Raw genomic sequence first — 72,089 nt, 5'->3', positions numbered from 1 at the left:
TCTGAAGAAAAACATACTCTTCCCTTCACCATTCCCTTCACCGACACCAAAAAAATCATCTTCTACAACTCTCTTTGTAAAATATTCCACTATGTATGCTTTAGTATTTTCTATCTCAAACCTGTAAAATAAATAATGCTTTAGTGTGCAAGTTTTTTATTTCCAAGTCTAGTAAACTCTTTCGGGTTTACCGAAAGGGAAATCTCTCTCATGTAAACATGTAAGTTACTATTTTTATAAATTATATTTCTGTTTATTACCGTGATGTATTTAAAGCTTTATATTATGTCTTATATCTTAAATTTCTTAGTTACTAGTTTGTAAATAACTAAAAAATTACTCTAAGTATATTGTTATCTCTCCAATTTCTAATAAACCTGATGGATTAGCTTGAAAATTCCTAGGAGAGACCAGTTAAGATGAGCTCAAAATATGGCGAGAAAGGTGTTAAAATGGGCAAATATATTTAACTGCGGCCGGGTGAGGTTAAAGAAAGAGGTGTTAAGAAAATATTTATATCTTTAAAAGGTTGGAGAGAAGAGATGAGCAGTGTGAGAAATTATAAAAAAAAAAGTATATAAAATGGGGTAATGTCAGTTCATAATATAATAGTAACGATACAATTTTACAGATCTCTAGAGAGAGAGAGTAACGAGTAGGATTTTACAACATAAGGTTATCACCCTATCACTTTTTAACTTTTTATATCCCCCTCTCATATTGGGAATTACAAGAAATAAGAACTGAAATAGAATACATAGAGCATAGAATACAATTCTTAAAAGAGGCCAAAGTATGGATACCAATGGGATAAATAAAATCAAGCATAATAGATAAATTAAAAAATTTAGAATACCTAGACTTAAGAATATATCCAGAAAAGAAATATAGAATCTTAAAAGAAAATTCAATCATAAAGTATAACTTTAGCAGTGGAGAGCATATATTACATACAGAAGACAAACAATATAATACTTTGGTAGATTTAATAATTAATTTCAGTGAAAACTCGCAAGAAAATAATAAAAATATAATAAAAACACTAGATATAATAGAATCTTTACCAAACAAACAAAGAAAGATTTTGAAAAAATTAGAACAAAACTTTGACTTTTTAAAATCACAAGAACTAGAGATAGATAGAAAAATACAGTTTTAAATAATAAATTTAACTTAGAAAAAATACCTACAAAAAACGAGATAGAAAAATTAATCAGAACTATTACAGAAAAGCCTAAAGAACTAGAAATTCAAAATGAGAGGAATATTTAACTAGCAATATTTTGGGCTCATCTTAACTGGTCTCTCCTAGGAATTTTCAGGTTAATCCATCAGGGTTATTAAGAAGTTGGAAAGAAAACCATATACTTAGAGTGATTTTTTAGTTATTTACAAACTAGCAACTAAGAAATTTAAGATATAAGACATAATATAAAGCTTTAAATATATCGGAATAATAAACAGAAACATAATTTATAAAAACAGTAACTTACATGTTTACAGGAGAGAGATTTCCCTTTCGGTGAACCCGAAAGAGTTTACTGGACTTGAAAATAAAAAAACTTGCACACAAAAGCATAAAGCTTTATTTATTTTACACGTTTGAGATAGAAAATACTAAAGCATACATAGTGAAATATTTTACAAAGAGAGTTGTGGAAGATGGTTTTTCTGGTGTAGGTAAATGGAATGGTGAAGGGAAGAGTATGTTTTTCTTCAAATGGTTGTTCTGGTTGTTGTTGCTCTGGTAACAGTAACTTACATTTATCAAAGAAAAATGGATAGTATATTTGGAGAATATAAAAGATTTGTTCTAGTATATGTAGACGACATATTAGTATTTAGTAAAGATATAAAAGAACATTTAGGACATCTACCAATAGTTTTCAGATTATTCGTAGATAATGGAATAATAATTAGTAAAAGAAAGATGAAATTATGTAAAAATTATATAAATTTTCTAGGAGTAGTTTTAGGGAATGGAAAAATTAAATTACAACCTCATATAGCTAAAAAAAAAGCCTTAAAATGCTAGACAAATTAGACAATACTAAAGAATTACAAAGGTTTCTAGGAATAGTAAATTACACAAGAAATTTCATAAAAGATTTAGGCAAAATAGAAGGACCCTTATATGCTAAGACAGGCTCTACGGAACAAAAATATTTTAATACAGAAGATATCAAATTGGTACAAAAAATTAACGACCAAATAAAATGTATTCCTGGCTTAAATATATATATATATATTAGAAAACATTTTGAAAATACTTGTTTCTTTTAAGGTAAATGATGTCGTTCCAAATTATGACATGTTACGAAAGGCTCTCCACACGCGAACTGTCACGACCCAGAATTTTCACCTCCGGGGTCGTGATGGTGCCTAAAATTTCACTTGCTAGGCAAGCCAACGTTAGAGGATCTTTAAGCCAATTTTTAATCAATTCAATTAAGTAAAACCAATTAAGTCGAAAAGAAACAAAAATGAAATACAAATGACATAAAACTAATAATATCTAAGTACAACCCGGATCTGGAGTCACAAGTTCACGACCTTCTAGAATCTCTATAAAATAGGGTTTGAAATAAATACAACTGTCTCGAATGAAAAGAACAGTAAATAGGGGAAATGGAAGAGGACTTCAAGGTCTGCGGACGCCAGCAGATCTACCTCGAGTTTCCGAATGCCAATCTGAGCTGGTACGCCTTTTAATCAATTCAATTAAGTAAAACCAATTAAGTCGAAAAGAAACAAAAACGGAATACAAATGACATAAAACTAATAATATCTAAGTACAACCCGGATCTGGAGTCACAAGTTCACGACCTTCTAGAATCTCTATAAAATAGGGTTTGAAATAAATACAACTGTCTCGAATGAAAAGAACAGTAAATAGGGGAAATGGAAGAGGACTTCAAGGTCTGCGGACGCCAGTAGATCTACCTCGAGTTTCCAAATGCCAATCTGAGCTGGTACGCCTCACGGACAGCGGGGACCAGTACCAAAATCTGCACAAGAAGTGCCGAGTGTAGTATGAGTACAACTGACCCAATGTACTCCGTAAGTGTCGAGCCTAACCTCGACGAGGTAGTGACGAGGCTATGACAGGACACCCACGTAATTAAACCTGCACAGACAGAAATATATGTACAACACAACAACAAATAAAGAATTAACAAGTACTATTGGGAGGGGACATACGAAAGGGGTACAAGAAACAATAACTACAACAGGGAATGATAATATGAAACAGTCAATAAACCTTCAACCAACAAAATGAACAAACATAATGAATAAAACTGCACGGCATCACCCTTCATGCTTTTACTCTCAGCCTCACCATGAAACAGTAATAATGGCATGACATCACCCTTCGTGCTTTTACTATCAATCTCACCATACAATGATAAATACGGCATGGCATCACCCTTCGTGCTTTTACTCTCAATTTCATCATGAAATAACAGATACGGCACGACATCACCCTTAATGCATTAACTATCATATATAGCACAACATCACCCTTCGTGCATTAACACTCAAATACGGCACGACATCACCCTTCGTGCATTAACACTCTCCCTTACCACGTAACAATGTACATATAACAATAGGGAGATAGCACAAGCAAGATCTAGTCTTATGTCAACAATGGTTCCACAACACCAATCTCTTCTTCATAAACAATATTCAATTATCACCGATAGCCCATAAATGTGGAAAGAATGATCAATTTTGTAATTAACTAGTGTAAGCATGGATATCATGATCAAAGAAAGAAATAAATGACAAGAAACAAGTCCCACCCGCATGCTTTGACCCAACAACAACGCATAAGTACTTATCACCTCACATATACGTTGAACTCAATATTGCACATAGCAAACAAGTCCTAATCTCTCAAGTCAAGAATAACCATGACACTTACCTCGCTCCCAAAGATCAACTCAAAGCTCAACCACGACTTTGCCTTTCAATCAAGCCTCCGAACAACCAAATCTAGCAAATTATCAACCAAACGATTAAAAATAAGCCTTAGGAACTACCCACAAATGAAAAAGGTTCAATTTAGGTCATTATTGAAAAAGTCAACAAAAGTCAACTCCCGGGCCCGCTTAGTCCAAACCTAAAATTCGGACCAAAACCCGGTTACCCATTCACCCCTGAGCCCGGTTATGTAATTTATTTTGAAATCCGACCTCAATTTGAGGTCTAAATTCCAATTTTACAAAATTCTCAAATCCTTCCCAAACCTCCGATTTCCACCATGAAAATCCTAGCTTTTAGGTTGAAATCTTCTGAAATGAAATGGAAAATTGAAAGAAAATATGTTAGAATCACTTACTAATGAATTGGCGAAGAAGAACTCTTGGGAATATCGCCTCTAGGGTTTCTAAGTTTGAAAATTTGAAGAATGAGAGAAAATCCCATCTAACTCAGATTTTGATCAGGCACAGATGTCGCAATTGCGACCTGGGGTTCGCAATTGCGAAACCCGCAAATGTGAATAAACTATCGCAAATGTGAAGCCTTCACATTCCTACTGCCATCGCAAATGCGGACCATATGTTTGTAAATGCGAAATTGAGGGAATCGCAAATGCGAACCTAGATCTCGCAAATGCGAAAGTCCACCCCCATGCCCCTGCTCGCAAATGCGAAGTCTTCTTAGCGAATGCGAGGCTCGCATTTGCGAGCTAGACCTCGTAATTGCGAAGTCTGCAGCAGACACCAGAAACCCAATGCATCAGCTATGAATTCTAAGTCCAAATCCACTCGTAGCCTATTTGAAACTCACCTGAGCCCTCGGGACTCCAAACCAAATATGCACACAAGTCTAATAACATTATACGAACTTGTCGCACGATCCAATTTCCAAAATAATACCTAGAACTATGAATCAAACACCAAATCAAATGAAATTTTCAATGAAGCTTTAGAATTCCTATTTTAACAACCGGACGTCTGAATCACGTCAAACTAACTCCGTTTCTCACCAAATTTGACAGACAAGTCATAAATATAATAATGAACCTATACCGAGTTCCAGAACTAAAATACGGACCCGGTATCAACAAAGTCTAACATTGGTCAATTTTTTAAAGTCATTAAGACTTTAAACTTCAAACTTTCGACAAAAAGTGATAACTCGAGCTAGGGACTTTCGAATTCGATTCCGGGCATATGCCCAGGTCCCAAACCACTATACGGACCCACCTGGACGGTCAAAACACAGATACAGGTCCGTTTTCTCAAAATTTTAAATGAAGTCATCTCAAATAGTTTTTAAAGCCAAAATTTCATATTTTATCAATTTTAAACATAATAACCTTCTGGAAAGACACCCGGACTGTGCACGCAAATCAAGGAAGGCTTAAGGAAGCTATTGGAGGCTTCGGAACACAAAATTAATGTTTAAAATTCTAGATGACCTATCGGGTCATCACATTCTCCACCTCTAAAACAACCTTTTGTCCTCGAACAGACATAAAAAAGTACCCAGGCTAGTGAAAATGTGTGGATATCTACTCCGCATGTCCGACTTGGACTCCCACATAGCTGGCTCGATGGGCTGACCTCTCTACTGCACTCGAACTGAAGGATAACTCCTAGATCTCAACTGTCAAACCTGCAGGGCTAGAATAGGCACCGACTCCTACTCATATGTCAAATCCTTGTCCAATTGGACTGAGCTGAATTCTAACACATGGGATGGATCACCTTGATACTTCTGGAGCATGGACACATGGAATACTGGATAGACTGCTGATAAACGAGGTGGAACTGCGAGCCTGTACGCCACCTCACCCACTCTCTCCAGAATCTCAAAGGGTCCAATGTACATAGGGCTCAACTTGCCCTTCTTTTCGAACCTCATCACATCCGTCATGGGTGAAACCCGAAGCAATACTCTATCTCCGACCATGAATGCAACATCACAAACTCTACGGTCAACATAACTCTTCTGCCTAGACTGAGCTGTGCGAAGTCGATCCTGAATAATCTTGACCTTATCAAAGGCATCCTGTACCAAATCTGTACCCAACAACTAATCCTTCCCCGGCTTAAACCATCCAATTGGCGATCGGCACCGCCTCCCGTATAATGCCTCATAAGGAGCCATCTGAATGCTCGACTGGTAGTTGTTATTGTAGGCAAACTCCGCAAGTGGCAAGAACTGATCCCAAGAACCCCTGATATCTATAACACAAGCGCAGAGCATATCCTCCAATATCTGAATAGTGCGCTCGGACTGTCCGTCCGTCTGAGGATGAAATGTTATGCTCAGCTCAACCTGCATACCCAACTCACGTTGTACCGCTCTCCAGAAGTGCAAGGTGAACTACGTACCTCGATCCGAAATGATAGACATGGGGATGTGAAGATGGACGATCTTGCGGATGTAAATCTCAACCAACCGCTCTAACGAATAGGTAACTGCTACAAGAATGAAATGCACTGACTTGGTCAGCCTATCCACAATAACCCATACCACATCGAACCTCCTCTGAGTCCCCCACACAAGGTTAGTCAAGATACTTACCTTAACGATATTAGGCCAATATTCCGAAATAGCCTTCTTGCGTGAAATGACCTCCGAACGGCTCAAATCTGAAATTTGCCCCTTACGATACTACTATTATCCGCCACACTAAGCAAATTCAATCTACAATATCTATATCCAATGGGACCAACATCAGCAACAAATGCCATAGTTTAGGCCATTTAGATATTTTATCAAATACCTAGTAGACATGAATCTCTACATCTCTTAACCATGGAATTAGTTCATCCAACTACCACCATTTACCAACAATTTATCCCACCCTCATTCCTAAACAATTTATAACTTCCAATCATCACATACGTGACCATCCATCCACACCCAACCAACAAAATTCCATCAATTAATCCCCTTTCAATCTCTACAATGGTAATGTATTTAAATTGGGAAGTCATGGCTTCCTATCACCATACAATGAGTTCCAATACTTAATTCATACTTATATTCCCATAATAATTCCGTACATGTAAATCTAAGGGTGTATGATTACCTTTTTGGAAGAAATCTTGCAAACCCCTTCTTTGAGTTCTTGAAGAAATTTCTTGAAGATCTAAGTATTTTATGAGTAGATTTCATCAATACTAGTGTAGAAATAATGAAAATTCACACCAAGATAATAGGTATTGCTTACCTTGAAGAAGAGAGGAGTTGGTGGTCCTGAGAGAGTGGCAGAAAACCCCAAAATTCGTCCAAGATGAATGGGGGAAATGAATCCCCGAAATGAGTACTTAAAAGAAAAGCCTCAGGTGGTAGCGTGCCAGGTCTAGTGCCAAACCTCTATAATGCACTGGTTTTTCAAAGTTGCTAAGAGGGCTGGTGTGCCACAATCCACGCGTTGCACTGACTCTAGCACGCTCCCAGTTGTTTTCTTTTCCATTTCTTGCCTCTCTCTCTACTCACCCTCATTTGATACCTTGCTATGATATAGATCCGAATCACACTCGGGGTACTCGGGACCCCGTCCGAATATACCAACAAATTCCAAAACATAATACGGACTTACTCGGGGTTTCTAATCACGTCAAACAACATCAAAATTATAATTCACACCTCGATTCGGACTTGTAAGTTTCAAATTTTTCAATTTATAAAACTCGTGTCGAAATGTATCAAATGAGTCCGGAATGACTTCAAATTTTGCACACGAGTCATAAATAACATAACGAAGTTATTCAAATTTCCAAAATCAAAATCCGATCTTGATATCATCCAAGTTCACTTATGGTCAAATTTATGAATATTTCAAGAACTTCATTTTCTAACTTTTCGCCGAAACGTGACGAATTGTCCTACGGACTTCCAAATCCAAATCCGGACATACGCCTAAGTACGAAATCACCTTACGAAGTGATGACATCATCAAAATTCCATTCCGGAGTCATTTGCTTAAAAATCAAACTCCGGTCAACTCTTTTCATTTAAGCTTCAATAATAAGAATCCTTCTTCCAAATTGATCCCAAATCTTTCGAAAACCAAATTCGACCACACATGCAAGTCATAGTACCTAATATGATGCATGAGGCCTTAAACCACCGAACAAGATGCTAATTCTCAAAATGATAAGTCGAGTCGTTACACAAGTGGGACAAATTGCAACTATATTATCTGAGAGAATCCCAGGTACTCTGCCAGCTGATACGGAAAAGAATATCAAAAAAATGGCAAATGATGTGACCTTGAGAAGTGGACAAGTGTTGAAAGATCACACTCCAATTCACAAAGAAGCTATGCCTGAAAAGGAAAGTAGGAAGGAGCTGAAAATTGAAGATGATGATAAAAAGGCTGAGAAGAAGAAAGGCAAGAAGGGAGCTGAGAAAAAGAGAAAGGAGGAAACTTCAAGAAGGGTGGAATCCAATGAAGAGAGCAAGCACATGCCTGCTTTACCTTTTTCCCAAAATCTCTATAGAGAAAATCTGGATAAGCAGTTTGAGAGATTTCTTGATATGCTGAGACAGGTTAATGTAAATTTGCCATTCACGGAAGTTCTCTCACAAATGCCAGCTTACGCAAAGTTCTTGAAGGAGATCCTTACAAAGAAGAGGAAGATAGAAGAGACCTTAGTGGTTAAACTTACAGAGCATTGCAGTGCAATATTGCAAAACAAACTCCCACAAAAGTGTGGAGATCCAGGGAGTTTTACGAAACCTTGCTCTTTAGGCACTCTTAACTTTGATAAATCTTTATGTGATTCTGGTGCCTCAATTAATTTAATGCCTTTGTCTATTTACAGGAAGTTGGAGAGTGAGATTGGAGAGATAAGGTCGGTACCAATATCTTTGCAGCTGGCTGACCAAACAATTCTGATACCCGAGGGGATAGTGGAAGATGTTTTAGTGCGGTTAGATAAGTTTGTATTTTTTGTGGACTTTATTGTAGTAAATATGGAGGAGAATAAGGTGGTCCCTCTCATTTTAGGAATACCATTCTAAGCAACGGGTAGAGCAATATTAGACATATATGATAGAAAACTCATGCTTAGAGTGGGGGGGGGGGAGACTGTAACTTTTGAGATGAATGTAGAAACGGGGGTTAAAAAGGAGAAGCCAGTTGCAAGTTTTGAATGGAAAGTGAAAGGCTTGAAAGATACGGTCCTAGTGATTGAGAAAGACAAGTGTGGGGTATACCCCAAGAAGGCTGAGAAGAAGTTGTGTGTGTGGATGTGTGCACTAGTTTGGGCGCGTGGAATGGAGCCCGACTTTGACTCAGACCCCAACTAGATATTCAGGGAAGTTTCCTCTACCTTATGCTTTTTAATTATGTGTCATGGAGACATGCCACAACTTTAAGTGTGGGATAGGGGGATAATTATATGTTGTATGTATGTTAGTTTTTGTTTTTGTTTTGTAAAATTGAAAGGAAAAAAACATAAATGTTTTTAAAATTTTTGACTATTCCCGATGATGGATATCATTCGACAGGTTTCTTTAGGGATTTAAGTCAAAAGAAAAAGACAAAAAGATTTTATTTTGTTAGGTAGTGTAATAATTCCCCCTTGGTTTTTCTTTGAGCCGCTGTTCTTTTCCAGGGGTTTTGTTTAAATCGGGTGTAGTTAGTTTTTGTTTTTAGAAGTAGGAAACCTTGTGCTATGATTTGAATTGGAAACAATATCTCTTGACATTATTATGCCTTGAGAATAGTGAGTGTTTTAGTTGTGACTCTTAGGCTCTATTTTGACTCTTGCATAAGCACCTTAAATTGTATAAGTTTAACTTTGCTTAACTACTTTGACTAGAGAGTCTTGATCATACAATCTTGAGTGAGTTATGTGCCATGTGTATGTGAGGTTTTTGGGTTATTCTGTGCATTGCATTCGATATCTAGAACTTGCCCCATGTATTTGCAAAGCGAAATAGTAGTTTTGTTCAGTCTGCGAAGTGATATTTGCATTTCTTTGTTGAGCCAGTTACATGCTTTTATCCACCTAATTGTTATGTATCTTAATTAAACCCGTTGAGCCTGTAATTCTGTTTCTTTTGGAAACCACATTACAATCCTTACTCATTTGTTTGAATTGACCATCTATTTGAACCATTTAACTCTTGTGAGCACATGAATTTGGTATGAACTTTGTAAAAGTTAAAGTGTGGTGTGTTGGTTGGGCTTTCGAGTGGAACTACTGAAATAAAGAAAAAGGTGCACTGTTTTGAAAAAGTAAGAGCCACTTGAATTGAAAAAAAAATATAAAGAAAGAGATTAATTGTACGATTGTGAAAAATATTCCTTGATGGTGGTTACTTATGATGTAATTGTGCTTAAATAAGTTGGGAGTTAATGTTTATTGATGTGAAGGTGGAGTTATGGTTTGACATAAGTGTGGGGTTTCAAACAATGAAATATATGTATTAAAGTGCTTAGGGAAGTGTAGTCACTCTTATATATAAATGTATCCTACCTGTCCCGCAGCTTACATTACAACTAATGAAAGTCCTATTTGATCCTTGACTGAATGGGCTCGATTAGTTGAGTAGTACACTACAGGCAAGCCTATGGTGCATCTTTTGTGGCATATGAATATTTTTTCTGAGAGTGAGTGAATTCTTTCTATCTTGAGTTCCTAATTATGCTTAACTTTTATTGTGTGTGGAACTACTCTCCATTATTGTGAGGGTACTTGATTCATGAAGGAAAGGCAATGTTATTGACCTCTATATTAGAGTAAGTGAGTGAGTTGTAAATAATGCATGGTGCTTTTGAGTCAATTCTTGAGGTGAAGATGTTACACTATTGTGCTTAGTCTATTTTAAATATTCTTGGTGTAATGAGTTAGGAGAGTTACTTAGTAAGGTTGTGTCTATATAAAGTGTGGTGTGATTGCTCGAGGACGAGCAATGGTTTAATTGTGGGTTGTTGATGGTAGTCTATAATCTTGTGTTTTAGTCGCTTATTACATTCAAATTTACTGCACTTTAATTGAGTTTGAGCGTTAATTGCTAGTGTTTTGCACTAATTGTGTGTTTTATGCCTTGTAGGGGTGATTCCGAGCTATATAGATGTTATGAAACTAATTCGAGCTAATTGGAGCTTTGAAATCTGAGTAAAAGCCCAAAGGAATAAGTTGGAATCGTGTTCGCGGGTCGAGGATCACTTCTGGGCGTCAAATTCAAGGAAGAATAATCTGCTGAAAAAATGCACTGGTGCGGCGCACTAGGCAACGCACAGTGCGACACATGAGTGTAAAAATCTGTCAGAAAATAGCAAACTTTAGAGACTAGATTTTTGGGGTCTGTCAGGAAAAAGTACTAATGTTACGCACCCTACTACGCACAGTGCGATGCATGAAATACAATAAGTTTGCAAGTTTTCCTATTTCGGCTAGGAAAGGGTGATTTCGTTTGGGCCCGACCCTACTTGGTATAAATACATGAAAAAATAGTATTTTCTGGACTTTTGACATATCTAAGACCTAAGGAGGCTAGAGAGAAGGTGGACAACCAAAGCACAAGGAATTCATCATTCAATCCTCACTCAAGTCAAGAGTTTGGATCATTTAATATTTTTCTTTATATTTGTGATGAATTACTCCATATCTATGGAGTAGTTCTCTTTAGGGATTGATGGATTTGGTGTTTTGACGATTGTTTTTGGATATTAACTCTAGTTTTTATGTATTGAATTGTTTTGGGTGATTTAATTATTGCATCTATATTCACATGTTCATGTAATCGAGAGAGGCATAACATGTGATGTTTTTGGATCATTTTGTTGGTTGAATTCATTGATTCTTCTTAGTAATCGAAAGAGGCTAGTTGAATTATTGTTTAGACCTAGTTAGGAGGATAATTGAAAGAGGTTCTCCTAAAGACCAGTCCACTACGATATCGTGCATATCTTCATCGAGCATAAATTGGTTCATATTGTGAGGTTGAGACTTAATCGAGAGAGGCATTTCTACTAAATGTTTAAACTAATAATTGAGTGAATTCAAGAGACTCACTTGAACATTATAAGTGAATTAACGAGAGTTAAATCCCAGACATTTATCTTGCACCTATCCAATCAACCCCTATTTTCTCCTATTGATATCTTCTTTGCTTAATTTTGTTCAATTGTCATTAGTTAATTAGATCTAGAGTCTTAGTTAATTTTAGTTCTTAATCATATAATCTCAATTGTTGATCATCTTGGATAGCAATCTAGCTACAAGCTACGAAAATTCTATTTAACTCTAATCCCCGTGGATACGATTAATTTTTATACTATCTTTGACTAGCGAGCATATTTAGGTGTGTATTTTGAGCTCGTCAGAATATGACTGGGCTCTGAAACATCCAACCTCATGAAATGATTGGCCAAATCCTAAACATCTGATGCAAGCAGTTTCTCACCGACTGGAATGTACGCAATGTTGCCCATACTCGTTGCCTTTCTACTCAAGGAGTCGGCCACCACATTGGCCTTCCCGGGGTGATACAAGATGGTGATATCATAGTATTTCAATAGCTCTAACCACTTCCTTTGCCTCAAATTGATATCCTTTTGTTTGAACAAATACTGTAGGCTCCGATGATCCGTGAAAACCTCGTACGACACGCCGTAAAGGTAATGCCTCTAGATCTTCAGCGCATGAACAATTGCTGCCAACTCTAGATCATGAACATGGTAATTCTTCTCATGGACCTTCAATTGCCGCGACGCATATCCGATCACCCTACCATCCTGCATCAATACTGCTCCTAGCCCAACACAAGATGCATCACAATATACCATATAAGATCTTGAACATGTGGGCAACACCAACACCGATGCTGTAGTCAAAGTAGTCTTGAGCTTCTGGAAGCTCGCCTCACACTCGTCTGACCATCTAAACGGGGCACCTTTCTGGGTCAATCTCGTCAATAGGGCTGCTACAGACGAAAACCCCTCCACAAATAGACGATAATAACCCACCAAACCCAATAAACTCCGGATCTACGTAGCTGAAGTGGGTCTAGGCCAATTCTGAACTATCTCAATCTTCTTTGAATCCACCTGAATGACCTCTGCCGATACTACGTGCCCCAAGAAAATGACCGAGTCCAACCAAAAATCGCACTTTGAAAACTTGGCATACAACTGGCTATCTCTCAGAGTCTAAATTACAATCTGAATATGTTGCTCGTGCTCCTCTCGACTGCGGGAGTGGATCAAGATATCATCAATAAACACAATCATGAAAGAATCCAGATAGGGATTGAACACCCATTTCATCATATCCATAAATGTTGTTGGGGCATTTGTCAGCCCAAATGACATCACTAGAAACTCATAATGCCCATATCGAGTCCGAAAAGCTGTCTTAGGGACATTGGACGCCCTAATCCTCAACTGATGGTAGTCAGACCTCAAATCAATCTTCGAAAATACATTGGCACCTTGAAGCTGATCAAATAAGTCATCAATCCTCGGCAATGGATACGTGTTCTTGATGGTGACTTTGTTTAACCGCCAATAATCTATTCACATCCTTATCGACCTATCCTTCTTCTTCACGAACAACACAGGCGCACCACAGGGTGAGACACTAGGTCTAATGAAGCCCTTATCAAGCAAATCATGCAACTGTGGGTGGCATTCTTTCAACTCTGGCGGGGCTATACTGTATGGCGGAATAGAAATGGGTTGAGTTCCCGAAGCCAAATCAATACAAAAGTCAATATCTCTGTCGAGTGGCATCCCCGGCAGATCTGCAGGAAACACCTCTGGAAACTCACGAACAACTGGTACTGAATCGATGGAAGGAACCTCCGCACTAGAATCAGGGACATAAGCCAAATAAGCTAGACAACCCTTCTCGACCATATGCCGAGCCTTCACATAAGAGATAACCCTACTGGTAAAATGGCCAAGAGTCCCCCTCCACTCTAATCAAGGCAACCCCGGCAAGGCTAAGGTCACTGTCTTGGCGTGACAATCCAATATAGCATGATAAGGTGACAGCCAATCCATACCTAAGATGACATCAAAATCTACCATATCGAGAAGTAGGAGATCTACGCTAGTCCTAATACTCCCAATGGTAACCTCACACGAACGATAGACATGATCTACAATAATCCAATCTCCCATAGGTGTGGACACATATACAAGAGCACTCAAAGAATCATGAGGCACAACCAGATATGAAGCAAAGTAGGATGACACGTAGGAATAAGTAGAGCTCGGATCAAATAGAATGGAAGCATCCCTATGGTAAACTGAAACAATACCAGTGATAACAGCTTCAGACAACTCAGGGATGACCCCTCTGAACTACCACTCTGAACCACGTCTCTGGGACGACCTCTAACTGGCTGGTCTTCACCTCTAATGGCCTGACCTGCACCTCTAACTACCTAACCTCCACCTCTGGCTGCCTGACCCCTGCCTCTAGCTGGCTGAACAGACGATGAAGCAACCGGTGCCGGAATCATGGCACGAGGACCCTGCTGCTGTGAGTTGCCCGGTGACCGAGGGCAAAATCTAGCAATGTGCCTCAGGTCACTACAAGTATAACATGACCTCGGCTGCTGTGAATGCTGACCCTGAAACTCACTATGTTGACCTGAGTAATTACCCTGAAAAATCTGGAGCGGAGGTGCACTAATAGAAATTGATGGTGCACTGTAGGCTAGCTAATCGAGATGAGACGTATGAAGGACACGACCACCTATAGCAATGTGAGATGCCTGGAGCACTGAATGATACTGCCTGGGTAGATGGCCTCTACAAAAGTACCCTTGCCTCCCGACGAGGCACCACTGAACCCACCAGAATGACGAGGCCTCTTATCAGACCCCTGCCCCATCTCCTGGTAAAGAACCACCTCGATCCGCCTAGCAACATTAGCAGTCATCTGAAAGGAAATCTCACTCCCAGTCTCCTTGGCCATATGTAGCCTGATAGGGTGAGCGAGTCCATCCATAAACCTTCTGACCTTCTCTCTCTCAGTAGGAAGAAGAAGGAGAGCATGACGGGCAAGATTCACAATACGAGTCTCGTACTGAGTAACAGTCATACTGCCCTGCTGGAGACGCTCGATCTGCCTGCGGTAACCCTCTCTCAAAGTGATAGGGAGAAACTTCACTAGAAATAACTATGAGAACTGCTCCCAAGTAAGTGTAGGCGACCCAGCTTGTCTGGTCAACATATAATCGCTCCACCACCTATTGGCATAACCTGTCATCTGAAATATAGCAAAATCGACCCCATTGGTCTCAGCTATACCCATGTTCCGCAGCACCTCATGGCAGCAGTCAAGATAATCCTGTGGGTCCTCAGAAGATGCACCACTAAAGTGAACTAGGAAGAGCTTTATGAACTTGTCCAATCTCAATAAGCCCTCATATGACATGGCAGGCCTATCACCGGCATGTACCGCAACAACTGGATGAACTACCCCAATTGGCAGGGCTACTGGAGACTGATATTGGGGAGCCATCTGCTCCGGAGTGTGAGTAGTGGGAGTCTGTGCTCCTCCCCCAGCCTGAGAGACAGCTGGTGCCACAAGAAATGCACCGGCCTGGGCCACACTCTCCATAAGGCCCACCAAACGGACTAGAGCATCCTGAAGCACTGGGGTGGCAATGAACCCCTCCGGGACCTGAGCTGGACCAACAGGTACAGTATGAGCTGAAACCTCCTCATCAAAATCCACCCGAGGCTCCACAGTGGTGCTGCTGCTCGAGCTCTGGGCTGAGCTTTGCCTCTGCCTCGGCCTCTATCTCGACCTCGGCCCCTCGTAAGAGCTTCCGCTGGGGGCTCCGGCTGCTGTCCAGCTGAAGATGTATCACGTGTTCTCGCCATCTGCGGGAGTTGGGTCGTGACAGATTGCATTTTTGGATACGTAGGCAACCTGAATGGGTTCGTTCATAACCTTAGGAAAACCTTTGTAATGCATTAGTTCTAATTAGGACGCAGTCGCAATAACAAGTAGCCCCGTTGTCAGAGACGTCATAGAATGATCGACAACAACAGGATGAAGTTCTCAAAGGGACACGTTCGTGTGATGACCCGATAGGTCATCTAGAATTTTAAACCTTAATTCTATGTTCTGAAGCCTCCAATAGCTTCCTTTATTCTTCCTCGATTTGCGTGTGCAGTCCATGTGTTTTTTTGAAAGGTTTTTATGTTAAAAATTGATAAAATATGAAATTTTGTCTTAAATATCCATTTGAGTTGACTTCGGTCAATATTTTGAGCAAACAGACCAGGATCCATATTTTGACGGTCCCGGTGGGTTCGTATCGTGATTTGGGACCTGGGCGTATGGCCGAAATCAAATTCAGAGGTCCCTAGCTCGAGCTATCACTTTTTGTCAAAATTTTGAAGTTTAAAGGCTTAATGACTTTAAAGAATTGACCAATGTTTGACTTTGTTGATACTGGGTCCGTATTTTGGTTCCGAAACTCGGTATAGCTTCATTACTATATTTATGACTTATTTGCATTTGCAGGGTTCGCAATTGCGACATCTGCTCCTGATCAAAATCTGAGTTAGACAAGATTTTCTCTCATTATTCAAATTTTCAAACTTAGAAACCCTAGAGGCGATTTTCCCAAGATTTCTTCTTCACCAATTCATTGGCAAGTGATTCTAACCTATTTTATTTCAATTTTCCATTTCATTTCATAAGATTTCAACATAAAATCTAGGATTTTCATGGTGGAAATTGGGGGTTTGGGAAGAATTAGGGATTTTTGTATAATTGGAATTTAGACCCCAAATTGAGGACGAATTTCAAAACAAATTACATAACCGGGCTCGGGGGTGAATGGGTAATCGAGTTTTGGTCCGAATTTTGGGTTTAGACCAAGCGGGCCCGGGAGTTGACTTTTGTTGGCTTTTTCAATAATGACCTAAATTGAACCTTTTTCATTTGTGGGTAGTTCCTAAGGCTTATTATGAATCGTTTGGTTGATAATTTGCTAGATTTGGTTATTCAGAGACTTGATTGAAAGGCAAAGCCGTGGTTGAGCTTTGAGTTGATATTTGGGAGCGAGGTAAGTGTCATGGTTAACCTTGACTTGAGGGATTAGGACTTGTTTTCTATGTGCTACTTATTTAAATGTTGGGTTCAACGTATATGTAAGGTGACAAGTACTTATGCATTGTTGTTCGGTCAAAGCATGCGGGTGTGACTTGTTTCTTGTTATTTATTTCTTTCTTTGATCATGATATCCATGCTTAGACTAGTTAATTACTAAATTGATCATTTTTCCGCATTTATGGGCTATCAGTGATAATTGAATATTGTTTCTGAAGAAGAGATTGGTGTTGTGGAACCATTGTTGACATAAGACTAGATCTTCCTTGTGCTATCTCCCTATTGTTATATGTTCATTGTTACGTGGTAAGGGAGAGTGTTAATGCACGAAGGGTGATGCCGTGCCTTATTTGAGTGTTAATTCACGAAAGGTGAAGTCGTGCCATATATGATAGTTAATGCATTAAGGGTGATGTCGTGCCATATCTATTATTTCATGATGAAATTGAGAGTAAAAGCACGAAGGGTGATGCCGTACCGTATTTATCATTGTATGGTGAGATTGAGAGTAAAAGCACGATGGGTGATGTCGTGCCATTATTACTGTTTCATGGTGAGGCTGAGAGTAAAAGCATGAAGGGTGATGCCGTGCAGTTTTATTCATTATGTTTGTTCATTTTGTTGGTTGAAGGTTTATTGACTGTTTCTTATTATCATTCCCTGTTGTAGTTATCGTATCTTGTACCCCTTTCACATATCCCATCCCAATAGTACTTGTTAATTCTTTATTTGTTGTTATGTTGTACATATATTTTCGTCTATGTAGGTTTAATTACGTGGGTGTCCTGTCATAGCCTCGTCACTACCTCGTCGAGGTTAGGCTCGACACTTACGGAATAGATTGGGTCGGATGTACTCATACTATACTCGCACTTCTTGTGCAGATTTTGGTACTGGTCCCAGCTGTCCCTGAGGCGTCCTATCTCGGATTGGCATTCGGAGACTCGAGGTAGATCTGCTGGCGTTCGCAGACCTTGAAGTCCCCTTCCATTTCCCCTATTTACTGTTCTTTTCATTCGATACAGTTGTATTTATTTCAAACCCTATTTTGTAGAGATTCTAGAAGTTCGTGAACTTGTGACTCCAGATCCGGGTTGTACTTAGATATTATTGGTTTTATGTCATTTGTATTCCGTTTTAGTTTCTTTTCGGCTTAATTGGTTATACTTAATTGAATTGATTAAAAATTGGCTTAAAGATCCTCTAACGTTGGCTTTCCTAGCAAATGAAATTTTAGGCGCCATCATGGTCCCGGAGGTGGAAATTCCGGGTCGTGACAAGTTGGTATCAGAGTACTAGGTTTCCTAGGTCTCACAAGTCACAAGCAGGCTTAGTAGAGTCTGGAGGATCGGTACGGAGACGTCTGTACTTATCTTCCAAAGGCTATGAATTTACAAGCCGTGATGGCTCCCAGCGCTGCCGCTAGGCAAGCCAACAGTGAACTAATCACGTGATTTCTCCTTTTAATAAATTTCCAAATAATTAAATTTTTTTCCTTAATTAAAAGATTAAGAAGTAGAAAATTTAAATAAATAAAATGAAAGCAGCTGAGTGCAATAATAACCATAGTAATAATCCAAAACCACAAAGTCTGCTAGTTTGTGCCAAGACCTGGTGTCATAAGTGTATGAGCACTAATAGATTATATAAAACTCTAGCTACTGTCTGAAATAAAAATAGACAGATATGAATGCAAAGAAGAGACTCTAGGTACTGTGGAACGGCTCAGGAAGCAACTCACCACTAGGCCTCCGGGTAATGGGGATGCGCGCCGGTGTGATCGCCAGATGCACCTGCCTCAGATCCTGCACGGTTAGTGCAGAAGTGTAGCGTGAGTATATTAACAACATGTACCCAATAAGTATCAAGTCTAACCTCAAAGAAGTAATGACGAGGGGTCGACATCGACACTTACTATGGGCTAGCAATAAAAATACAGTAGTTCTAAATAAGCATGGGCTATGTATATAACTACACCAATTCAATAACAACCAAAAAATAAATGATTCCTTTACACATGCTAAATCTCAATAACTTTCTGTCTGATATTATTTTAACCTCTCAAGCCATGAAATGATATCAATAAATAATTAAAATCCAAGTATTATCACGCACGATTATACCGAGGACGTACGACCTAATCCAGAATAACGTGTACACTGCCGAGGGTCGTGTGGCACGAACCATAGATGCATATATCTACTGCTGAGGCATTCGGCCCACTCTACAAGAAGAGAGGATGCTTTATAACCTTTTGACTTAAACGTTATTACAAGGCTAATACACAATGTAGTACAATTTCCATTAGCGGTCAAGTAATTCTCTCAAAATTCAAGCAAGTGAAATTCGGTCCTTTACAATTCCTCTAACAAGTCCTAATATAATTTAGGCACTTTAATTAACAAGTAGGGTGCAAACATTACAAGTACTTCATGATTTGGGTCCTAAACTACCCGGACATAAGCATAAATAGTAACTACGCACGGACTCTCGTCACCTCATGCGTACGTAGCCCCCCACAATTTGAAGCAAATTGCAATTTAAATCACCTATGGGGAAAATTCCCTCTTACAAGGTTAGGCAAGAGACTTACCTTGCCTCAAAGCTCGCTTTCCGGTCTCAAATTCGCTCTAAAGGCTCAACTCGGTGCCAAAAATCCGAAACTAGTCAAATGTTGTATAAATAAATCAATTTATGTTCCAAAGTTCATAATTTAACTATTAGAGTAATTACCCAACCCAAATTGGAAGATTCTTAAAATTCACCCCTGCGCTCACGTGCCCGGATTCCGAAAAATTTCGAAGAAAGTTATTACCCAGAATCTCACAAACTCAAATATATAATTTTCACTCAATCCCATAACCCTTTTCGTGGGTAAATCCCATTTTTATCAAAACCTACGGTTATTTATCTAAACCCATAATTTTCATAATTTTACATGTTAAAAACTACCCATAATCTATGTTTTAAACACATATTGTATAGAAATCACTTACCTCAATGTGCTAGGTGAAAACCCCTCTCCAAAAGCTCCAAAATCGCCCAATGAATGAAAGAAATGAGTCAAAAATGATTTTTAACTCCCGACTTAAATGAACCCTTATGCCCAGCAGTATTTCTGCACCTGCGGGAGGACCTCCACTTCTGCGGAACACGCTTGACCACTGGAACATTGCATCTACGAGCCCTCTTCTGCGGCTCGACTCGTGTATCTTCGACCATGGCCAGGCTGCCTCCCTCCGCATCTGCGGACCCCTCCACCACAGAAGTGAATTCGCTTCTGTGAAAAATGCTTCGCTTCTGTGGAGCTCGCTGACCCCTTTTTCTTTTTGCTTCTAGGAGCAAGGCGACGCATCTACGGTGCCGCTTCTGTGGCCATTCCACCGCAGGTGCGAACGCACCAGATGACAGGCACCAGCAGCTCCTCTCCAAAGAGCTAAGAAGCCCCGTCGACCCTCTGAATCTTGTACGGGGGCCCCGAGGCCTCGACCAAACATACCAACAAGTTCGTAAACATAAAATAGACTCGCTCGCACTCTCGTAATGCGGAAAACAACATCAACACTAAAGATCACAACCCAAACCAAATAGATTCAACTTATGAATTTCAAATTCTTCCAACTCACTACGAACGCGCCGAATCATACTTAAACTACTCGGAATGACTCCAAATTTTTCATGTAAGTCTTTTATCACCATACGAAACTATTCTCAGACTGAGAATCCCAATTGGACCTCGATAACATCAAATCCTACTTCAAACCAAATTTAAAGGACTTTAAAACCTTCAATGTGCCAACTTCCAATATTAAGCGCAGAAACGCTCCTAGGTTATCCAAAACCATAATCGAACATACGCCCAAGTCCAAAATTATCATACGAACCTATTGAAACCATCAAATCCCGGCTCTAAGGTCATTCACTCAAAACATAGACTCAAGTCAAATATAGCCCTCTTTAGCCAACCTTAAGGAATCAAGTGTTCTGATTTCAGCCCGAACCCTTCCAAATCCCGAACAAACCATCCCCACAAGTCATAAAATAGTAAAAGCACATACAGGGAGTCTTATTTAGGGGAACGGGGATCTAGAAAGCAAAACGACCGATCGGGTCGTTACATTCTCCACCTCTTAAACAAACGTTCGTCCTCGAACGGGACTAGAATCATACCTAGAGTGCTGAATAAGTGTGGACATCTGCTCTGCATGTCCTCCTCGGCCTCACAAGTCACCTCCTCAATTGGTTGGCCCCTCCATTGTACTTTCACCATAGAAATATTCTTGGACCTCAACTAGCGAACATGCCTGTCAACAATGGCAACTGGCTCCTCCTCATAACCTAGGCTCTCATCTAACTGAACCGTGCTGAAGTCTAACACATGTGACATGTCGGCATGATACCTCCAGAGCATAGACACGTGGAAACCGGATGAACTCCCGATAGACTACTAGGAAAAGCAACCTCCCAACTCGTCTCAACACCTCAAATGAGCCTATAAACCTTGGGCTTAACTTGACCTACTTCCCGAACCTCATGATTCCCTTCATCGACGAGACCTTCAAGAGAACATTCTCGCCCACCATAAATGATAAATCACATGCCTTCTTATCTGTGTAACTCTTCTATCTAGACTGTGTTATGCGAAGTCGCTCCTGAATCAACTTTACATTTTCCAAGGCATCGTTCCCTAAATCAGTACCATATAACTTAGCCTCGCCGCTCAAACCATCTGATGGGAGAACGACATAGCCGACCATATAAAGCCTCAAATGGAGCCATCTCGATGATGGATTGATAGATGTTGGTGTAAACAAACTCGACCAAAGGCAAGAATCGATCCCACTGCCCTCCAAAGTGAATCACACATGATCTGAGCATGTCCCCCAAGATCTGAATTGTCCGCTCCGACTGCCTGTCGATCTGCGGATGAAAGGTTATGCTAAACTCCACCCAGGTCCCCAACTCACTCTGTAATGCCCTCCAAAAATGCGAAGTAAACTGAGGGCCTCTATCTGATATGATGGAAACAGGCACACTATGCAACTGAACAATCTCCTAAATGTAAATCTAAGCCAACCTCTCTGAAGAATACGTGGTAACAACCGAAATGAAGCATGCCGACTTGGTTAACTTGTCGACAATGACCCAAACTACATCAAACTTCTACAAGGTCCACGGTAGCCCAACTTTGAAGCACCTGGATGAATAGAATACCGAGAACTGTGTGCCTTCATGTTACATTTCGCGTTTTCGTACGTTAAAGTTTCGTCGTAAGTTAATCGACGTAGGCTCGGGAATGAGATTATTTTTGAGGTTATAAGCACTTATGCTATTTATAACAGGTGATAAGTGAGTGCCATGAAGATTAGAGGGTAAACAAATCAAAGAATGAGTATTCGTTAAAGTTTGTCAATATGGGATTAAATACAGTCCAAGCTATAATACCCCGTATTTATGGACTAGTGTCATACAAGGTATCACATGACCATGATAGTAAGGTATATGAAGTGTATTAGTATTTAAGTAAATTGTGTGCTAGAATTAATTATGTGGATAATTGGTTAATTATTGATTTTTTAGTGGGAGATTAACAAAGTAATTAGAATTTGTGGATAAGCTTAATGGAGACCCAACGTGCAGCAAGGGATTTAGGTAACAATGACTCTTTGGCTAGGGGCTAGGTGGCATAGTTAGGGAATTTTTGGCTAAGTCATCACATAAAGTGGGGCCCACACCTATGATAAAGACACCGACATATGTCATTAAAGGGAAACGCATATGTTGTAAGGTAACGGATGTAGCTTCACCAAAAGTTCTTATGAACCCACAATGATAAGATATCTTCCTACCTCATTAAAGTGTGGTGTTATGCTTGCTAAGTAACAGATGGAGCCTCAAAACAATTCATATGAAACTGCATAATACTATAGCAGCGTGAAATTGCGATTCTAAGGGAGTATGGTACAAACTTTATCAAGAATATCATACGGATTTTTCCATACTTCGATCCGCCGTTACGTGTTTTGTCGCAATTGACATATGTTATAGGGATTGTCAAGAGAATCGGCTCAGGTATGTTAAGGATATCCCTTCTTTCCTTTTGGCATGATCCATATGATACAAACGAAATGAGCAAACACACAACTTTCATAAATGTCTCTATTCATAGAAGCACTAGGGGTGCCTATGTTCTTGAATTCCTGTGTGTCTTATTATTATTTATTTTGTTCATGGGTCTCAGAAAAATATGTGGTTGATAAAATTTATCCGGAAACATATTAATCTTATGATATTTCGAGAAATCTTATTAACTTACTTTATATGCATTTCATTCATTTATACATGTACATTGACCCATGACTAGATGGCGTTATATATGCGTATATTATATGTATATGCGATATGGGAAAAGGTTATGGCGTTATATACGCACTACCATCTGATCAGTTGGTATGCGTTGATGATTTCGCCCATAGCGGCCGAGATGATATGATGGTATGTCCTTAGAGGCTTGATGATGTTATGTACACATATACCTACACATGATACGACATTTATATGCACATGTATGACTTTATAAATATTTCAGGATTCACAAAGTTATTTAGACTTACAAGCGGATTCCTTTACTCCATGTTTCTTTTATGTCTTTTATGTACTGATTTTCATGCCTTAATACTCGGTACATTATTCATACTGACGCCCCTATTTCCTGGGGCCTATGTTTCATGCCCGCGGGTGCAGGTAGACAGGCTGACGGTCCCCCTTTTTAGGATCCATGATCAGTGAGAGTTGGAGTGCTCCACTTGATCCGGAGCTGTTATTAGTTTTGGTACGCTATTTTTGTATGTAGATATGGGTACGATGGGGCCGAGTCCCATCTTTTGTACAATTGTACACTCTATTAGAGATTTTTAGATAGTCATGTATAGTTGGATAGTATGTGGCCTTGTCGGCTTCTAGTTTTGGATATATAGTTGTTTATAGCATCATTGTCGGCTTGCCCTACCGTATTCCGCATGTATATGTATATATGTCTATTGGACATGTTTTCCTCACGTATGTTATTGACGTGATTCAACAGTTTATTGACAGATGTTATTCATGACCTACCCTTAATTCATATTTATATCTTAGACGCATGCTTCGGGGTATTCGACAGGTAGGACTCGGGCACTCGTCATGGCCCATCGGTTTGGGTCGTGACAAAAGTGGTATCAGAGCAGTTCTATCCTAGGGTTGTCTACAGACCGTGTCTAGTAGAGTCTTGTTTATGACTGTGTGTGCACCACATTTATAAACAGGAGGCTACAGGACATATAGGATGTTATCCTCCTTTCTTATCTTAGATCCTGCGATATAAAGATCCATTTCCCTAATGATATGTTTTTTTAAGCGATGCCTAAGAAGGCTATAGCTTCCCAAAAGGTCAAGTCCATGGCTGATGAGACTACTGGTCGAGTGCCACGAGTTACCAGGGCTAGGGGAGAGTCTCATAGTGAGATTCCATCTCATACTTCACATACCCCGCCCTCTCTAGAGAAGCTCCGAGGGGAACTAACTCCAGCGCCTGCCCTTGTACACCCAGCTCCTCATCCAGATGCACCGGGGCAGGAGATGAGAGATGCTATTCAGCTATTGACTCAATTAGTAGCCACACAATCTCGGCGTCGGGAAGTAGGTATTAGTCATGCAGATAGGGCCATCAGTGCGGGGGTTCGTGATATTATTAATTTGGACCATCCGGTATTCACTGGAGCAGATCCAAACGAGGACCCTCAGGTATTTATCGATAGGATGCAGAGGACTTTGAGGGTAATGAAGGCCATTGTGACTGAGTCAGTTGAGCTAGCTTCCTATAGACTTCATCATACGGATTTTTCCATACTTCGCTCCATCGTTACGTGTTTTATCGCAATTGACATGTGTTAGAGGGATTGTCAAGAGAATTGGCTCAGGTATGTTAAGGATATCCCTTCTTTCCTTTTGGCATGATCCATATGATACAAATGAAACGAGCAAACGCACAACTTTCATAAATGTCTCTATTCATAGAAGAACTACGGGTGCCTATGTTCTTGAATTCCCGTGTGTCTTATTATTATATCTTTTGTTCATGGGTCTCAGAAAAATATGTGGTTGATAACATTTATCCGGAACTATATTGATCTTATGACATTCCGAGAAATCTTATTAACTTACTTCTTCTGCATTTCATTCATTTATACATGTACATTGACCCATGACCAGATGGCGTTATATACGCATATATTATATGTATATGGTATATGGGAAAAGGTTACGGCATTATATACGCACCACCATCTGATCAGTTGATATACGTTGATGATTTAGCCCACAGAGGCCGAGATGATATGATGGGATGCCCTCAGAGGCTTGATGATGTTATGTACACATATATCTACGCATGATACGACATTTATACGCACATGCATGACTTTATAAATATTTCAGGATTCACAAAGTTATTTAGACTTACATGCGGATTCCTTTACTCCATGTTTCTTTTATGTCTTTTATGTATTGATTTTCATGCCTTACATACTCGGTACATTATTCGTACTAATGCCCCTATTTCCTGGGGCTTGCGTTTCATGCCCTTGGGTACAGGTAGACAGGCCGACGGTCCCCCTTTTTAGAATCCTTGATCAGCGAGAGTTGGTGTGCTCCACTTGATCCGGAGTTGTTATTAGTTTTGGTACGCTATTTTTGTATGTAGATATGGGTACGATGGGGCCCAATCCCGTCCTTTGTACAGTTGTACACTCTATTAGAGGTCTGTAGACAGTCATGTATAGTTGGATAGTATGTGAACTTGTCGGCTTCTAGTTTTGGATATATAGTTGTCTATAGCAGCCTTGACGGCTCGCCCTATCGTATTCCGCATGTATATGTATTTATGACTATTGGACATGTTTTCCTCATGTATGTTATTCACATGATTCAGCAGTTTATTTTCATGACCTACCCTTAATTCATATTTATATCTTAGACGCATGCTTAGGGGTGTTCGACATATAGGACTCGAGCACTCATCATGGCCCATCGGTTTGGGTCGTGACGCTCCTCTAGGATCTTCTCCCTCAAGCCATCAACATTTGGAACACATAGGCGACCATGGAGTCGTAGAACATTATCCTCACTGATAGTAACCTCCTTGGCACCACCCTGCAGTACCGTCTCTCTAAGAACCAACAAGTGCGGATCATCAAGCTGACGAGCCTTGATCTGCTCGAATAGTGAAGACTAGGCGACAATGCATGCAAGAACTCTACTGGGCTCTGAAATATCCAACCTCACAAGTCTGTTAGCCAAGGACTGAATGTCCAAAGCTAGTGGCCTCTCCTCCGCTAAAATGAATGCCAAACTACCCATACTTTCCGCCTTTCTGCTTAAGGCATTTGCAACTACATTCGCCTTGCTCGGATGATAAAGGATGGTAATATCATAATCTTTTAGTAACTCAAGCCACTTGCGCTGCCACAAATTGAGATCCTTCTTCTTGAACAAATGTTGCAAGCTGCGATGATCGGTGTAAACCTCACAGGACACCCCATAAATATAATGGCTCCAGATCTTAAGAGCATGAACAATTGCGGCCAACTCCAATTCATGTACAGGGTAATTTTTCTCGTGGGGCTTCAGCTGACATAAAGCATATGCAATAACTCGCCTCTCCTGCATCAATACACAACCCAAACTAATGCGCGAAGCGTCGCAGTACACAGTGTACATCCCTGAACCGGAAGGCAGCACTAACACCGGTGCTGAAGTCAATGCGGTCTTTAGCTTCTAGAAGCTCACCTCGCAATCGTCAGACCATCGGAATGGAGAACCCTTCTAGGTCAATCTAGTCAAGGGTGCCACAATAGATAGAAGCCCTCCACAAACCGACGATAATATCATGCTAACCCCAGGAAGCTCCTGATCTCAGTCGCTATGGTAGGATGAGGCCAACTCTAAACTGCCTCGATATTCTTGGAGTCTACCTTAATACCCTCACCTAATACAACTATAGCTTTTATCCCCGCTAGGTCAGAAGCACCACTCTCAAATGCTGCTCGTGCTCCTCCATGCTACGTGAGTATATCAAAATGTCATCAATGAAGACAATGACAAACAAATTAATATATGACCGATCTCAAGTCGATCTTAGAGAACACCCTGGCACACTGCAACTGGTTGAACAAATCATCAATACGCGGCAACAGGTACTTGTTCTTGATGGTAACTTTGTTCAACTGGCGGCAATCAATGCACATTCGCATAGTCCCATCCTTCTTCTTCACAAATAACACTGGTGCACCCCAAGGTGATACACTCGGTCTAACGAACCCCTTTGCTAGCAACTCCTCAAGTTCTTCCTTCAACTCTTTCAACTCTTTCGGAGCTATGCGGTATAGTGGGATACAGATAGGCTGGATGCCTAGAGCCAAATCAATACAAAAATCAATATCACGATCTGGTGGCATGCCTGGGAGATTAGAAGGGAACACATCGTAGAACTCCCTGACTACGGGCATTGAATAAATTGCCGGAGTTTCTGTAGTAGTATCCCGAACATAAGCTATATAAGCCAAAAAACCTTTCTCGACCATGTGTCGAGCCTTCAGAAAAGAGATAACCCGACTAGATGTACTGACAGACGAACCCTTCCACTCCAATCTAGGCAACTCTGGCATCGCCAAGGTAATAGTCTTAGCATGGCAATCAAGAATGGCGTGATATGGAGACAACCAATCCATGCCCAGGATGACCTTAAAGTGGTCATATCGAGCAACAGAAGATCCTCTCAGGTCTCATAACCACAGAAAGTAACAATGCAGGACCAATAGATCCGATCTACGACAATAGAATCGTCCACTATGTGGACACATAAATAGGAGTACCCAAGAACTCAAGAGGAACTCCCAGGAAATGAGCAAACAGAGATGAAACATATGAATATGTAGACCCTGGGTCAAATAGTACTGAAGCATCCCTACCACAGACAGAAATAATACTTGTGATCACGGCATCTGAGGCCACTGCATCTGGTTTGGTCAAAAAAACATAGAACCTAGATGGAGCGCCACCTAACTAGCCTCCACCTGACTGGCCTCCGCCTATAGGATGGCCCCTACCCACCTGCCCTTTACCTCTTGGAAGTTGGACGGCTGGTGGGACAGCTGGTGCTGAAATCATAGGCTGCTGACTCTGCTGCACTGCCTTACCCCGAAGTCTGGGGCAGAGCCTCCGCACATGACTGAGATCCCTACACTCAAAACAACTTCTCGGTACAGTGGACTGCTGACCTGAAGTCTCGCCCTGATGGCCTGAATACCCAATGGACGAACCCTGAATAGTTGGTGGACGGTAGGAACTCTCTAGCATGGTGCTGAAATAAGGACGCACCATAGCACCCCCGAGGAGACGGAGGTGCTGGATATGTGGGCCTACTAGACTGACCTCTTACAAACTGACCTCTGTCCCCAGCTAGGGCACCTCTGAACTCTCCAGAATACCGAAATCGCTTATCCCTCGTAGCCAGCTCCCAGCTACGCTGATGTACACCCTCGATCCTCCCAGCTATCTCTACAACTAGCTCGTAAGAAGTCCTCATCTCAACCTCTCAAGCCATAGTGGCCTGAATACCAAAATGCAAACCTGCAACAAACCTCTGCACTCACTCTGCGTCGGTAAGAAGTATCATAAGTGCCTGGTGAGACCACTAAGAGAATCTCGCCTCAAAGACAGTCATTGACATCTGACCCTGCTGGAGCTGCTCGAACTGAAACCGCAATGCTTCCCTTTGAGAGGACGAAATATACCTATCCAGAAAAATACGGGTGAACCGGTCCCAAGTCATGGGAGGAGAATCTGTTAGTCTGCTGAGAAGATATGACTGCCACCACCTACAGGCCCTGCCCTCCAGCTGGAAAGTAGAAAAATCCACCACATGGGACTCCAATATCCTCATGGTGTGCAGTTTTTCCCTACACCGATCAATAAAGTCCTGGGGGGCCTCATGTCTCTCACCTCCAAAGACAAGAGGATGAATCCTGGTCTATCTGTACAATAGCTTCTGTGGATCGCCGGCCATAGCTGGTCTGGGCTCAGGTATAGCTGCTGCAACCGGCTGAGCTCCGCCCACGGATAGTGTGCCCGGGGTATGATATACTGCAGTTGCATGCCCTGGAGCATCAGTGGTAAGGGTCTGTGCTCCCCCTCCCACCTGAGATGTGGCTGGTTCTGCTGGAAATATACCAGCTTGAGTCACAGTATCCATGAACCACAGCATACAGCCCATGACCTACTTGAATCCTGGTGCGCACATGAAATCCACAGGGGCTGGCTCTGCTGCAGACACCTCGCCCTACTCCTCAATAATAAGATCCTATACTGGGTCCACTGGTGGCATGACTGGAACAACTCTAGGAAGGCCTCGTCTTCTACCACGAGTTGGAGCCCTCCCTCGGCCTTTAGCAATAGGGGGAGCAGCTCATCCATGGTCTGGAACATCTGTTGCGCGCATTCTCACCATCTGTGAGAGAATAAAAGAAAGATACTTAGTACCACATCAACTACATGATAGGAGATGAAGAAAGAGTAGTTTCCTAAAACTCTATAGCATCTCGAAGATAAGTACATACGTCTCAGCACCGATTCGCAAGATTCTATTAGGCATGCTCATAACTTGTGAGACCTACGTGAACCTAGTGCTCTGATACTATGTTGTCACAACCCAATTCTCTTACAGGTCGTGATGGCACCCAGCGCCGCGGCTAAGCAAGCCAACAGTGAACTAACCACGTGATTTCTCCTTTTAATAAATTTACAAATAACTAAAAAACATTCCTTAATTAAAAGATTAAGAAGTATAAAATTTAAATAAATAAAATCAAAGCAGCTGAGTGCAGTAATAACCATAGTAGTAATCCAAAACCACAAAGTCTGCTAGTGTGTGCCAAGACCTGGTGTCACAAGTGTATGAGCACTAATAGATTATACAAAACTCAAGCTACTGTCTAAAATGAAAATAGACAGAAATGAATGCAAAGGAAAGACTCTAGGTGTTGCGGAACGGCTCAGTAAGTAGCTCACCACTAGGCCTCCGGGTAACGGGGATGTGCCGGTGTGATCGTCAGATGCACCTGCCTCAAATCCTGCACTGTCAGTGCGGATGTGTAGCGTGAGTACATAAATAACATGTACCAGTAAGTATCAAGTCTAACCTCGAAGAAGTAGTGACGAGGGGTCGACATCGACACTTACTATGGGCTAACAATAAAAATACAAAAGTTCTAAATAACCATGGGCTATGTATATAACTACAGCAATTCAATAACAACCAGGAAATAAATGATTCCTTTACACATGCTAAATCTCAATAACTTTCTGTCTGATATTATTTTAACCTCTCAAACCATGAAATGATATCAATAAATAATTAAAATCCAAGTATTATCACGCACGATTATGTCGAGGATGTACGGCCCGATCCAGAATAATGTGTACATTGCCGAGGGTCGTGCAGCACGAACCATAGATGTATCTATCTACTGCCGAGGCGTTCGGCCCACTGCACAAGAAGAGAGGATGCTAATACACAATCTAGTACAATTTCCATTAACGGTCAAGTAATTCGCTCAAAATTCAAGCAAGTGAAATTCGGTCCTTTACAATTCCTCTAACAAGTCCTAATAAAATTTAGGCACTTTAATTAACAAGTAGGGTGCAAACATTACAAGTAATTCATGATTTGGGTCCTAAACTACCCTGACATAAGCATAAATAGTAGCTACGCACGGACTCTGTCACCTCGTACATACGTACGTACGTAGCCCCCATAATTAGAAGCAAATAGCAATTTAAATCACTTATGGGGTAAATTTCCTCTTACAAGGTTGGGCAAGAGACTTACCTTGTCTTAAAGCTCGCTTTCCGATCTCAAATTCGCTCTAAAGCCTCAACTCAGTGCCGAAAATCCGAAACTAGTCATATGTTGTATAAATAAATCAATATATGTTCCAAAGTTCATAATTTAACTATTAGAGTAATTACCCAACCCAAATTGGAAGATTCTTAAAATTCACCCCGGGCCCACATGCCCGGATTCCGGAAATATTTGGAGAAAGTTGTTACCCATAACCTCACAAACTCAAATATATAATTTTCACTAAATCCCATAACCATTTTCGTGGGTAAATCCTATTTTTATCAAACCGTACGATTATTCATCTAAACCCATAATTTTCATAATTTTACAAATTGAAATCTACCCATAATCTATATTTTAAACTCATATTATATAGAAATCACTTACCTCAAAGTGCTAGGTGAAAACCCCCTTCCAAAAGCTCCAAAATCGCCCAATGAATGAAAGAAATAAGTCAAAATGGTTTAACTTCTGACTTAAATGAACCCTTTTGCCCAGCTGTATTTCCGCACCTGCGGGAGGACCTCCGCTTCCGCGGTCAACTTCCCGCTTCTGCAGAACACACCTGACCACTGGCCCATCGCATCTGTGAGCCCGCTTCTGCGGCTCGACTCGCGCATCTGCGACCATGGCCAGGCTACCTCCCTCCGCATCTGCAGACCCCTCCACTGCAGCAGCGAGTTCGCTTCTGTGGAAAATGCTTCGCTTCTACGGAGCTCGCTGACCCCTCCTATTTTCGCTTCGGCGAGCAAGGTGATGCATATATGGTTCCGCTTCTGCGGCCATTCCACCGCAGGTTCGAACGCACTAGATGACAGACACCAGCAGCTCCTCTCCAAAGAGCGAACAAGCCCAGTCGACCCTTCGAATCCTGTACGGGGGCCCCGAGGCCTCGACCAAACATACCAACAAGTTTGTAAACATAAAACAGATTCACTCACACTCTCGGAATGCGGAAAACAACATCAACACTAAAGATCACAACCCTAAACAAAATAGATTCAACTTATGAATTTCAAATTCTTCCAACTCACTCCGAACGCGCCGAATCATACTTAAACTACTCTGAATAACTCCAAATTTTGCGTGCAAGTGTTAAATTACCATACGGAACTATTCTCAGGTTTGGAATCCCAGTTGGACCTGGATAACACCAAATCCTACATCAAACCAAATTTAAAGGACTTTAAAACCTTCAATATGCCAACTTCCAATATTAAGCGCAGAAATGCTCCCGGGTCATCCAAAATCTGATTCGAACATACGCCCAAGTCCAAAATCATCATACAAACCTATTAGAACCGTCAAATCCCGGATCCGAGGTTGTTAACTCAAAACGTTTACTCAAGTCAAACTTAGCCCTCTTTAGCCAACCTTAAGGAACCAAGTATTCTGATTTCAACCCGAACCCTTCCAAATCTGGAACTAAATATCTCCGCAAGTCATAAAATAGTAACAACACATACGGGGAGTCTTATTTAGGGGAACATCGATCTAGAAAGCAAAACAACCGGTCATGTCGTTACAGAATCAGGTCTGAACGTAGTTCGTGGGATGATGATAAAATATGATGTAAATGATCGAGCCTGAATCAGGCAGCCTACGTATCCAAAACAGAATCAAGTCGAAGTGTAGTTTAATTACAACAGATGCAAAATGATGAGACTAAAATGAAAATGGATGAGTCTGACTCAGATAGCCTATGTATCCAAGTGGAATCAGACCAGAATGTAGTTTAATTACAAAAGATGACTGAATCCGATGAGGATTGCCTACGTATTCCTTTATGAGGAAATCAAGCCGGCGTAGTTCCTGAATAACATACAAAAGTGATATTTGTTTTTTCTATTACAAGAGAAAGGGGGGAGAGAAACTGAACCCTACGTCGGTTGCCTATGTATCTGTCAGTGGGAAATCAGGTTGAACGTAATTCTGTTACATCAAAACCCTAACTCTATTTGTCTTCATACATAGTATCTCTTGATTGCGTCTGAGCTGATAGGCTTTGTGTTGACTCTTTCATCCATTTCTTCTAAGATTAGAGCTCCACCAGACAGTTCTCGGTGAACCACGTAAGGACCTTGCCAGTTTGGTGCAAACTTCCCTTTGGCTTCGTCTTGATGGGGAAAGATTTTCTTCAGAACCAACTACCCCGGTGTGAATTGGAGAGGCTTCATTCTTTTCTTAAATGCATTGGCCATCCTGTTCTGATATAGTTGTCCATGGCACACTGCATCCATTATTTTCTCGTTAATGAGCATGAGTTGTTCTTGCCTTACCAGTATCCACTCTGCATCGTCCAATTTTGCTTCTTGAATGACTCTTAAGGACAGTATCTCAACTTTTGCAGGAATTACTACTTAGTGTCATATACCAACATGTATGGCGTTTCCCCAGTAGATATTCTCATGGTAGTCCGATAACCTAATAAAGAGAAAGGTAGTTTCTCGTGCCACTGTCTATGATTGTCCACTATCTGCCTCGACTACCCCATTCATTTATGGTCTATAGGCTGTGGAATTGTGGTGGACAATTCTGAACTTCTCATAGATTTCTCTCATGAGGTTGCTAGTGAGGTTAGCGACATTGTCAGTGATGATGGACTCCGGTATTCCAAATCTGCAGACGATGTTGTTTCGGACAAAATCTATCGCTACCTTCTTTGTGACGGCCTTGTAAGTAGATGCCTTGACCCATTTGGTGAAATAGTTGATAGCTACCAAGATGAAACGATGTCCGTTTGATGCTGCAGGCTCTATGGGCCCTATCACGTCCATGCCCTAGGCGACGAACGACCAGGATGAACCCATTACATTTAACTCATTTGGTGGAACCCGGATGAAATCTCCGTTAATCTGGCACTAGTGACACTTCTGTACAGAGCGGATACTGTCATTTTCCATGGTCATCCAAAGGTATCCATCTCATAAAATCTTTTTGGCTAATGTGAACCCGTTCATGTGGGGTTCGTACGTCCCTCCATGTATTTCTTCTAATAATCTGGTTGCTTTGACAACGTCTACACATCTCAACAAACCTAAGTCTAGGCTGGGTACTCCTGGGTTGTAAGGAATTTCTTGATATCATGATACCAAGGTTTACCATCTGATTCTTCATTCACATGGAAGCAATAGGCATGTTGATCCCTGATTTCTACCTCGATTAGGTCGATGTAATTCTTATCTGGATGTTGAATCATAGATGATAAGGTTGCAAGGGCGTCGGCAAACTCGTTCTGAATTCTGGGGATGTGCATGAACTCTATCTTTGTGAACTTCTTGCACGGCTCTTTCACGCAGTGCAGGTACGGCAGTATCTTGACATTCTTGGTAGACCATTCTCCTTGGACTTTGTGTATCAGCAAATCGGAATCTCCTATGACTAAAAGTTCTTTGATGTTCATGTCGACTGCCATTCTGATTCCAAGAATGCACGCCTTGTATTAAGACATATTATTGGTGCAAAGGAATCTTATCTTTGCCGATGCTGAATAGTGTTGTCCAAATTTCGAAATAAGGACTGCTCCAATCCTGACTCCTTTGAAATTTGTTGCTCCATCGAAAGACATTCTCCATCTAGGGTATGATTTTGCAATATCCTCCCCGAAAAATAGTACTTCTTCATTGGGGGAATACGTGGTAAGCGGTTCATAATCCCCATCCGCTGGATTCGCGGCGAGGTGGTCAGCTAAAACTTTCCCTTTGATAGCCTTCTGAGTTATGTACACAATGTCAAATTCACTAAGGAGAATTTGCCATTTAGCTAGCTTTCTAGTAGGCATTGGCTTCTGAAAAATTTACTTGAGCGGGTCGAGTCTAGATATCAGATGCGTAGTGTATGCCGACATGTAATGCCTTAACTTCTGAGCAATCCAAGTTAGAGCACAACAAGTGCGTTCTATCAAGGTATACTTGGCCTCGCATGGTGTGAACATCTTGCTTAAGTAGTAGATGGCATGTTCCTTTCTCCCTGTTTCATCATGCTACCCCAACACACACCCTAAAGCGTTATCCAAGACTAAAAAATAGAGCAACAATGGTTTCCCTGGTTTAGGGTGAACCAGCACTGGCGGGTTTGAAATATACTCTTTGATTCTGACGAAGGCTTTATGGCACTCCTCCATCCATTTTGTAGCAGCTTTCTTCTTTAGCAGCTTGAAAATGGGTTCACAGATTACCGTGGACTTGGCTATGAAATGACTGATGTAATTCAATCTTCCTAGGAAACTCATGACATCTTTCTTACTCTTTGGTAGCGGTAATTCCTGGATGGCCTTGACTTTTGACGGATCCAGTTCTATCCCCTTCCTGCTTACAATGAAACCCAATAGTTTCCCAGCATAGACTCTGAACGCGCACTTTGCTAGGTTCAACTTCAAACTGTACCTTCGCAGGCATTCGAAAAATTTCTTTAGGTCCTCCAAGTGTTCCAAACTCTTTCGAGATTTTATGATGACATCATCCACATACACTTCAATCTACTTATGAATCATGTCGTGAAAGAGGGTTGTCATGGCCCTCATGTAGGTGGCGCCGGCTTTCTTGAGACCGAATGACATAACTCTATAACAGTAGACTCCCCAAGGTATGGTGAAAGTTGTCTTCTCTGCGTCTTCCTCGTGGATCAAGATTTGGTGGTATCCAGCAAAACAATCCACAAATGACTGCAGTTCATTCTTTGCACAGTTGTCGATGAGGATGTGGATATTTGGCAAGGGAAATCATCTTTTGGACTAGCTTTGTTGAGATCTCGGTAGTCCACACATATTTTGATCTTCCCGTCCTTCTTGGGTGCTGGGACGATATTTGCCAACCAGCTTGGATAGTTGGTGACCCTTACTACATTTGCTTATATCTATTTGGTCACTTCTTCCTTTATCCTAAGACTTAAATCAGGTTTGAATTTCCTGGGTTTCTGCTTGACCGGCGGTCTGGTAGGGTTTGTGGGTAGTCAATGCGAGATAATGTCGATGCTTAATCTTGTCATGTCATCATAGGACCATGCGAACACGTTGACGTAATGTCGGAGGATCTCAATCATCTTTTCCTTCTGCTCGGCTTCTAGGTGAATATTGATTCTAGTTTCTTTTACATCTTCTTCGCGTCCAAGATTGACCACTTCCGTTTCTTCGAGATTAGGGTTCTTCTGACTCTCCAGCTGTTTGATCTTTTGTGGGAGATTGTCCGGCATCATACTCTCATCATATTCCTCGTAATCTGAGTCATTGCGCTCGGCGGTTTTGTTACATGTCATAATCGTGGAACGCAGTTTTTTATCGGTTTGATTACTGAAAAGGAAAACTAAGTATAAATAAAGCGGTAAAACAAAGTTATGATATTTAAGAAAATGATTCTTTTATTTCATCAAAAGGAGAACGTCTTAAGCGTTCACAAGAGGCAAATAACAAAAAGGCACAGACACGGTACAAGCCTCAATTGACCGTGCTCTTTCAAAAGAAAACTTTTACAATTCCATACTACCAAGACTCCCGGCGAACCAAAGATGGACTGCTGTCCAATACTACAGCTCTTCCCCTGGTCAGGATTCCTTCACAGCATTCTTCAATCATACTCACAAACAGCTTTCCCATCCCGTCGATGATATTCTTCGGGTGTTGAACTCTGTCCCGGACTTGCAACATGCTCTGGCACAAAAACCTTTTTTCCAGAGCTAACGGTGCAAGCTTTCCCTTCCGGAAGCTGGTATCCTATGCCAGCCCTTCCTTTCTACCTATTATGTTCAATTGGCTCTGTGATTCCATCTCACTTGGCTCCCAACCCTATTCCTGGCCTGGATCCATATTTTATCATCTCCCTCATAGCTATCTTGGATCTATACGGTGACTGCATTCCTAAATTTTGTTCAGTATTTTCCATCTCAGTAGTCTGCATGATCTCCACAGCGTGGAAGGTGTCTCCGTCCAGCCCGTCAATGAATGGGACAGCATACTCCAAATAGGTGAAGTACACCGTGAACCACGATCTCTTGGCATCCCCACTCGAATTTTATACATTGGTGTAGAGTAGACGGCGCGGTCCCTGCCATATGTATCCAGGGACTGCCCAGCAGCAAATTGTAAGAAGAGGAGATATCCATCACTTGGAACAACACCGGAAAATCGACCGGCCCAATTTTCAAAGCTAGATAAATTTCTCCAATAACATCCTTTTGTGAACCATCAAGGGCCTTCAGCCTTACGTGTAATTCCTACCACTTTGTCCCCATATTTGACAGTGATGTGAAGAGCCTTGTTGTGACTTGCGCCTTTGACAGGAAGTCCGTCTCTTCTGAAAGTGATCATGTTTTCTTCCACCATTTTCCCAATTGTCGAGGCCGACGCCTCGCTAGTGGTGTTACTTGGTACACTTACCCCACTTAGCACTTTCAACAAAGTGTCCTTATAACTGTCAGAGCTCATTAATATATCCATGAGAGATATTTGTGCTAGAGCTTTCTTTAATTGCTCTTCCACAGAATACTCTTTGCTTGACATTCTTTTGCAAAACTCAGTGGCTTCTGGGTCTGTTATGTTCCCCCTTGGAATTTGATCTTTCCTCAGGTTTCCTCAATTGATATCTTCAAGGGTGTAGCATCTCCCAGACCTAGTCATACCATGGGTTACGTCAAAGTCTGTCATTTTGGCCTTTCCCTTTTGCTAGTAGGTCTATGGGACAATTTTGTATTCCCGATCTTCTTCATCCCGAGTAGAAACAGCAGGTTGATGCGGGTAGGTCTGAACTGTCACTGCAGGCCTTAGTTGTACTGTAATGATTGGAGCCTTCTGAGGAGGGATCCTTGCAACTTCTGCATTTCTGATAGTGACAATTGTTCCCTTCAGGTCATATTCTTCATCTAACCTGATCATGTTAGCTCCATGTTTCGATGATTTGGAAGTGGGTTGCGATTCACATTAGGTGGTGTTGGAGTGCACTGAATGGCTCCACTCTTTATTAGGGTTTCAGTTTCGTTTTTCAACTTGAAATAGTCTTTGGTGTCGTGCCCAGGTACATTGGAATGCTACACACATATCTTAGTGGCATCAAAATATTTGGAGGGATGTTCAGGGACCCTTCCCTCGATTGGGTGTATCAATCCTGCTCTTCTCAACCTTTAGAACAATTGGGCTAGAGGCTCAGCAATCGGGGTATAAGTTCTAGGACCCGTCTCTTCAAAGTTGGGACGAGGGCATGGTTCATACATAGGTCAGTTCTGATGAGTAGTGGTTTGGACAGGAACATATGGTTGTTGTGGGTTTTGGTTGTTGTTAGCTCGAGGAGGGTTGTATTGTGGTTGAGGGTGGTAATATGGCTGGGTATTATAGAATGGAGCATAAGTGGGTGGCGGTGAGTGGTTATTTGGGGAATAAGAGGTGCTTCCGTGAGGTGGGTTAGTTTGGTAGTAGGGGAGGACTGCTCAGACCTCCTCTTTCTTCTTCTTTCTGCTACCGATCGACCCTGACTGGATGGTCTTGTTGGCCACTTGCAGTGCTGACATGAACTGTACTTTACCAGATTTTATGCCCTCTTCTAATAAATCTCCCATCTTGACCAGCTCGGGGAACTTTTGACCCATCATTCCCATCATCTTTTCAAAGTATATTCCCTCTTAGGCTCGGATGAATTACTTGGTTAGCTCACTGTCATCCAGCAGAGGTTGCGCCCTGCCATCCTCCGACCTCCACCATCGTGTATATTCTTGGAATGACTCATATGGTTTTTTCTGCAGGTTCACCAGTGCGAACCGATCAGGAGTGATCTCTGTATTGAATCAAAAATGATTCATGAAGTCCTCCGCCATATCCTGCCAAGTTCTCCAATTTTGCGGATCCTGTCGGGTATACCAGGTGAGTACTTCTCCCCTCAAGCTTCTTATAAACAACTTTATCCTTAGTTTCTCGTTCTTTCCCACTCCGACTAACTTATCACAATAGGCACTCAAATGTGCGTGAGGGTCCCCCGTCCCATCAAAGATATCGCACTTTGGGGGGTTTGTACCCTGCTGGCATATCCACATCTCAGTGAATACACAAATCCTCATAGTCCAAACTTTCGATGCCCCGGGCAACTTGGGGACTCTTCATTTGCCTCCTCAATATTTGCAACTGCTTAGATACTGACTCTTCTTTCTTACGCCTAACTTCTCTCTCCATCTCGGTGTATTGGTTAATCTCATAAGGCACCCCGACCGTGACACGTGTTGTAAAGGTAGGTTCCGAAATGACATATACAGGGGGAAGGTACCGCTCCTAAGTAGCGACATGTGCCACAGGTATATGCTGGTTGGTGGTGAAAGTGACTCTGTCACGAGAAGGGATAGTTGCATTGGTGGTAATAGGTGGGTTTTGTGATGTCTGAGGTTATTGTGGTACGTAGGGGGATTTGGTGGGTTAGCGGAGGTTACTAGAGGTATGACTTGAGTGGTGGGGGTTGAAGTTGGAGTGTTGTTGTTTTGGCATGATGTTGAAGGAAAATGATCTGGAAGTGAATCCAAAGAAGGGAATCTGGGTGGTTGAGGAAGTGTTGTCACGGCCAGGTGTGCCAGTTCTCTGCTATGATGCACCTCCTATCTTAAGGACTTTATTTCTTGGGCCATCCTGGCCACATGTTCATCATTCCTAGTAGTGTCCTTTTCCCTCGATCGCCCTGGGCTGTCGGCTATGACCAGAGCATGTTCAGTTGGGTCTTCAGCGGCTGACATCTTTCCTTTTGACCTTAAATTGTATGATGGTTCCGCCAGTTTTGGTTGACACAAACCAACTTTCTTTTCTTTTTAGGGATAGTAATAAAGCAAAAGAAAAAAACGAGAAGAAAAGAAAAGGAGAAAGAGTCAGTTTCTTCATTTATGCGAGCAGAAAATCACACAGAGCAGATAATTCATGCATTACAACTACGCATTCCTAGAGTTCGCAGGGACCTCTCATTGCCGGAGGTAGGCCTAGTTCGCGTATATTTGACAGACATTTAGACTTGACAAATTTAGATCCGAATCAATTTGTTTTCATTGATAATTTGGACTGGTACAACTTGGAACAAGGATTACAACATAGAGTTGCATGGGCTCGGACAATTTGCCATTTTGGAAAGGAAACTAGGTATAAAGGTACAAAGTGGGGAAAGAGAGGGAAATCAACCAACTCTAATAACCATCCCCTAAGTCGTTTCCTGTGCACTTCTCTTCTTCTAGCTCCTCCTTCAGATCCTCTTCCGGGTCTTCCTCAAACTCTTCCTCATCATTATTGAATTCAGACTCCTCATTCGGATCTTCTTCTGGCTTTGTGCTTGACTCTATCTAGATGCACTCCACTACCCGATCATTATCTTCAGCCAGTGGCAACATGTGGTCAATGGATCCTGGGACCACCTAACGATGCATTGATATGGTCACAAGATAATGCGGTAAGATCTCATGGTAAATCTGCAAGGCAACCACTGCGTCCTATAACCAGGCTATACCCTCTCTGCTTGGGCAGGCCAGTTCTTCTTCTTCGTTAATCCAGACATAATACTCGGGAGTACACAATGAGTTTTGACCCATAGGAAATGTCACCAGGTCATTCCACTCTTCTTGCAGTCTCCTTATCCTGGGAATTGGAATCTGGCCATTGTACTCATCCTCGTACAATTTCGTCCTTGTCCACAGAGGCATGTCTTGGATTATCCCAAATTGTCTGAGGACCCACAGGGGTAAGTATGGTTGAATACCTTCCAATCCGATCAACTCGATGAAGTACTTCTGAGGAGTCCTCAAGATTGTCCTTCCACCTAACCAAGAGAGTTTCCAGCTGATCCATTCCCTTATCATATTGGTCAATATTTCCCAACATTCCTCTTGCCCAAGTGGGGAGATCCAGTGACTCATTCTTTCATTGTGGGTGCGTATCATATTGCTGATACCCACGAAGTAGTCGATGGTGGCCTCTCGCTAGAAGAAGTGTTCAGTAGCCCAAATCTGGAGCAGCAAATTACAACCCTTAAAGAAATTATACCCGCGTGCACAGGCGGACAAAGCTCTCAGCATCTTAACTAACACCATCGGCACCAGAGTAGCTTGAAGATTGTCGAGGAAGGTTGTCATGACCATTGGTAGCAGATTGATGTTGATACGGCCCCTTCGATGTGGGAAGATCAATAGATCCAATAATTCCATTACGAAAGTGATAGGCCTGAGACTCTCCCACGTCGCCTGGTCACATTGAAACTCCCCTGAATACCATTTGTAGCTTTCACGGTGCCCAAACATGTCGAACATCTGGTCGAGGCTCACATATCTGTCCTCGATATTTCTGAGGCTTCTGCTATTGGTAAGACCTAGAGCATCCAAGAACCGATAATCGGGCATAGTAACTGGCAATACTGGCTTTCTTCCGTTGAATGGAAGCTCCGTAAAACTTGTGAATTATTCTAATGTCGGTACCAGCTCACAGTCGGCAAATTTGAACACCACCTTAGCTGGATCCCAAAATTCTATCAACAGGTGAGTGAGCACTATGTCTGCTCAGATGTTCATCAATGCAGTTAATGCCCCTACGTGCGTCTAAACCTCGTCTCCATATTCCCGACAAATATTCTTCCACCACTGTTTCAGCTTATGTAGTGCTCCCATTACCATGCTATTTTCAGGGATGTTTTGGTTGATTTCAATTTTCTGAGGTGGGTAAAAGAAAACTATTTGGCTAAGTGTTTGCTTCGGATCCTTAAGTGTCTTGTCATGTTTGTTTGTCTTTCCACAGAAATTATGTCATTGGGTGCATGACCCGTTGACATCAGGATGGCTTTCCTAATTGTGTTTTGGTGCCTGGGACCAACTCACCTAAGGTTTATGCAGTATGACCTATTTTACTATAATAAAGTGCTTCCTACTTTTGAATTGGACTGAAAGCTCCGAGAAGTTATGTTAGTTGACCTGACAAAGCCATTCTCTGAAACTAGAGAGTTTTGAAAAGAAGGTTCGGAAGGGTGTAAAAGACAACCCTCGCGTGCCATTGTGTGTGATAGTGTATGGCCAAGACTCGATTAGAAGAGATGTGATGACAGTGTATATAAAGTAGTAACAGACAAGGGTGTAGCAACAATAAGCATGGTGATCATAAAGAGCAAATAAAGCATGTAAGCATGTAATTGCAATTTCGATTATAATCAAAGCAAGGTACAAATAAATCTAGAGGCCAAATTAGTCTAAGTCTGCTAAGGTCAAAACCTAAGGGGTTTCCCCAGTAGAGTCTCCATGTCGCTGCACCCTATTTTGTACTAGTCAAGACATGATTCAACTTGTGGTTTCTCTGTTGTTGATGAAAGAGAGTCGCCACCTAATATTTAAAGGTATACTAGGGTACCTATTTATTTACTAAGTTATATCCATTACAGGTCTACAAACCGGTGATATTATGGGTAAGGGTTTTTGTTCTTCTAAGGGGAAGGTATTAGGCATCCCTTAAAATCTACCTAAGGTAGCTCCATAGGACTTAGACTAATTTTAAAGGACTTAGTTATTTATACTACGCTTTGATTATTACTAAGGTAGGGCTCGTTATATACTAAATGAAATGTGTGTGTAAGACTTAAGAAGGGGTGGGATTACAAAAGAGTTATTGAAGGCTATGAGAATTTTTGAAAGTAGTTTATATTTTAAAGCTTGAATTATAAAGTTAGGAAAAGTGATTATTTTTGAAGAATAGATGCTAGAGTAATCTTAAGAGTTGTTTGTAAGAAAGGTGATTCTTAAATGTACCTTGGTTTTTAAAAATCTGAAGAAACGAGTCTTTGGAAATTCATTTGAGACTGTTCGTTACTGTCGTTTCCCTTTTTTATGAAAAATCTTATTTTATTCCCAGTTGGTGATAAATCAGTGATTACTTTCCTAATTTTCTTTGAAAACTGAAGGCCATTCTAATCAAAGACCTGAGCTTAAAAACCTTAAAGAAGAGTGAGCATAACAGATTGAAATTAAAAACGGAGGCGGAGAATCAATTACTAGCTATTTCCTTTTAAATCCTACATTAATTAAGGTTTGCCTATGTTTTATGTAATACTAGAGCATAAAAGAAAAATGCATAATCTAATATATGAGTGTTAATACATGATAATAAAAATGCAATAACACAACGAAGGCAATAAGTGAAAATAATTAAGGCAGTAAACTAAGCTATGGAAATAATGGGCAGCAATGAAAGGAGTAAGGGAGAAGACTGGACTCTGAAGATTGGGCCTCAATTAGGTAGGCCCAGCAATCTGAGAGGTGCGGCTATGGCAAGACTGGATTTTTCAAAGATGAAACAAGGCTAGTTTAGGGCTGAATTCCTTAGGGATTCAGCATGCCCAAATGAGTACATGTCCAAAAAGAAACAAAGAAGGTCATTAGAAATGTACTCTATGTTCTCAGCATACTCTAATACACATGACAGGTCACATTCTAATATACATGACAGGTATACAAACAGATAATTGAAACAAGGAAAGAATTAATAATGTGGGAAAATTATATATATTAATGTGGTAGTTTTACTTAGAAAATAATTCACATTAGAAACCTTTTGTTGTCATTAAACATTAAACCCTTAAAGAACTGAATGTTTCAATGAATTAAGAGCTAAGGAGGAAGCTCCACTCGAGGTCGATGCTCCCTTTGGATCCATGACACTTCAAAGTTCACAAGGGACTCAAGGCCCAGGGCAATGCTTGTGTCGGGGAGGGCAGCCCGACCTAGAGTCGAACTCCTCTCCCAAATACCCTTAAACACTAACGACATATTTTCCTTATGGGTCTGAGTGCCAATGAGGCCCTTTGATATTCGTCTTAATGTATGCATATTTTGATGTATATTGCCTCGTATTATGCTCATATCTCATAGATTTCGGATGTATAATATAATAATTTGTACTAATTTGTGATATTTGTATGTGTAGGAATCATTCGGATGTGATTTGGGACAGAAGTGCGCGAATTAGAGCGAAAATGGGAAGAAAATGCAAAAGTGCCTAGTCGAGCGCCACAGACAGCGTGGGGCGCTACCTGTGGCGCACAAAATAGTATGCTGAAGAAGTTGAGCGCCAAGGCCAGCGCCCCACGCTGCCCTGGATGCTCAAGGCGTGAAAGTATTTCGACCGGGACCCGGTTATTTCAACCCCAAGACACCCCCAACTCATATAAAATCCAACCTAAACCTATTTTGGGAGGGGGCGTGACTTTGAGAGAGAAACAAAAGTACGAAACACTCGGGAGCACGGATTTGATCAATTCTTCTATTCTTCTTCTAGTGTTCATTGATTTTATGTTTAAAAATATTATTTTTGATGATTGTATGAACATGAGTGGCTAAGAACCCTATTATTCTGGGGTCATGGGTGCTACATGAATGTTGACGTTTGAAGTTTAAATTGACGAGTTTGATTTTATCATATTGGGTTGTTTATTTAATTCTGTTCTTAATTATTTTGCTGAGTAGTTAACAGTGAATACTCTCTATGAATCTAGAGTTGAACTTGAAAGTGGAAATTCCATATTGCATATAGAATTAAATAGAGCAAGTTCTTGAACCTGGGCATCGGGGAACGAATTCATAATTAGGATAGAAATATACCTAATTATCTTGCTTGGTTGAAATACAGGAAGTATAAATGCATTCTTGTCAGTCTTAATTTCATAGACATATAGGCATTAAGCTAGCTTGAATAAGTGAGTAAGAACTCGACAGATTCTTATGAGTAATATCAACCATGTCAATCAACAATCCAGATAAATCAATTAGTCATTTTAAGCCAAGAACATAACAAGATTTTTAGGTAGCCTATGACCCTGGAATATCCTCTCCTACTGATTTTTATTCCAAATTGCTTAAGTATTGTGGTTGATTGCTAGTTATTTCATTGCTTGATAGTTTCTTTGATAGTAAATTAGTCACTTAAACATTTTGTGAGAAATCTCTTGAATCGATAAGTTGTTTGAGTTTGAATCAGTCAAAAGTTAATCATAAGTCTCTGTGGGAATGATATTCTACTCACTACTCTATTACTTGACGACCACGTATACTTGCGTGAGTGTGTATGGTCGCAACATCCTTCCAATGTAAATTAAACGCTAAAGTACTACCTATCACAAAATATATATACCTTCCCTCCTATTATAGGAACATACAGACTATACTGGATGAGCAAACAAACATATGTATCACATGAAAGAAAAAATCTGATTTTGAAACTCATACAGGTAAACATCGGAAACATCATAAACATGTTACAACAGTCCAAATTTAGAGTAAGTCAATACTCCAAAGAAAGGTAAAGCTATACAACAACAATTCAACATATATAGAGGTTCTTTGTGTATGGTGAACTTAGTGAACTGGCTAACATTGTTTTCAGCATATTCATAGGTTGAGCATTAATACTTTTAAAGTGAATCAGCAATATAAATTCAGGCAATACAGTCATGATTAGTCATTTTGAAATGGTTGTTGAAGATATCTTGGACATGATTGAGACTCTCAACAGATATACAATTTACAAACCAGAACAGGGAGTTCCTAAAGATTTATACAAATTATACTCCTAATAAATCATCAAGTTCAAATAATATTGGCCTAGATCCTTGTGATACTTTAGGGATTAAACTAGGTTCAAAGTTATCATAGAGAAAAAATTAGGGCAGTTCTGGACAAGATATATAATCATGAACTAAACAAGAAACATGCAACATTCGGTCGGATACCTAAACATTTCAAATGCAGTAATCATTCTTATGTAAACAGGGGAAACTTTACACATTTTAGAGTGAGTTAAATAGAAGGTTACAGATAAGGGAAAAGACACTGCATCAAGACAGGTTTAACTCAAAGCTTAGTTCTAAGTCAGTATATGAATACAAGGTTGATCATACTTCTTTTTTACAAGTTATTACTTGACTAGGGCAGAGTAGTTAGGTTCTTTAAAAATAAAGATGCATGATGACCCTAAAGATGAGAGATAGGAGATATCAAACAAACATGCTGCTGAGGGTGTTGACTAATCAAGAAAATAGTTAAGTTCAACTCATCCAATTATCAGTCTTTGGAACTGAGAGAAAGAACAGAATCCTAAATACATTATGAAAAAATGACATAGCTTTAACAGATGTGTATAATAGGATAACAGAGAGAAGAAAGGAGAGATTTGGTCCAAGCAGGATCATGTTAATAGAAGCAATACGTAAACTAAACAAAATGAAGGGACATAACAGCAACTCAGAAGCAGTCTAATAGACATGAGTAGGGAAACAACATGTAAGCACTTAGAGTTCTAGCTTAAAGGTAAAGGATAGAGATATAAATTAAAACAACTTCAGATTCATCTTAGTTATGGTTATCAGGTAATAAACTCAACTTCAAAGCTCACAAAATCTACAATGATGCAACAAAACAAAGATAAGTTCACAGCAGATCAATAAAAACTATGAAGTTCATGTTGAACATAAATATATGACAACTTAAACATGTAGATTATTGGAACTCAACAAATAAGATTTAGCAAGAATCAACTATGGTTTAATCGACCATCACTTAAAGACTCATAGCAGAACAACTAATCACAAGGAGTCGCTAAACTAATAGAGCACAAGTATTAACATGTTAAACACCATGGAATAATTACAATATACATAACCTATCTTGACACACTCGAATCATTCAGAGAAACAAACAAAAGAGAAAAGTGAGAGAGGTGCTGACCTTTTTGAGAGCAGCAGACCAAACGAGCTCTTTTAATTTGCTCAAAATCCCAGAACCCTCAAGTTTAGACCAGCAATAGAACTTAGCAAAAGAAGAGAAAAACAATAAAAAACCTAAGGCTTGGAACCCTAAATCTTTCAGTGTTTGTGTGCGTATTTCTCTTAGATAGTCGGATCATGATTTTATCTTCTTAGGTGATGGTCGGTGTGTGTTTTTTTAGAGCATTTAAGATTGCTATTTATAGCAGCCATTGAGCCATTAGGGTTTCAGTAGATTCAAAATATGTTAGTGGAGAGTGACGACGAACTAATAATGGCAAATCGAATAAAAATCAGAATATAGAGGGGAAATTCAGTATTGAATTTACCTGAGTGAAAGAAGATTAATCGTTGAAGGTAGAGGACCATCGATTAAGCGTAAAACCTAGAGGTCACTGCGTTTGACCTCTAGGTAAAGAATCCTCATGATAAACCCTCTAAAAATCTTCATGCATGCTCCGATATAACGGAGCGAGAGAGGATTTCGACGATTTGAAGTTACATCTTCAAGCTAGGATTTTCAGACTCGGAGGGTTTTGAATTTTGTGATTGAAAAAGGAATGTTCAGCAGGATTCACGAAGTTCAGAAGACAAAAGGTGATTTTAGGCTTTGATATGAAGGAATTGTAACAGAGCTCAGGCGATTTGAGCTTTCACCTTTGAGCTTAGGGTTTCAGAATCGGGCATTTGAATTTCTAGTGACGAAACGGGAAAAGGATTAGTGGGAATCATGGCTGGTGAAGACAGGAGGGATGATTCAAGGGTTGATTTGTGACTTTGCACGAATTTGTGCAAGATTTGTTTGATTGATTAGGTTTAGCGTTTGAGAGACTTGAGAGAGAAAAGGGAAAGGAGGCGGCTGGGCAACAGGGGAAATGACTAGGGTTTGGGAGGTGAGACCAATTGGTCTATAAGTTAAAACGGGGGGGAAGAGATCTGGGTCGTTGGATCTGGCAATCAACGACCTTGATAATTTGATAAATTAGGTTTTTAGGAATTTAGAAATGATTAAAAATGGAAAAATTGGTGGTCGTCAGATGATAGGGTTTGGACGGTTAAGATTAGGTCTTAAGAGGACGAGTATTTGGATTAAAAAGGGAATTAGAGAATAAACGTGAGTCGTTGATCAGATGGATCAACGACTCAGATTTAGGTATGTTTGTTCTGTGAGTGAATGAAGATGGGTGACATGGCACGTTATGATTTGTGCAAATAGGATCACTTGGATTGCCAACAAAGATGAAATGGGGTTGTTTGGACTGGCTTATTTTCGTTTGGGCTTGCACGTTTGGGCCAGAAATGATTTAAAAGGTGGCCATTTTGCATTTAATTGAGAATTGCAATTGTAGCCTTTTATCTTTAATTCTTTTTGAAATTAAGTTAAATAAACTTAATAATCTTCAATAAAATATAATAAAAATTATAATTGTTAAATACTACTAATTATTGTAATTAATTAATTATTTGTAAAAAAATACTTCATTAAGACATTAATTTGAATTATTAAAATAGCAAACTAATTAACTCTTTTAAGAAGTAATTTATGGAATTAATTATAGAACTTACGTATAGAAATTAGTATTTTACCAACCTAAAATAGTAAATATATTTATAAATACATAATACTAATGTCAAATGATTAATTTTGAAACTAATACTGAATTAATTTGAAGAATAGGTATTCATTACTAGAAAATACTTTGAAAATATTTATTGCGAATTATTAAGAATAAATAAATTAATTTAGAAAGGGGGGGTCAAAATTGGCTGTCAACAGCTTGCACGCAAAACAATGGCAAGTAAAGAACAAACTAAGAAATTGAATGAGATGCTACAAACCAGTAAAGCAGAGGTACACCAAAAATCTTATGAGTCTTTTAAGTTTGCGACTGAGGGGGAAGAACCAGCTTTATCTTAAACTGAACAGGTAACTTCTGGGTTAAAGTCTTTCATGTTGCGTCTTAAATTGTAGAGAATCTTGAAAATAGGTTTGTATTGGTTGGTTTGATTGCTAGTGTAGATACTGTTGGGTCTGCAAAAATTGGTGATAAAAATGAAAAAAGAAAAAGAACGTGAGGGTATTGAAGTAGATGTGAGGGGAGGGGAGAAGAAAGAGTGGTTGGATCTCCTTCACCCACTCTTGTTGGTTTGAATGGAAAATTGGGGCAATAGTGTTATGGAAAGAGGAGAGTGCTGATGAGGAGGAAATTGTTGAAGTATGAGGTAGTGGTTCTAGGGACACTGCGGTAGTAGAGGGGCTGGTTACGTTGAGGAAAAGGTTCCAAGAACCTATTCCATCTAGAAAGAAACCCCTACATGATCTGCTGCAGAAAGTGTCTGACAGTTACAAACCTAAGAAGAAGAAAAGCGCTGGAGTAAAATTCCATGGAAAGGCTATGGGTGGCAAAAAGACAAAGGCTACCTCTTCTATCCCTGTAGAGACTCCTCCCACAAGAGGAAGAGCTAGAAGAAGCAGGGTAAGGCCAACTTGAAAAAGGCCTTAGCTAAGAATACCAAGAAGGCTGCTGCCAAGGGGAAGAAGAAAATTGGAGAAACAAGTGAGGCAATTCAGATTGAAGAGATGGACCTAGTCCTTCATGATGAGGATGAGATAGAGAAACTGGAGGTTGTCACTCCCAGTGCTAAGAAAAGAAAGACTTCTAAGAAGAAGTCTCCAGAAAAGTCTGTTGAGGAAGAAGACTTTATTTTGTCCAAAAGAACTAGGTCTGCTGGAAAATCAAAGCAACTTCAAGTAGTGCAAGAAGAAAGTGAAGAAGAGGAGAGTTATGAGGAAAAAGTTAAGTTAGTGAAGTTCCTGAAAAGAGCTATTTTGAAGGGGAGTCTTCTTAGTGATTTAGATGAAGGAATGGTTCTGCTTCTGGAAAAACTTGAGGTACAAGGTTAGAAGGACATATCCTTCAGTTGGAAGGAGGTTGGCCAGGGCTAAAATTGTGAAATTCTTTGCAAATTGTGAGATTGACAATAGAAGGGTCAACAGTGAGGTGAACGGAGTGAAAATCGGCATTGATGATAAAGAGCATGAGGATATTCTAGGTATACCTGCTGAGGGGTATAATGATTATACCAAGCTAAAATGGCCTAATCTATAAAATCTTCCTGCTTCACTGGCCATCACTAGGAAATTTGCTAAATGGGACTTGGAGCAAGAACCTTGGGCCGTATACAAGACTGAGATGAAGCATGCTCACAAAGTGCTCTTTGAATTTGTGAATAAGGTGGTTCTGCCCAGCAGGAAATAAGACATATTGCTACCTTCATAAACCTGGTCCTTATGAAGTGCTTGGATAGTGGAAAGCAAAGTAATTGGCCAAGATTCATAATAGAGCTCCTTCATAGGGTTGTTTGTGGCACCAAAACTCATGTCATTCCCTATGGCTTTATCCTAACATTTGTGCTTGACTACTTTAAGGCTCCCCTAAAGAAATGGGATGTTTGTACTAGTAAAGACTATTTTGGGGCTGGAACTTTGACTGATTGTGACTACTAAGTCCAAACTGCACTCAAAGAACCTGGAGCATCCAAGAAGGTACCAAAGAACAACAAGGTTAGAGCATAGGATCCGAAGAGTGGGACTAAGGATGCTGAGATTGAAAGGTTGAAGAAAAGGTTGGCTGAAGTAGAAGTTGAGAGAGGTTCTCTCAAGTCTGAGCTTGCAAAGGAGAAATGGAAGAATGAGGGTATATTTCAAGATATGCTAAAACTGCTTCAGGCCAAGAATCAAGAACCTGGTCCTTCCCAGTCCTAAACCCTTTCTAGCCCAGTCGTAACCAGTGTCCCAAGTAGGATTTCCTTATTTTTTGCTCATGGTTCTATATTTTTATTTTTTCTTATGCTTTGTGGTAGGATCCTTATCAATCAATGAAATTCACTGCTTTTGCTCTAATTGTTTGTTGATATTTCTTAGATGGCTAATATCCTTAGATTGTAAAAAAGAAAATTGAATCCATGATTGCATTTGAAGTAGCCCCAATGGCCATGAGTGATTTCTGTTAAAATCTAGTTACTTGACTTAATTATGAAACTTTCCGATGATGCCGAAAGGGGAGGAGATAAGGTATCTTTTTGCTTTGGACTGTGATATTTATAACCTAATGAACCTAGTCCTTGATGATTTGTGACTTTATCTGGAAAGTGTTCTGGCATTGTGTTTGATGTTGAGCTGAGTTAAAACAGGTTTCTTGCTTTTAAAAAGCACAGAGTTTGTCATTATCGAAAAGGAGGAATTTGTTAACCTGAGCGGTATCGATTTTGATGATTGACAAAGGAACACATGCATGAATCAGGTTCATGGACACTCTACATAGGTTACAGTCAGATTCAAGCAAAAGGCATGTACGTGCAAGGGATAAGTATAAGTAGTTATTTCTGATAATCCCTGAACGAAAAGATTACATATTTTATAAGGAGAAGGACTCCTTACTCGAAGAGAACTCTATCCAAGATATGAAAAAAGTTAGAAGTTGAAGATAACTAGAACGCTTCCACCAAGGAAGAGTAAAGCATCAAGTTTCTAGTTAATCCTAATCCTACTAACTCTATATGTATCAGTTGTGTTATCTTTTACAAGTGACGAACATATACTGAAGTTAAGCAGAATTGAGAGCAAAATAGCAAAGCATTTTGTGAGCAATTCTTGTGAGTTTCAAGAGTACTAACCTGAAGCTACATGAACCAGATTGAAGAACCAATTTCATGTGTTTGTCTTTATTCTAGTTCAATTGTAGTTGGAGATTTTGCATTGTACCTTTCAGCTTTTCTTAAAAATATATGTACTAGGTACTTGAGTTGTATTATTCAAGTAGAGTTAACTTGAAGCAGTCGCAACAGCCTGTGGCATGTTGCTACAAGGGTTAGAGTTAATCTTTAGGTTTGAAAGAGTTAGTAAACATTGTTTTTTGGCTCGGAGTTATTCTGAAGCATTTGGGAAAGTCCTACTGGAAAGTAGGTCGTAGTTTTTTTTTACCTTTTGAGCCGGGTATTTTCCACATAGAAATACTTGTGTTCTTTACTTTCTCCATTACTTATTCCGCAACTGTAGTTTAAGGAATGCATAGAAGAAAATGTCCCTTCTATTATCCAATACACGCAAAAATTGAATACCACACAAATCACCCCCTCCCCCCTCTTACCCCCGTATGGTATTGAAGTATAAAATATCACTTCCCTCCATGGTGGCTTAGATGAGGAAGTATATATGAAGCTTCCTCAAGGTCTCACAGTTGTATCCTCTTCACAGTCTGGCTCTCCTCTGGTTTGTAGACTGCGAAAATATCTATGGCTTAAGACAAGCTTCTACGCAATGGTATGCCAAGCTGTCCCAGACCATTTGCACTAGGGGTTACACTCACTACTTGAATGATTACTTCCTTTCATTAAGAGATCAACTTCATCTACTGTGTTTCTTAATGTTTATGTAGATGACATTATTCTTACCGGTGATGATCCTCAAGAGATTTCTTCTCTAAAGATGTTCTTAGATGACCAATTTAAAATCAAAGACTTAGGGTTTCGTAACTATTTTTTGGGTATTGAAATCTTGTATGATACATCTGGGGTGCTTCTTCATCATAAGAAGTTTTATTTCGAGCTAATCACTGAATATGGTTGTTCTGCTGCTTCTGTTGTAATTTCTCCTCTTGAACTATGTGTCAAACTTAGATCTGATGTTGGGGAATTGCTACCCAAGCTTGAATCCTATTGAAGTTTGGTTGGAAAGTTGAATTTCCTCACTCATACTAGGCCGAATTTATGTTTTGATGTGCAACCATTGAGTCAGTTTCTCAAGTGCCCTCGTATGCCCCATATGACTGCTGCTTTGTATATTTTATGGTATCTGAAGGGTACACTTCATGTTGGATTTTTTCTTAATAGTTCCTCTGATTTCTCTATCTAAGATTTTTGTGATAGTTATTAGGCATATTGCTCTGAATCTATAGCCGATCAGTTTTTGGGTTCTGTATATCCTTAGGGAAAGTTTAATTAGCTGAAAATCCAAGAAACAGGCTGTTGTGTCCTTGTCTTCTACAGAGGTAGAATATCGAGTTATGAGTAAGGTGGTGGTTGAACTTTCATGGTTGATTCGTTTGTTGGCAAACTTGGGGTTACATATGTCCACTTCCATTCCTATACATTGTGATAGTTTGTCTGCGCTTCACACTGCTAAAAATCTTGTTTTCCAAGAGTGCATGAAACATATAGAGGTTGATTGTTATTTCATCTGAACCAAGTTAGCTGATGGCATTATTTATCTGCATTATATTTCTACATCTTCTCAACCTGCTGACATTTTCACTAAGTGTTTGACAGGTGGGCAGCATCATTTGTTGCTTGGCAAGTTGAGAGTACTACCATCCTCCAACTTGATTTCGGGGGGGAGTTGTTGTTACTTGATTAGCAGTTACTTGGGCCTGTTAATGGACAATAGTTGTAGTCAGTTAGGTGTTAGCCCAATTGTATTTATTGGTCAATTAGGAGGCACATTATTTCTTTGTTTTGTAATTTTCAGTTTTGCCCCAATATAAATAGTTACAATTTAGATATTTTTGTATTCAGTTTTTGACAAAAAGAAATAAGAAGCATCTCAACTTTCTCTCGTATGCTTGACTAAGCAAACCCTAGTTTCATTTTCTTCTATTTCTGCTTGATCTCACCAATTTAACATGAAACACATACAAAATACTTTCCTAAAAGTTATATTTGCTCTCTCTCCTTCATGAGATTTCTATGTGATCGTACAAATAGCTTTTGTGGATATGACAAGTCTTTTAAATTCTACACTATGCAAATAGTGAAGAAATTCATCTTAGGAAAGGAAGAACTCTCAACTTGATCATTTGAATGTAGAAGTAAAGAGAGTTTGGGGAAAAGTTGTGAAAGGAAGAAAAGTGTCATTTCTGCAAAGTTAACATTGGAATTATTTTCAAAACAAGACCAATTGTCTTTAAATAGACAGGAGTAGTTACAAATTTTGAAAAGGTACACAATTTCTAACATTATATATGTACTCACTAACAATTAAAGGTTTGTTTATGCGGTTGTAATTATATAAAACCTTGTACAAATAACCCTTAGGCTAGCCAAAATCGTAGCTATGAAAGCTAAGGGACTTCAGTCGCCATCACCTCCATCACCGCTGCCACTACTGGTACCCTACTATTTTAGCATCAACACTACCATCACCACCATTTGACCCCATCGATCAACTACAAATGAAATAGTCTTCAACGAACTTCTACTTGGCGAACACAGTTCTACCATGACTCGTGGTGATGGATTAGAGTATGATCTTGATGACTCTAAAAAAGCTCTAGTAAGGTTTCTTTATGATAATCAATTTAATCCTGCATATCAGAATTGCGTGCATCAGGATCAAATGGTTTTAAGTTGGATTTTGGCGTCTTTTCAGATAATGCGCCACCACAAATAGTAGGCTTCGAGACAACAGGTGCAACCTGGGAAAAATTGACTTCGATAACGTGATCTTCAGTAGGCTTTTACGGACCGCTATCATACGACATCGTTAAGGATTTGTGAGTTGAAAATTTAGTAGTATACTGCTGACTCATGTGATGTTTGATGATTGAAAAACAAAATGTAATTGTTAAATGAATTGAGTAATTTGTTTATGATGATTTTATAAGCAAACGTGTTTGTTGAGTTTGAAGGAGTGAGGTTCTTAAAAGCTAAATATGTTTTGAAAGGAATCACTACGGAGTAGGAACACATGTTAGAATAGTCGTAATAACTGTTTTCATTATGTAGGATTTATAAAAGATTTTGGTTTGTTATATGGAAATATCGTAACCGAAGCAATTTTTTGGAAAAATAATTTGTGCTTTATAGAGAATTCGTCTATGGCTTTAGAATAACTGTAGGATAGTTTTCTCACTGCTCAATGAATTTTAATTAGGTTAGAATTGTGTTATTTAGAGAAATGATCTAGTATGAATCTTTTATGGTAAGTATATATTCTTGTTGCAAAAAGAATCTACAAACAATTTTGCGTATAAAAGTCCGGGAAGTTATTGAAGAAAGATATGTGTCCGTAATACTTCAAATTTGAGTAGTCAAGAGAAAAAAGGTATGAACTAGTGGAGCGTATGCAGGAACAAGCTCGACAAGCATTTCTTCATAGAGATTTGAGTCATATTGAGTGCTTCGAGTCCAGTTCTAGTAAATATATTAGGTTTTCCATTGTGATAATTAGGGCTGCTTATCGGGCGGATGGGGCGGTTAATTACTCTTAACGGTTTGGCTTAACGGTTATCGGCTTTTAAATGTATTAATCTGCTAGCCACCCGATAAGATATCGGGCGGATTGGTAACTGTTTAGCTCTTATCGGGCGGTTATTGGGCGGTTTATCGACCTAATTCAATCTATATTGCGTTCATTAATTGTTTGTTGACCGCCTAGCATACAAATTCAGAATAGAAAATTACACATTGAGTCCAGACATGTCTGTTAACGCCTACATAAGAATGATGTAGTGTGTCATGTGTTGTAGAGTGAAAAAAGTTGTGGCACAACACCGTTGTTCTTCTATTAAACATAGACAACATGCATTAGTTTTAAAAAAACAAAAACATAGGTGAACCATAGACACCATCTTAAACAATCTTGTTGTAGGGTGGGAGAATAAGCTAAGCCTGGGATCTTCTAATGCATAGTACGTAAGGGTTCTGATTATTTAGGAATTAGGCATTAGAACTTAGAGATGGAGTACTGGAAGAAGTGGAAGGGTTTTTGATATTTAATATATATATATATATATATATATATATATATATATATATATATATATATATATATATATATATATATATATATATATTCTTAACGGGTTAACGGATTATCCGTTAAGAAAATTGAATAATCCGCCCCCAAACCGATAAGCCGTTAATAAAAATATTTCAATCCGTTCCCCGTCCGTTAAACCGTTAAACCGTTAACCCGATACCAATAAGCCATTAAGCTTCCGTTTCGGTTCGGTTTTCGGTTTCGGTTCGGTTTTGAACACCCCTAGTGATAGTAGCCCACGTGAACAAGTCTCAATATCTTTTATTCAGTCACAAGCTAAGGAATTTCAGGACTTGCAAGTTGCAACCATATGCAATGAATATGAAAACTGAGGAGGAACCTTAGTGGAAACGTTTGAAACTCTACAATATCATAGAACTTATAAGAGATAGTATATCTTAATTGCCAATGAAATAAATCACAATATAAAGCCCAAAAGTGAAGTTTCAAGCTGCAGGAACTGTTCGACCGCAATCGCGGGCTCTAGGTCGTAATCATGAAGGAGTACCAGACTGAAGCTTTTGCAATCACAGAGTCAACTCTCACAATCGCGGAGAAGGCCAACCTAGAGATTAATCGTAAAGAGAACTGCAATTGCAAAGGTGACTGATTCCTAAAGACCGTTGTTGCGGAAGCCAAATGTATATAGTGTGAATGAGTCACAACTACTATACCAAAAATTATGACAACCACTAAATAATAAACAAGACAATAAGACAACAATAAAAGAACACCAGAATTTACGAGGTTCGGCCAATTTTGCCTACTTTCTCGGACACAATCAATATTTTATTCCACTCCAAAATTACAAGTGAAATAATACTAAAGAGAAAAGATACAAATGCCTTAAGAAGATAAAAGGCAAATGAAAGGTGTATTTAAATCCTAAACATTAGGCCTCCTTTTATAGGGTGAAATTCTCATTCAAAATTGTCATCCACCGATGTGGTACTTTTGCCAATTTCAACAAATCTCCACCTTGGCAAAATTCCACATCTTCAATTTTCTCTCAATAACAAATTTTGGTTGTGTCTTCATCTTCAATCTTTAGTGTTCAACAATGTTGATCAAATCCAAACAATGTTGAAACTTGACCGCAGTCACCACTTTTGTCAGCATATCAGCAGGGTTCTCCGTAGTATGAATTTTCTTCACCGTGACTCCACCTTCTTCTATGATTTCTCGTACGAAATGATACCGAACATCAATGTGCTTCGTCCTTGCATGATAAACTTGGTTCTTCGCTAATTGAATAGCACTTTGACTATCACAAAAAATTGTAATATTTTTTTGTTCAATACCAAGCTCCTTTAGCAACCCCTGAAGCCAAATTGCCTCCTTCACAGCCTCCGTAATAGCCATGTACTCTGCCTCTGTTGTAGACAAAGCAACTGTTGACTGCAAAGTAGACTTCCAACTAACTGGTGCCTTTGCAAAAGTAAACACATAACCAGTAGTTGACCTTCGTTTGTCCAGATCACCCGCAAAATCTGAGTCACAATATCTAACTACAGACCGATTGCCTTCCTGCTCAAAAACTAACCCAACATCTACAGTACTATGAATATACCGTAGAATCCATTTCACAGCTTGCCAATGCTCCTTTCCTGGATTATGCATATATCTGCTAATAACTCCAACGGCTTGTGAAATGTCAGGTCTCGTACAAACCATTGCATACATCAAGCTACCAACAACATTTGCGTATGGTACCCTTGACATATACTCCTGTTCAGTTTCATCCTTTGGCGACATAGTAGTACTTAGCTTAAAATGGGGAGCAAGTGGCGTACTAATTGGCTTAGTCTTCTTATCTATGCCAAAACGCTTTAGTACTCTCTTCAAATATTCTTTCTGAGATAAACAGAGTTTCTTTGTACGTCTATCTCTTATTATCTCCATGCCAAGAATTTTCTTTGCCTCACCCAGATCCTTCATCTCGAACTCCTCCTTCAGTTGAATCTTCAACTTATCAATTTCTTCCGAATTCTTGGAAGTTATCAACATATCATCAACATATAGGAGAAGATATACAAAGGAACCATCATTAAGTTTGCGCAAATACACACAATGATCGTATTTGCTTCTCTTGTACCCTTGCCGCAACATAAACTTGTCAAATCGCTTGTACCATTGTCTAGAAGATTGTTTCAATCCGTACAACGATTTTTCAAGTTTGCATACTATATTTTCTTTTCCAGCAACTTTGAATCCTTCTGGCTGAGTCATGTAGATTTCCTCCTCCAAGTTTCCATGTAAAAACGCAGTTTTTACATCCATCTGAACTAGTTCCAAATCCAACTGTGCTACCAAAGCCAACATAATTCTAATGGAGGAATGTTTTACAACTGGAGAAAATACTTCATTGTAATCAATTCCCTCCTTTTGAGCATATCCTTTGGCCACCAATCTTGCTTTGTAGCGAACATCTTCTTGGTTAGGAAATCCTTCTTTCTTTGCAAATACCCATTTGCACCCAATTGCTTTCTTTCCCTTCGGGAGATTGGCCAATTTCCATGTATGATTCTGATGAAGGGACTGCATTTCTTCATTCATGGCAATCCTCCACTTATCTTCTTCTGAACTTTGGATTGCGTCTTTATAAGTGGTAGGAACACCATCAGCTACAATTGAGGTTGCACAAGCAACCGTCTCTATAAGACGAACAGGTTTCGTTATTGTCCTTTTTGGCCTGCTGGTTGCTATTGATTCAAGTTGTTGTCGAGGTTCCTGAGTTGGAATCTCCCTTTCTACTGGCTCTTCTTCCAGAGGGTAATCTTCATGAGTTTCCTCCTCTGCTTCTTGTGTAGGAAAAATAAATTTTCCCTCAAACTCCACCTGCTTTGATGCACCACCAGTTTGTTTGACATCTTCAACTGTCATCTTATTTGTTATGGTAGATTCATCAAAGGTAACATCTCTGCTGAATATAATATTCCTTGTCTCTGGACACCATAAGCGGTATCCTTTGACTCCAGAAGTAATCCCCATAAATATAGCCTTCTTTGCTCTCGGATCCAATTTTGACTCTTTCACATGATAGTATGCAATTGAGCCAAACACGTGCAAAGAATCATAATCTACAGCAGGTTTTCCATACCATTTTTCAAATGGTGTCTTGCCATCAATAGCAGCAGATGGTAGACGATTAATGAGGTGGCATGCATATGTAATTGCCTCAGCCCAAAATTCTTTGCCCAAGCCAGCATTGGACAACATACACCGTACCTTCTCCAGTAAAGTCCGGTTCATACGTTCTGCCACTCCATTCTGTTGTGGTGTATTTCTGACAGTGAAGTGTCGGACGATGCCATCATTTTCACAGACCTTATTGAAATGATCATTTTTGTATTCACCTCCATTGTCTGTGCGAATACACTTGATCCTCCTGCCTGTTTGATTCTCCACCATCGTTTTCCATTTGAGAAAAATTCCCAACACTTCATCTTTCCTCTTCATTGTATACACCCACACTCTTCGGGAAAAATCATCAACAAAGGTTACAAAATAGTGCTTCCCACCCAATGAAGGTGTTTTGGAAGCACCCCAAACATCAGAGTGTACATAATCCAAAATGCCTTTAGTATTATGGATCGCTATACCAAATTTAACCCTTGTCTGTTTTCCTTTGACACAATGCTCGCAAAACTCCAAGTTGCAAGTCTTTACGCCTTTTAACAATCCTTGATTAGATAAAGCTTTCAAGGATTTTCCTCCAGCATGTCCCAAGCGCATGTGCCACAGCCTGGTTGCTTCTGCCTCTTTGTCATCACTGGATGTCACTGTTGCTGTCCCAATAACTGTGCTACCACGATAGCAGTACATGTTATTGTTCTTCCGATTGGCCTTCATTACCACTAGTGCACCGGAGCATATTCTCATCACTCCATTTTCTGCAATGATTTTGAACCCTTTTGATTCTAGGGCTCCCACAGAGATGAGATTCTTCTTCAAACCCGGTACATATCGAACATCTGTTAATGTTCTGATCATTCCATCATGGCTCCTTAATCTTATTGAACCAATGCCATATGAGGTAAGAGGGCTGTTATCCGCTGTGTGGATGACTCCATATTCTCCTTCTTGAAAATTCACGAACCAGTCCTTGTTGGGACACATATGGTAGCTACAAGCCGAGTCCATCAACCATATGTCTGATGATGTTGATAACTCTGTTGTAACTAATGAGAAGTCTGAATCATCACAATCAGCTACATTTGAATCCATAATGGCCTTTCCATTGTTATGTCTGGCCTTATTCTTCAACTTCGGACAGTCTTTCTTCCAGTGCCCCTTTTCTCGACAAAAGGCACATTCATCTTTGCTGGGTCTAGATCTCGACTTGGATCTTCCCTTCTTAGTCCTCGTTTGATTTTGAGGACGACCCCTCACAATTAGTGCTTCTTCTTCTCCGCCCTTCTGTTTTTCTCCCTTTCTTTGTTCATAGCTGTACAAAGCCGAACAAACTTCTCTGAGAGAAATTTCGTCATTTCCATGGAGTAGAGTAGTTTCAAGGTGCTCGTACTCATTAGGAAGTGACCCCAATAACATCAAGGCCAAGTCACCATCATCAAAAGTTGCATCCATATTTTGCAAATCTGTGACCAACTTATTGAAACTGGTGATATGTTCATTCATTGTGGTACCAGGAACATAGGTAAAGCGAAACAGTCTCTTCTTCATGTACAATTTATTTTGACTGTTTTTCTTCAAAAATTTATCCTCCAGTGCTTTCCATAATTACTTGCAGAAGTTTCCTTTGTGTATGGATATTTCTGCTCTCTAGCAAGGTAGGATCGAATGGTACCGCAAGCAACACGATTGATAATTTTCCAATCTTCTTCTCCAATAACATCTGGCTTCTTTTCTTCAATGGCAAGATCTAGCCCTTGTTGAAAAAGAACATCTAGAACCTCGCCTTGCCACATCCCAAAATGTCCTGACCCGTCAAAAATTTCTACCGCAAATTTCGCATTTGACACAATTCTTGTCATAAGCGAAGATGCCAACGATGACGTATTATTGACACTTGATGTAGATTCTTCTTGTTTACTGTCTCCCATTTTGACACAAATATTATTTAGTAGCTGACGACACAAATCAAGATTATTTCCTTTCTGGTGTGGAAGATCAGACTAAGCTGCAACCACAGAGCATACTCAGATAGAACCTTGACTCAGTTACCAAGATAGATCTTTTCTGATGTGGAAGATCAGACTATGCTGCAACCACAGAGCATACTTAGACAGTACCTTGGCTCTGATACCAATTGTTGCGGAAGCCAAATGTATATAGTGTGAATGAGTCACAACTACTATACCAAAAATTATGACAACCACTAAATAATAAACAAGACAATAAGACAACAATAAAAGAACACCAGAATTTATGAGGTTCGGCCAATTTTGCCTACTTCCTCGGACACAATCAATATTTTATTCCACTCCAAAATTACAAGTGAAATAATACTAAAGAGAGAAGATACAAATGCCTTAAGAAGATAAAAGGCAAATGAAAGGTGTATTTAAATCCTAAACATTAGGCCTCCTTTTATAGGGTGAAATTCTCATTCAAAATTGTCATCCACCGATGTGGTACTTTTGCCAATTTCAACAACCGTGATCATGGTGGATATGCCTAACATGCAATATTTTCTAATTTGGAATATTCCTTTTATGGATTAACTAGGGGTTATTAGTCTTTTCCATTTAATAACTAGGCCTAGTTTAAATAGTACCTTCCAAGATTTGTAGGGTAAAGCTTACTTTGATATTGGATGAATATTTGTGAGGATGATAAATTCCTTGGTTGATTCAAAAATTTTAAAGGGGGCTTCAAGTTGTGAATTCAACTTGAGTGTTTCCTATTGTTTAGGAAATCTTGTTGCTTAATTAGGGTGTTTTATTGTCAATTGAATGTTCTAATTTTTGCTATTCAATCTGTTTATTCCTATTTACTTTCTTAAGTTTTCTTTGTTTTCTTATTTGATTCGTATCATTTTGGTATTAGAGAAAGACATATTGTTCTAAAAATTCTTGTTTAGTTCTTGATTTTATCTAGAGAATCATAAATAAAGTCTAGAAATTGCTAATGTTGAGTTTTGATCGTATAAATCTGTGAAGAACTTTAATTTTTGTTTATAAATCTAAAGCTGGAAATGGTTGGGGAATTAATTCCCTCAACTGATTGATGCTGAAATAGCTTGAAGAACAAGAAAAATTAGACCCACAATTGTTAGTGTTCTTGACTTGACAACTAAAAATTTAAATCTATGATTTAAGTATTTGTTTGAAGTGGGTATTCCAAATTAAAATTTCATTCCTAGCAGCTAAAAGAAGCTATTACTTAGGTTTGTGATCATTCGGTTGAGATTTAAAGTGGTTATGGATAAAATAATTTCAAGAACAAGAGCTGAAAATCAGGGAAGAACTCCGAACAACACACGGGATTTTCCGCGATTAAAAGAAAAACATTATGAAAGCGTAGAAGCAGAAACTTAAGGTTTCGCGGTCAATTACTGCAATATCAAACGATCAACAGTTAAGGATCGCATCACTGGACGATTAAAGGAAACTCATCTTCCGGTAACGAAGTATTTTCCTTGTTTTTATTTCTTTCCTTTGAACGACTAATGATAACAAATCTGTGGGGCTTGTCAAAGGGAGCTCCAACCTTAAGACTCATTGATAGAGAGTCTCACACCTTTAAGGTTTATAAAAAAAATTCTATGTATCTTTATTTCTAGTAAAATAGGAAAACTTGTCCAAGTAAGAAATCTGATTGAAATAGAACTAAAAATCTAACATAATACTATAACTGGAAATAAAAGCTAAATACTACAAATAAAACAACATAATTAATGTTGTTGCTTAATGGTTCCATACCTTTTATACCGGTCTCTAATAAAGGCATTTGTAACATCACTCCCCTTCCGGAGAAAGATCTTGTCCTTAAGCTTGTAATGTGGAAAAGCATTACAAAACTGAACCAGATCTTCCAATGTAGCATCATCAGTTGAAAATCCATACAATTGAACCATAATCTCCTAATTTTCATGATTGAGTCGAGATTAGAGAATGGTGTCCGGAATAAACACAACCTTACCATCTTCTAAAGGGGGTAAAGTAGGTTGACTTGTAGGAACATCTCCCTCAAAAGGTTTAAGAAAGGACACATGAAAGACATCATAAATCTTGCAATATGGTGGCAAAGCTAGTTGATAAGCAACTTGACCAATTTCGCGCACGATCGAAAAAAAGACCATAATCTGGTGGTGTTTATGGCCAGCCAGAAAGCGTTGTCATAAAGACGCAACCGTAACTAGACCAATGAATCAGGAGTAAACTCGACATCACGATGACCCTTGTCATAAATCTCCTTCATGCTTTATTGGGCATGTCGAAGTCTGCTTCGAATTTTTTGCAGAACTAGATCCCGGTCAATCAAGGCTTTGATCCACACCATCTACTTGAGATGATCCTGGAACATAAGAAAGCAAATGAGGTGGATCACATCCATAGACAACTTAAAAAGGTGAAGCACGCAAAGAGGGGGATAGAAAGTGTTATAATAGAATTCTGCCCGAGAAATCTAGTTCACCTATTTCTTCACTTGTCATCCCAAAAAGCAACGCCAATACACCCCAATTGTACGGTTAATAATAACCTTTGTTTGTCCATCACTCTGTAGATGGTAGGCTGAGGAAAAGGCTAGATTGGTTGTCGCATAATCGAAAAAGCTTTTTTCAAAAATTACTTACTCCCTGCGTTCTAATTTATGTGAACATATTTCTTTTTGGTCCGTTCCAAAAAGAATAACCCATTTCTAAATTTAGAAACAATTTAGCTTAAACTTACAATTTTGCCCTTAATTAGAAACTTTTATAACCACGCAAATACCTTGGGCCCCTTTTTGACTTGTTTAGGACCACAAATTTCAAAAATCTTCATTTTTTCTTAAACTTCGTGCCCAGTAAAAAGAGTATCACGATCAGAGACAATAGATTTACGTAGGCCGTGTAAACGTACCACTTGGTTGAAGAAGAGACCAACAACAGTAGCAGCAGTATAAGGATGAGCGAAAGGAAGAAAAAGAAAAATAGTCGACTATTGCCAGAAGAGCTAATTTTCCTAATGATTTGGCAAGCCATCAATGAAATCCATAGAAATGTCAGCCCAAATTAATGTTGGCAGTTCAACAGTTGATGCAAATCGGTTGGAGTTAAGTGGTAGGCCTTGTTGTGTTGGCATACTTGGTAGGCAGCGGTATAATCATAAATAGTGGACTTTATACCCTCTCATAAAAAATCATTACACAACCATTTCTATGTTTTCTGAATACCATCATGAGTGCTATAATGAATCCCAGATACCACAGAGGTTATTAGGGGAGATTCTGGAGACAAATAAAGTCGATCTTTAAAAGAAATAAGTTTGTACCGCATAGAACAATCCTTACCCAACTCTTGGAGCTTTATGTTAGCTGCAATTTCTTTGGGAGCTTCACAATGTTGAGTTTCTTCTTGTAGCTCGTCAATCAATACAACTCGTGTCGTGGCTGTGAAATAGCGAATGAAATTCCTTCATCTGTAAAGATAAACGAAAAGTAAAGTCCATGAGTTTACTGATTCATTGCTACTCTGGGGATGTGGTGAGATGTTGTTCCAGCGGATATTTGAAGCTATAATGATTTGCACGGATGAGAAACTGGTGCCCCCACAAATAAGGTCGCCAATGCTAAACATCTTTAGCTAATCCTATTAGTCCCCTCTCATAATCGTATAATTTAAAATGTCAATCAGCCATTATTTTACACAAAAATGCAATAGGATGACCCCTCTTTTGTAGAACAACCCCAATTCCCACACCTGAAGCATCACATTCCATCACGAACTCCTCATCAAAATTAGGTAATTGCAAAATCAAGGCAGCCACTAGAGCTTGTTTTAGAGCAGTGAAGGAGGCCAGGGCTGCCTTTGACCAATAAAATAATTTTTGCTTGAGCATGCTTCAGTTATAGATTGAGGCTGGGGCCGGATGTTAACTGCCTTAATTTTACTTGTGTCTGCAGATACACATGTCGCTGAAACCATAGAACCAAGATAGCCCACTTAATTTTTCCCAAAAAGAACACTTGGACCTTTTTAAATAAAGGTGGTGAGCACATACTAACTCAAAAACAATTTTAATATGACTCAGATGCTCATCTCGAGACTTACTATAGATTAAAATACCATCAAAAAATACTAGGACAAATTCAAATACTTACGACATACCTCATTCATCAATGCTTGAAAAGTAGAGAGAGCATTTGTTAAACCAAATGGAATGACTAGGAAATCAAAGTGTACATGATGAGTCCGAAAAGTGGTCTTCTCTATATCACTGAGATGCATGAGGACTTTGTCGTAACCCGATTTAAGATCTAACTTGGTAAAGAAGCGAGTTCCCTATAGTTTATCCAATAATTCATTAACCACCAGAATAGGAAATTTAAACTTAATTGTTATGGCATTAAGTTCTCTGTATTCCAGGCAAAAAAGTGATATTTCTACTTGCTTATGAACTAATAGAACCAATGAGGAAAAAGGTGATTGTCTTGGCTAAATAATGCCTTGCTGCAATATTTTGCTATAGTGTCTTTCTATCTCGTCTTTTGGTGAGTGAGGATACCAGTAAGGTCTGATTACTATAGGCCCTATTCCGGGTTGGAGGCAGAGTCTGTGGTTACAAGTGCAAAGAGGTGGTAGCCCTGTTGGATCACGAGACAAGTCATTGAATTCTAACAATAAACTATTCAGTTGATTTTGTTGTTTAGATGATACTTGAATAAGATGGAGTTGTGGCTCGTTTGGTTGTCTTTGATCTTGCAAGATGACCAAATTTCCATTTAGTTTGAAAGTCATCGTAAGAAAGACAAATCCCACGGTATAGGTCCTAATATTTTGCAGCCACATAATCACAAAAATAAAATCAAAATCACCCAGAGGAATTATGTTACACCCCATATTTTCGTACATGAGAATACGTTGTAAGTCAATTGATGTAAGCTCAGAAATGAGATCGTCTTTGAAGGTACATAAAGTAAATTAATCATGTTACCTTGGAGGTTACAAATCTTTAATATCATGTATAAAAAGTAGCAAGAAGGTTGAAAGGCTTAGAAGCTAAATAAATTGAAGAAAAATAAGTTTCGTCGAATGTCGAATAGTTGGGAATGTTATAACATGTACTTTTGGGGTGATACTAGGGTGCTTAACTTGATAAGGAGGTTATGATATGATTTATTTTAGTCGTATGATAGTGCGTGTATTACGTTTTGAAGTCAAGCGAGTTGTGGAACAAAAGTTGGCAAAGGTCATCACAAGTTACATTCATAAATGTGCTGAAAATTAGGTCAAATGTATCTGAGCCTTTTTACCAATATACTTGGAATTACGGAATGATACACCTATCAAATTAAAGATCTATGATTCTAGTTTCTAACGTATTAAATTGTTCGTCGATACGACATCATAGTAGAGAGATATTCACGTTTTTGTGAGACCGTGCAACAAGCTCCCAATGGGACCCACTTAGGTGGTGGACGACCCTTGAACATTTTAAAGGGGTTGGACGGCTCATTTTTGGTCATGTTTTACCAAGGACAGTTATCAAACTCTCTCAACACTTCCCTAACAGTTCTCCAAGGTTCCAAGTCGAATCCAAGGTAGTTTTACCTAAACCTAGCCTCAAAGGTTAGCCTAAGTGAAGAAGAGAGTTGCTATGGTGTTGTGATGTATTTAAGGGTGCTTGTAAGCTAAGGAAAGTTTTGGTTCGAGTTTTTTCTGATTATTTAAGGTATGTATAATACCGTATTTCTTGTGCTTAAGCTTATCCATGTGTTGGTTATGTTATTTGGATGAAGAATTACAAGATAGAACTTGAAGTTGTATAAGAAGTTGTTATCTCTTATTGGACTGTTTTGGAATTGTGTATATGACTTCATATGGCTCGAAATCATGGGGAATAGCTTGGTTATAATGTTCTTATTGTTGTTATGCTTGTCAATATGCTGAGTATGTTGATGATGTTGTAAATAGGAGAAGAAACAACCACACAATACCTAGAAGTTGTCCATGTTGTTGTTATATCTTGTTAGGTTGTTTGATGTTACTTTTATGATGGATATAAGGTTGGAATTTCATGTCAATATATATGTTTATATGCTGGACCTGTTTATGGTGTTGTAAGTACAGGGGAGATGGAAAAAAGAATTGGGTTTTGGTTCCAATCCAAGCTTGCCGCTCGTCGTGTTAAATAGTAGTTTCGTTGATGATATTTGTGCACTTGTTGTTGTATAGATTGATTGGTGTTGTTGGGATGTTGGATGTGTTGTGGTGCTGAAGGTATATAGTTGAAGGTTGTATGTGTTCATGTTGTTTTGATGGACTTGGGGAAAGCATGGAAAACAGGGGAGATGCTGTCTGTTTTAGTATAAAATAAGCTTGTCATTCGTTGTACGATAGTTGCATCATTCGTCGCTTAACAATAGTATTATTATCGTTGTTGTATATTAAAGTGTGACGAGACGAGTTCAATGTGGTCAATGGACAGCCTGTAATAAGGTATGTTAAGGCTATCCCTTCTTCCCTTTTGGCATGATCCATATAATACAAACGAAACGAGCAAACATGAAACTTTCACAAATGACTCTATTCTTAGAAGTACTAGGGGTGCCTATGTTCTTGATTCCCCATGTGTACTATTATTATATCATCTATTCATGGGTCTCAGAAAATACGTAAGTTGATAAAGTTTATTTCATGATATTAACCGAAGGCATATTTATCTTATGACATTCCGAGAGATCTTATCGATTTACTTCCTTATGCATTGCATTCATTTATACATCTATTGATCCATGATCGGATGGAATTAAATACACGTATATTATATGTATATGGTGTATGGGAAAAGGTTACAGTATTATATATGTATCACCACCTGATCAGCTGGTATATATTGATGATTTCGCCCACTGAGACCGATTTGATATGATGGGATGCCCTCAGAGGCTTGAGGATGTTATGTACGCATATACTTATGCATGATATAACATTTATACGCATATACATGACACTATGAAGGTATCATGATTCACTGAGCTATTCAGACTTATAGGTTGAGTCATTTACTCCAGGTTTCTTTCATGTCTTTTATATACTGCTTTTCATGCCTTACATACTCGGTACTTTATTTGTTATGATGTCCCTTTTGTTTGGGGACACGGCGTTTCATGCCCGCAAGTCTCGATAGACAGGTTGACAGTCCTCCTAGTAGGCTATCAGCTCAGCAAAAGGTGTTGGTACACTCCACTTACTCCGGAGTTGCCTATTTGATCAGTATGCTTTGGACATGTATTGATTAGGATGCCGGGGTCCTGGCCTTTATGATTTGTATGTACTCTTAGAGGCTTGTAGATAGATGTCATGTATATGGATGATTGTATGGCCTTATCAGCCTATGTTTTGAGTTTACAAATAATCATTTCGGTCTTATAGGCCCGTACGTCACATGTATAAGCTTGTATACAATGTTGAGTCGTCCTATGTCGAGTATTCTCTTATGTTTAATTTTGGTTATCTCATGACGGCCTTTCCGGCTCATTTACTCATGATAGTATGATAAAAAGGATACGTTACCTTGGTACTCAGTTGTGTTAGGCACTAGGTGCCCGTCGCTCTTCGATTTAGGTCGTGACAAATTAAATAAAAATCATCCACAAAAAATTTATCAGCAACAGAAAACTAAACTTGTTGACAAATTCTAGAACTAGGAACCCTTTCTTCATTTACCACTGAGACATACAATTTTAATTGGGTAGGATTTGCAGCCCTAGATGTTGGGCTGCTATTTCACTTATGAAGTTATGGTTACTTCCTGAATCGACCAAACTCAATAATGTTTGACCCTTCATTATAGCTTGTAGCCGTGTGATTTTAGTATTTTGCTTCCCTGTTATGGCGTGCTGGGATATTTCTAGCACGTCACTCGCTTCTTGTGTCATAGCACAAACCTTTTGCCCTTTTTCTGTCGTCTTGGCCTGTGACAACCTCTTAATGAATGAAGAATTCACACTGTTGGTAATGAAATTTGCTGTTGTAAAATTTCCTTGGCCAGAGTTAATCTTCGAGTTTGCAGTGATCCAATATTGTTGATCCTTTAATTCATAGCAATAGATGTTCCATAACTTCAATGGAGGTTGGTAGTAACTTATTTCTTTTTCCCATAGGCGCGATCTTAACATCTCTACATCTACTTGAGTTGAATCTTTTAATCCCAATTGTAAATAGGTCAACCTATTGATTTTCCCATACGGTACAAGCACGTGCTAGCAGCCCCTGGAATTGGTTTGATATTCTTCTCGGTCCTTGTTTGTTTAAGATTCACCATCTCCGCCAATGGATTGCTACATAGAGGTGGCCCAAATCTAAGAGTACAATAGTCTTAAATGTTTCCCACATGAGTGTTGGTTTTTCCTTTTTCAATTCAAAATACTAGAGTTGAGCCTCGCCCAACATGTGAAAAGTGACAGACTAACTTTATCTGTCTCCACAGTGTGTTAATTGGAAAAAACCTTTTCACAGCGATGGAGCCATACCAACGGGTCGCTGAAACAATCAAAGGTGGGAAAATCTAGCTTGGTATATTGTGGCACAATTTTGCCTTTCGTTTGTAATACTGGTTCTCTATTATGATATTTCGATTTCCAAGAGCATTACTGCATGCTAAGCCATCATCCATTTCTTATTGCAGCTTCTATTGGACCCATTTAGTAGTTCCTCTAATTGTTGTGATACTTGACGTTACCAATCTTTCATTCATGATTCAATTGCAGTTATTCCTAATTCATTCACTTGTTGAATTTCTTGTAAAAGAACTCTTAATTCATTGTATCACCCATAGTTTTGGCTCTGGTATTAATTTATTATACTTATGGGTTAAGGATCGCGTCATTAGGCGATTAATAGGAAAATACTTGTAACGATCTGGCCGGTCGTTTTGAGTATTGTAGCCCTGATCCCCCATTTAATATTTATTCTATGTTCGTTTGTTGTTATGTGACTTGCCGGGGTGGTTGGTTTAGTTCCGGGGATGTTTCAGAATGAATTGGGACACTTAGTCCCAAGGTTCGAAGCCTAAGTTAAAAGGGTTGACCGGATATTGAATTATGTGTAAATGATCCCGAAATAGAGTTTTGATTGTTATGTTAGCTCTGTATGGTGATTTTGGACTTAGGAGTGTGTCTGTATATCGATTTGAAGGTCCGTAGGTACACCACTAGAAATCCGATAAAAATCGACCAAAGAAAACGACCAACGTTGGTCGGTAATGGCCAAAAACCGACCAAAACGCGACCATTTACGGGTGGACGATATTTTTGTGGTCGGAAAGGAATACCGACCAAAGTTGGTCGGAAATTACCGACCAACTTTGGTCGGTCAATTAAATTCAAAAAAATAATATTGCAAAAAAAACGGACCAAAGTTGGTCGGTTTTTTCCGACCAAAGTTGGTCGGTATTTTAATTATGTAATAAAAAAATTCACCATCTGAGAATCGAACCGGGGTCTGTACTGTGGCAGGATACTATTCTACCACTAGACCATTGGTACATTTTATTTTAAGATTGTCTTTTATTTGATTTATACTCTTTAATTGTATTTTCGCACGAAAATAACCGACCAAAGTTGGTCGGTTTTATTAAAAAGTAAAATTACAGACCAAAGTTGGTCGGTTTTTTTAAATGACCCGCCGAATTAACCGACCAATTTTGGTCGGTTTTTTTAATATTAATTTTTATTTATTTTAATTGAAAAACCGACCAAAGTTGGTCGGTTTCTTGAAACATAAATTTCGCGGGACTCAAAAATAGTTTTCCGTATTTTTGCGCCAAAGAAAACCGACCAAAGTTGGTCGGTTTCGTAAAAAAAAAATTAAAAAAAATATTTTGAAAAACCGACCGACCAAAGTTGGTCGGTCGACCTTGGTCGGTTTTTGCCGAATTTTTAGTAGTGGTAGTTTTGGCTTGAATTGGCAAAAGTTGGAAAAGTTGAAGTTTGGAGAGTTGAGAAGTTTGACCGAGAGTTGATTTTATTGTTACCACGCTCAAAATTTGGTTTCGCAAGTTGGAATTGGTCTGTTGTGTCATTTATGACTTGTGTGCAAACTCTGAGGTTAATCGGAGTTGATTTGATAGGTTTCGGCATCGATTGTAGGAGTTGAAAATCCATGAGTTTCAATAGGCTTGAATTGGGATGTGATTCATGTTTTTGATGTTATGTGATGTGATTTAAAACATTGACTAAGTTCGTATGATATTTTAGGATGGGTGGGTATGTTTGGATGGGGTCCTAGGGGCCTTGGGTGTGATTCGGATGGAATTTTAGACTTGTATAGGTGCTAGAGTGTTTAGCTCTGGTGTATTTGCACCTGCGGTGGGAGTGGCCACAGATGCAGTACCGCAGATGCAACACTTTAGTCACAGATGCGAACTGGAGCAAAGGCGGGGAGGCTCGCAAAAGCGGGTGAGTTTTTGCAGAAGCGAAAGCGCTTCTGCGATGAGGAGTCTGCGGGTGCGGAGATTGGGAGCTTGGCCTGGATGCGCAGATGCGGTCATGGGGCCGCAGGAGCGGTCTCGTAGGTGCGAACTTTTATCCACAGAAGCGGCTGGTCAGGTGTCTAGTGTTTTCCGCAATGTGGACGTGTGACCGCAGAAGCGGTTCTACAGAAGCGAAGTTCTTGGTCGCAGGTGCGGTTTCGCTGGCAGAATTGATGTAAGCGAGGGTTAGAGTATTTTCTTCATTTTTGGACTTTGGGAGCTCACATTGAGGCGATTTTTGAAGAGATTTTCACTAGATTTCAAGAGTTAAGTGATTTTTGATAACTTTTGTCCACATATTTTGAATTATTTCACCTATTTGTCATGAATCTAAGTTGGAATTTATGGATTTTTAACCATATATTGGAGAGTAAGATTTGAGGGTTTGAGGGTCGATTTGTGGTCGGAATTGGATGATTTGGTATGGTTGGACTCGTTATTGAATGGGTGTTCGGATTTTAAAAGTTTTTCGAGTTCCGAGACGTGGGCCAGGGGTTGACTTTTTGAGTTGATTTTTTGACTTTGGTTAAAGAACTTAGCTTTATCGTATGGAACCGATTCCTATAGCTTGTATTGATTGTATTAAGTTGTTTGTGGCTAGATGCGAGTCGTTCCGAGGCCAATTCACAAGGCAAGGGCTTGTTAGAGTTGTGATTTGCACTGTTTGAGGTAAGTAACACTTCTAAACTTGGTAGTGAGGGTATTAATCCCTGAAATACGTGTTATGTGGTTTGTGTTGAGGTGACACACATGTTAGGTGATGGGCGTGTGGTCATGCACTGTGAAAATTGTAACTCGGTTGATTCCGTGGTACCGTGTAGTTATCAAACCTTATTGTTATTCATGTAATCCCTACGTGTTAGAGTAATTGAGTTGCAATCCATGTTATAA

General features: G+C 39.5%; 2 protein-coding genes and 1 long non-coding RNA gene across 3 annotated transcripts; 1 reads left to right on the top strand and 2 right to left on the bottom strand.

Annotated features, from left to right (window-relative positions):
• Nucleotides 1–8,223: 8,223 nt before the first annotated feature.
• LOC138909461 (uncharacterized) lies at nucleotides 8,224–8,994 on the top strand. The gene is made up of 2 exons (XM_070200661.1): nucleotides 8,224–8,681; nucleotides 8,796–8,994. The coding sequence occupies exons 1-2, from the start codon at nucleotides 8,224–8,226 to the stop codon at nucleotides 8,992–8,994; spliced, it is 657 nt and encodes a 218-aa protein (XP_070056762.1).
• Nucleotides 8,995–34,048: 25,054 nt separating this feature from the next.
• On the bottom strand, nucleotides 34,049–34,420 carry LOC138909455 (uncharacterized). The gene has a single exon (XM_070200655.1). It carries the CDS (start codon nucleotides 34,418–34,420, stop codon nucleotides 34,049–34,051), a length of 372 nt encoding a protein of 123 aa, XP_070056756.1.
• Nucleotides 34,421–43,042: 8,622 nt separating this feature from the next.
• On the bottom strand, nucleotides 43,043–63,699 carry LOC117281112 (uncharacterized). The gene is made up of 2 exons (XR_004511733.2): nucleotides 62,442–63,699; nucleotides 43,043–43,301 (listed from the first exon to the last, which is right to left on the bottom strand). It is a non-coding gene; the product is annotated as an uncharacterized lncRNA (long non-coding RNA).
• Nucleotides 63,700–72,089: the final 8,390 nt, after the last annotated feature.

The sequence above is a fragment of the Nicotiana tomentosiformis genome, chromosome 1, assembly GCF_000390325.3.
Source record: "Nicotiana tomentosiformis chromosome 1, ASM39032v3, whole genome shotgun sequence".
Classification (NCBI taxonomy): Eukaryota; Viridiplantae; Streptophyta; class Magnoliopsida; order Solanales; family Solanaceae; genus Nicotiana; species Nicotiana tomentosiformis.
The sequence above is the reverse complement of the archived record's forward strand: the minus strand, read 5'-3'. Positions and strand labels throughout refer to the sequence as shown.

Coding starts and splice junctions, on each gene's coding strand:
- LOC138909455 (XM_070200655.1), bottom strand. CDS start 34,420: ATGGCAGTCGACATGAACATCAAAGAACTTTTAGTCATAGGAGATTCC.
- LOC138909461 (XM_070200661.1), top strand. CDS start 8,224: ATGGCAAATGATGTGACCTTGAGAAGTGGACAAGTGTTGAAAGATCAC. Junction 8,682..8,795: donor CAAAACAAACTCCCACAAAA/GTGTGGAGATCC, acceptor GTCTATTTACAG/GAAGTTGGAGAGTGAGATTG.